We start from the raw sequence: 72,089 nt of genomic DNA, 5'->3' as shown, positions 1-72,089 counted from the left end.
TGATTTTATATCTTAAGACGGAACAAAACCTAGGGTTTATTGATAGACGCATTTATGTGTCTAATTTGTCCTCAATGTTTCGTATTATTAGTACTCGTTTTCTTCCTTATTATGGTGTTTTGTGTGTTTGTAGATATTTTTTTGGAAATAAATATTGTTGGAAAATTCGGCTCGAAAAGTTGCTCGGAGCACCTCCGGAGGACATTTGCTATACGGACCCCCACTTTTTCTATGTGTCACCCACGGCTATGTGTAGCCCATTTGTCCACAGCGCCCATTTTTTATTCGTTGGATAAGGTCTAACCATCTTCTACCTTTCAAAACTGATTTTTGGCGGGAAAATTTTGCAGACACACATGCAGATTTAGATTCGAGATTTGAAGGTGTTTTAGAGAGACTCAATGGCTAAAACTCTTTGAGATGATTCAATAGAGCATAACAAACTTAGTACGGGCAATTTGAGCGACCAAATTTGGCTGGATATTGTTTCTCAACAAAACATGAGAGGCTAGTTTTCTCGGGTTTTCTGGGAAAGTTTGGGCAGAGATTTACTTGGAGGTTTTCATGGGAAAGGCTTTGTTTGGGCCTGTGATGATGAAACAGGGATGGTAAGGTCCTTGGAATTGACTAGATTTGGCCGAATAATCGAATGTAAGAAAACAGGGGAGTCTGTGTGCAGTTGAGATATTCACGGGATAGCATGACTGGCCGTGAGTTTGAGATGAACATTGCTCGAGTTTGGAGGACTTGGGACACTTCCTGGAGTGTGCAAGAATATTTTCTGCATGTTTGGAGTGAGTTATCCACAATCAGGTGCATGGGAAGATAAATCAGGGAAGAAAATATTCCCGAGTTTATGGCTTGACAGAGAGAAGATTTGGCACAGTTATAAGGAGATATTTTGTCGTTGTCGAGTATAAAAAGGTTTCCTGAGACTCAGAGAAAGGGGATGGAGAGTTGGGGGGAAAACAGAGGCTTAGAATCGAGTTGCAGACAATCACCATTGCTGCAACGAAGAAGAAGAGAAAGAACACAAAACAACACATATAGACAGTCGCAGAAACCGTTGCATTTACTTTCAAATTTGATTATTTTTGTAACAATTTCTGTAACATTTAATCCAGTTCGCAACAGTCTGTTAGTGTTTCTTTGTAACAGTGGGTTCTGTAACAATTATAACTGTTACAAACACACTGCTTTATACCTTTTATCCTTGCAAACACCTTTTTGAGTAATGAAAAATTCATTTGAGTGTGTTTTCACCATGTGGAGCTAGAACCCATCACTGGGACGACGGAGGAAGCTGTATTTCATCCTTGGGGTAATTTAATAAATTCCTTATTTACTTTTTGCACAAATTTTAAATGATTTATGATTTCTATTAATCAATTGTTATCTTGTTAGATAGTGTATGCTTAGTCTTAGATGCTTTAGATACACTATGCTTGTAATTTACAATTGATGTTTTACGAAATCTACTTTGGCAAAGAATAGAGTTATTGTTTCTTTTGTTTTGAGCTATAAATGTCTAGGATTAATTTATGAACCCCATGAACATGAAAAGTAATGGAATCCCGAGTCCTGGTCTCTCTTCATCTTGTGACAAAATTTGTATATATATTTTCTTATTTGTAGTATTTTTATTTTATTAAAACTTAAAATAAATCCAACAAAGTCCGAGTGAACGACAACCTTTCTTACCACTATATAAAATTCGATCAATTTTGGCGCCGCCGACACGGACTTGTGTATAGATTTGTTTTTAGGGTTTTTATTTATTTATTATTTTTGTTCTTTTTTATGTGTTTTGGTATTTCTTGTTTGCTTTCAGATTTGGAGCTGAGCTAAAGAAAAAGAGAGAACGCGCTGAAAATAAAAGCGAAGCTAAAGAAGGAAACAAAGAAGGAATCCAAAAGGAGTGAAGAAGAAGATTTTGTATATTATTTTATTTTATTTTTTTAGAAACTGTAATTAAGGTTTTTATTTTTGTAATATTTTATTTTTGGACATTTTTTTTTCTTTTCTTTGGACATTGAACATTGGACTTTATTTTTAAAACCCTAAGGAAGGGTTGGTTTAAATATAAACTGCACAGGGAAGGACGACAGTTACGATACTGTCTCGGCCCCTCGGGTTCGTACACTGACATTGGATTCGGTGGGCCGAGTCAACCTCAACGGTTCATCCCCCATCTGGAACGAGAAGTAAGAATTCTAAACACCCACGAATCCCCTGTCAGCGGGTTTACTGGATGATTTTGTACGCATATATGTTGAGGACCTGAAATCGGATTTAATTTTCTAGTAAAGGGCAAGGCCTGGCCAAATCAAGATAAGGACTCGGATTTCATCACCGTTTCCTTCTTGCCCGCCTTAGGTGCTTAAAATACTGACTAGAACGAGACCGATAGGGTAACGAGCTTAATAGGAAAGTCATTCGAAAAATATTGGTTACTCTTTTAAGCATACTTCGAAGTTCATAATGGTTTCTGTGAGTTGAATGCGTGACTGCGCCGCCTTGTAATTCCGGTGAGGCCTTGGGTATCAAAGCACCACTGAGCTTCCCTCGCCTCAATTCAACTTACTTTAACTCGGATTGATTCTAGAGGGGTTTTCTCAAATTGTAACGAATTTCTTTTCGAAAGAATAGAAGATGGTCTAGAAACAATCTAAGGGCAAAAGGATGGAATCTCTAACAGTTTTACGGCACTTCAGGTTGGTGATGTGGATGATTTATTATAGGAAATGAGTAACGTGAAAAAGTGGGGGTCTAACAACACCATCCAATATTTCACTGAGCAATCTGTATGGACTAACTCCGAAATACTTTGCTAGAGAATCACCTAGACAGTCAGACTCAATCTAGAAAAAAGTATATCAAGGAGTTAATATCTCTCTCTTGTTTTTGATATTACTCAAGCTAATAGAAATCAGCGAGTCCTAATCAAACACAAGGAATACTTTGACGGTACCAAAGACCAATGTCCAAGGATCAATCAATATCAATCAACAACCAAAGGTTGGATTTCCAATTGATGATCACGAACGCACAACTTGTATTATTTCAATTATATAAAATATAATGCGGAAAAGAAATAACACATACACCAGAAATTTTGTTAACGAGGAAACCGCAAATGCAGAAAAACCCCGGGACCTAGTCCAGATTGAATAAACACTGTATTAAGCCGCTACAGACACTAGCCTACTCCAAGCTAACTTCGGACTGGACTATAGTTGAACCCCAATCAGTCCCCCACCGATCCAAGGTACAGTTGTACTCCTACGCCTCTGATCCCAGCAGGATACGACGCACTTGATTCCCTTAGCTGATCTCACCCACAACCAAGAGTTGCTGCAACCTAAAATCACAGACTTGATAATAAACAGATCCGTCTCACAAAGAAAAGTATATCAAAGGATAAATCTGTCTCCCACGGATAAACCCTAGGTTTTGTTCCGTCTTAAGATATAAAATCAAGGTGAATAGAAACCAATTCGTAATCCGGTCTTATATTCCCGAAGAACAACCTAGATTAATCAATCACCTATATACAATCCTTCCTGACTACACGGGCGGTTTGTCGAGGAATCACAAACAGTGAGACGAAGATGTTCGTGACTTCCTTATCTTGCCTATCGGAGAACTCTCACGATCTCAAGCCAATCAATCGATTGTACTCGTACGATAGAATATGCAAGATTAGATAACACAACTACGATAAAAGTAGTATCAGTCTGACTTCACAATCCCAATAAAGTCTTTAAGTCGTTAACCTGGTTTTAGAGAAGAAAACCAAAGGTTAAAGGAGAATCGACTCTAGCGAGCGCACTAGTATCACACAGACGTGTGGGGATTAGTTTTGCTCAAAGCTAGATGTCTCCTTTATATATCCTTCAAATTAGGGTTTTGCCTTAGTTACAAAGAAATCTTTATTCACCGTTAGATGAAAACCTGATTCAGATTCAAGCTAATATTTCTCAACCGTTAGATCGAAAACTTAGCTTGTCACACACACTTGGGTAAACGTTTACTGGGTTTGCGAAAACCATGCCTAAACGTGTACGTGTATGTTGGTTCAACATAGTAACCCAAAAGGTTAACCATATGAGCATTTGATATTAACCTTGACCATATTAACCTTGTTCACCATAACTAGTTCAATTGACTCAAATGAACTAGTTAAAGAGTTGTTCAATTGCTATGAGATCTTATGTAACTACACAAGACACAATTGAAACAAAGATGATTCGATTTGATTGAATCGTCTCATGAACATTATAGCCACGGTTTTCATAAATCATTCCTTAGTAATTTAATGTTTCATGTTCAGAGCACATCTTTAGATCATAACCTCTTAAGTTCACAAACAAGTTCGCGGAATTAAGTTAATTAGTTGAGTTTTCCAAAATCAACAGAATTTCTCGGAAAGAGAACTTCCGCCAGTTCGCGGACTTAGCACACAAACGAGTTTTGGAAAACCAGCAGAAATTCTCGGTCGAGAACTTCCGACAGTTCCCGGACTGAGTCTGCGGACTGGGTTCGCGGACTTGGCAAGCCAATTCCACAATCCTTCCGATTTCTCTTGATCAACAAAGTTCGAAAACTTCGGTTCAAGGAATACATGGTTATGTAATCTAAACTCTCATTTCAATCATTGAGACATTCTCAGAGGATACTATGTAGCCGTTATTCACAGACCGATTCACGTCAGAGCAATTCTCAAAGTGATTGAAACTTTCATGACTTTCGTCACTAGGTGAAGATAAACTTGATCAAAGCGAAACGCTTTACCAACACATGATTTCGAGAAAAATATAAGCAATGAATGCTCAACTCGAAATGTCAAATGTGTATGATCTAGTCTATATAACATACGACTTTTGTCTCATAATAAGTAGAAGATAGAATAGATAGACTTTTGAGTGATAGATAAGTTCAAGTCTCCACATACCTTTTTGTTGATGAAGTTCCACGGTTCCTTGAGTATATCTTCTTCGTTGTATGATGAATCGCCATGAAGTCCTTGAGCTCAACTACACTTTTCTATCCTAGTCCGAGACTTAGCTATGTAGGCTAGAAATCAAGACTCATAGTTTTGATCACTAACATTGTCAAACATGCTTGAGATAGCAACACATGCGAGGTTGACCGAGCTATGCTCTAACAATCTCCCCCTTTGTCAATTTTAGTGACAAAACTATTAATACATATGGAATACAAAAAAGATAAACTTTAGTGGCTCCTATTCCATAGTCTAATCTTCAACGTTCCCTGAAATCTTCGTCCTTCCAAGTAATCCAATGATCCCAAAGGTTGTAAGCTTAGCATCACCGTTGTTGAAGATCCGTAGTTATAACAATGAGAGAAATCGAGATTCTCGATCATCATTATACAGTGTCATAGTATTATTATGTAACATCAAAGTCCAATTGTATCACGACTTTAACAATAATACTACGGTGATATGTATCACTCCCGCTTAGTCAATACTCCATCTCGATCATGGAAACCACTTCCCATTTCACAATGATCCGAAAACCATATGTATTTGTAGTGTGAACTACATTATTTCTCCCCCTTTTTGTCAATAAAATTGGCAAAGGTACAAGAACGGGATCATAACAAAATTTCCACAAGAGACATTTCATAGACTAAAATAAAAATACATACCAACTTAATGTAGATGCAATCATAAAGCCGAAGCTAAATGCATTCATCAAGGAGTTTTAAGATACAAGATAACTGGTGGACCCGGGAAAGCGTATAAAATTGAAGCGAAATGAAAACGGGCCTACAGTAATACCGCAAGTGCACGGTCGTCAGTTGTAGCTCGTGCAAGTACGGGTCGATCCACAGAGACTAGGGGTGTTTGGAGTTTCTAGCTATTTGGGTTCTAAATTGCTATTGGGCTTTAGGTATCAAAGGGTTGTGGTACCAATGGGTTATGAATACCCTTTGGAACTGTTGGGCTTTGAATACCCTTTGAGTAAATTGGGCTTAATGGGTTTGTTGTAATGATGAAGTGCTTTAGGCCTTGGGCTCAGTGTAGTGAACTGAGCTTGGGATTAAACCTGGGCTTTTGGTATGATTTGGGCCTTAGCTGGAGCTAGGATTTTTAGCTATGAACCTGGGCTTTTAGCCTTTGGTTTCAATGAACTGAACTTGGGCTCAGTGTTGAAGTGAGCTTTGGGCTCAGTTGGCTTGTATGAGGATCTGGGCTTGACAGTGACAGGCTTTAGCTTGGAAAGTGAACTGTGAGCTGGGCTTGATAGAGCTATCAGTTTGGTTTTTGAATGAGTCCACAGTGAACTGGACTGGGCTCTTAATGATCAATGCACTTAGGCCACAGTGAGCTTCAATGGACTAATGGGGAGCAAAACAGAGAAACTAGAAGAGCAAAAGATAGCAAAAGAAAGAGAATAAAAGAGAACACAAACAGAGATGAGGAACAGGGAAGAATAGGGAACAATAACTAAAGGATTAACAATGGCAGTGAAACAAACTAACAATGATCATGGGAAAGAAGCAAAAATCAGTGGCAATGAGGCACAAAGGCAGTTAGCCTAAGGCAAGGGAGCAGCAATGAAACAAATGGTAACAGTGGCAGTTAACAGGAAACAAAACCAAATAAACCAAGGCTGTTAGCCAAGGGCAGGGAGGAGAAGAAGTAACAAAACAGTTAAGTTGCAAGTGACTGTGAAAACAAAATGTGGGTTAAACTAAGGCTTTGAATCCACCCTTGTGTCCTAGCCAAACAATGTGATCCTAGGTTGAGTTGAAAATCCTATGCATACATCTAGAATGGGAGGAAAACTAATTTGCTCACTAGTTTGCCCCTAGCATTGACTGTCTTTTGACAGAACAATCAATCACAGGCACTATGAGCATCAATCTCTTCCCATTGCTCAATCAACACACTGCACTAAGGCTCTAACCTAGCATTCCACTATCTAACAGTCCACTAAAGCTTCATCTGAGCCTCAGCAGTGAACTCAGAACATGAGGAAACAGATGGAACAACACATGATTAACAGGAACAACACAACATTTAAACTACTAAACAATGAATGAAAATTGCAAAAGAAGAACCCTAAAAATTAACAGTGAAATCAAATTAAATTAACCCAATTAGGGGGTTTCTCGGCTAACCAAGAACAACCTTTAACATCCTACATCACTTCCCTTTTATAGCTTACAACAAAATACAAAACCCTAATTCGAAACCCTAATTTTTTGGGGAAAATCAAATTCGACATACCCATGTGTAAATTGGCTTCGACCCATGCTTCTTGATGTTCTACTGATCCTCCTCTAGCTCTTGTTGCGCTGTTGGCCTAGCCCTAGACTTCTGTGAACCCTAGCTTCTCTCACTGTCGAGTTTGTAGCATCAGGACTCGATGCTACAGACGAGAAAGGAAGAGACAAGGGTGGTGATTGAATCCTGAGTTTGTCGGGGGAAGGTGGTAGTGGTGGTGTTCGAGGTGGAGATGGAAGAGATGGTGGTGATGGAGATGGCATAGTTACAGAGAATTTGGGAAGAAGAGAGGAAGAACCCGATGGAGAAGAAGGGTCCGTTTGGTTGGGTAATAGGGTTCGGTGACTAGGGTGTGAAGCGGGGATAGCGCGGTTTGATGATCTCGACAAGGAGCGATGGATGGGAAGATGGAAGGTGGATCCAACGGCGATACGGAGGTAAGCGTGGAGCGACCGTCGGATGAAGGGATGTAGCAAAACGGACGACCCAAGATGGAGATGGGCGTTGCGATGTAAAGCGGGGGCTTCGGAGTTTGATGTGCGATGATGGAGCGACCGTAGGATGCTGAAATGCTTCGATCTGACGGCTGAAATCCGAGACGGGCTTGGATAGTGGAAATGTGTTTGAGTAAGGGTTTTGGGCCTTGGGTATGCCAAGCCCATATCTTCTTTAAGGACAATTCTTCTTCTTCAAGCCCACTTCTAGCCTTTTGGTCTTGTGCACAACATTCTTCGCGGCTTCCTTGTGTAATTCCTCCCGGCTTTTCACTACTTTTCTGCTCTTTTCCGCTCTGCTATTCATCCAAACTTTATTTATCACCTAAAAATGCAAAATTAAGTAAGAAAAATATTTATTCTTGAAAACAATGAAAATACAGAATATGGGATAAAATGTAGAATTACTGCACAAAAGATGAGTTAAATGCCAACAAAAAGGGATAATTATATACATTATTTGGCACTCATCAAATACCCCCAAACCTGAATTTTACTTGTCCTCAAGTAAAACAAAACTAAGGAAATCCTACCTATACCACTGTCGCTGGTCTCTCGAATTCATTTAGCGTATGCACTAAGCCTTTTAAACCACTAAGTGTCCCTAGTGGACGAGTTGAAGTCTCGTGAAGGTTTGCTTAGAACGTACCTACAAAGTTCTAGGTCAAAATATAAGCTCAGATTCCATCAAATGTGACATGTGCAAGTCAGTTACGCTCACAGCAAAATGGAGATGTCAATCTAGCTATCGAAGGCACAATCCTAGCACTGATAACAAATAAAGACATGTGATAAGAGTGTAAAGTGTATCTACACATGTGTAAAGAAAGATCGGATGTTATGACTACTAATCACCAAGAGATAGTTTCTCAGGCTAAGAACCAAGGTCGAAATCTAGCTAGCTGTCCGGACTTTACGAGAATTGTGAATGAGTAGGAGGTGTTTCACAATTACTCGCGTTGTACATCAATGGCATACACCCTTCCTTGCTTATTACAATAAAACACAAAAGATGACTCTTATTTACATTGACTACTCTCTTTTATTTTTGGAACAAGAGAGGATGGAATTGAACAATACTTGATTGATTTTTTCATTTTTTTCATTTTTTTTTTTTTTTTAATAATTCTTTTTTTTTTTTTGCACAAGAACTTGAAATTGATTTTTACATATGGTAGCTCTTTTGATACATAACAAAAAGAAACAAAAATTACATGACACTTTGCAAGAGGTAGCCCTTTTTGATGCACCCAGTTAAATTCGATGGTTGTCTTTCTTAATGTAACCTCCACCTTCTATCCCAACCAACCAAAGAACAAGCTAGTCAAGTTTCGTTCAGTATTCTAAAGTGATTGGCAATCGTGACTTCCTATCAAACACCTTGAAGATCGAGGCCATACATGTATTGGTAGATCGTGCGCGTGCAAATTTCTTATCACTATGTGAATTGTGCTAGAATCAGGGTGCCTAAATATCTAGACTAAGACTCCTAATAATTACATATTTGCACAAGAGTCAACATTTCAAGGTAAATGAGCTCCATTTTTTATGTTTTTTTTTTCAATTTTTAATTTTTTATTTTGATTTTTTCATTTTTTTTTTTTTTTTTTCAAAAAGAAGAGTTCTTGTTTTCAATTATGGCATATTATCAAAGTATCTACTTTTCACCCCCAAACCTAAACTAAACATTGTCCTCAATGTTTCAAAATATGAACAAAATTATAATACAACATATGAAGAGGATCATGTTGAGTAGAGAAAAAGGAAAGAGAATACCCGATTTCGGCGAAAGCAATTTAGAACTCCGTTATTCAAGGCAAGAATCCAACATATGTCAGCCGAGATCATATTGGATTAGCAAAATTTATACAAAAGGAACAAAAGGTTTTTAAGAAATTTTATCTACTGGATTATATACAAAAATTCACCATACACTAAAATCTAAAGAGTTGAGGATCAACCCAAAAGACAAAGTGTAGAGGTTTCAACAGCTTCACACAATAATATATAGGCATGCAAGTGAAGCCGTGAAACAAAATGAGCTACCCCCAAACCTGGATTTTACAGAAGATATAATTTTGAAAACAAAATCGCGCAGTTTCGGGGGTTCATCATGCACAAGGTCTAACTCAAAGTGAACTGTGCTAGGGACGGGCAAACATGCTAATTCCAACTGTGGTTCCTCAAATGTATTATACTTAGAAGCAACATAGTCCAAGAGGACTTGGGAAGCACACAGTTCCAAACCTAGATTAGGGACTCTCAGAAAAGTTGTTTTGACAATATGGGTACAAACCAAATCTAGGTTGGGTGGAAGGCCATCAGATTGTGACTTATGTAGGACGATAGGCACATCATTACTAATCACATCAACATATCCTAAGTCTTCTACAAGTGTCATAACATGCTCACAATCATCAAACAAATTGGCAAGATCACAATCAGAGTCATCAACATCATCAACAAATTTATTCTCATGCATCGGCAAATCAGGAGAAATATCACAATGTGACCTAGGTAGAGAATCAGACACGTCAAATATATTTTCATGCATATTAGTGTCTACAGAAGATTCAACTATTCCTATGTCATGCTCATCTTCACAGAATAATTGTACGAATCCCATGTCAATATCAAAATCATATGAATTACAATGAGTATTAGAAAGAACAACATGCATGAAGGTCGAGGGCGAGAAGCCATATGTTTTTGAACCAACAGGTTCCACAATATTTTCATGTTCTTCTAACATATCATCATAATCATCATAATCATCATCATGGTAGCATGCATATTGGTCCTCATTAACAGTGGTGGTGTCATTAGTCGATTCATGTTCCTCTAAATTAGGTTCATATTCAACATTATTTACATGAATGGGACTAGACACTTCATTAGGGACAACATACATTTCCTCATGAATTTCCTCCTTTTGTAGGTGAAGCAAAATCTGATCTATATATGCATGAATTCGTGATGTAGATCTATCATAGTCTTGCTTGCAGAGTCTTAAAGATTCTGTGGTGGAGTCTAAATTCATGGGAGTACCAAATTCTTCATGTTCAAATTGTGGTGAATGGTACATGTGTGCATGGTCATTAGGGTTTACAAAATATTGATCGCAACCTTCAAAGGATTGATTATGGTCCCAATGACTACCATTCTCACAATTTATGGGCATTTCATACCTTGGATTTTCTCTAGATTGCCTAAAATTATGCAAAATATGACAATTCTCAACAGGGTGGTCTAAACTACCACATGCGGGACATGCATAGATTTCAGGTTGCCTAAGAAAATTAGATGTGACAGATTCCTCATGTGATTGCATTTCTAAAGCTGTGATTCGAGCTTCTATTTGATCCATATGTGATGATTGTGTGAGTGAGGCTCTAGCAGAATGTTCATTTTCACGTTGCGATGAATGATGCACGTATGAATAGTCATTAGGGTTCATGTATTGCGGCTCGGGACTTTGAAAATGTCCATAATAATTCCTATGACTATTGACATCATGGTCCGTGGAAGGTTCATAACGTGAAGTTTGTCCATATGCAAGTTCTCTAAGGGATTTGTTGTACTCCCCAACTGTAGAAAAAGATCTATTCATGATGGGGCTCAAAGGCTAAGTAAAGAGTTTACAAAGCTCAAAATTTGGTTTTTTAAAGGGTTTGGATTTTTGGGAAAAATTTGGTTTTGGTGGGAGACATTTTTTTGGTTTTTTAAAATTTGGGAGCAAGTTTGGTTTTAATGGGATAAAGAAGAAAAAATTTGGTTGTTAAAATGGGAGCAAGTAAAATTTGGTTTTTGAATGGGAGAAAAGTAAAAATTTTGGTTTTGTGTTTGCTTTGGCTCAGCTGGTTTGAAAACGTTTGGTGAAACTGAGTCCAAAATCTCGGCCTAGAATTTGGGTACTCGGCCCACTAACGAGTTAACCTAGCGTGATCGGTTACAAGCTCAGCTGGGTTTAAAAACCCAGAATACAAAATACCAGTCCAAATTAAACAAGCTCACAAAAATTAAATACAAGCCCACAAATTAAATAAACAAGCCCACATAAATTAATTACAAACCCAACAGAAAATAAAAAGCCCAAAAATTGGCTTTAATATTACAACCCCACAATTAAAAATTGGAAGCCCACAATTCAGGTTCTCTTAAATGGGTTACCTTTTAAGCACAGCCCAGCTGCTCTGATATTGTTGCAAAAACCCAGTTGGGCTTTGGTTCTTTTCCTTGGTGGCGTCCCAGCAGAGGAAAAACTGGTTCAGAACAGCAGGACCAACAGCAAATGAAGTGAAGCAGATGCAGATGCAAATGCTATGCAGTGAAATACAAAAATAGCTAATAAAACTACAAGAAAAACACAGCACCAATCCCCGGCAGCGGCGCCAAAAACTTGGTGGACCCGGGAAAGCGTATAAAATTGAAGCGAAATGAAAACGGGCCTACAGTAATACCGCAAGTGCACGGTCGTCAGTTGTAGCTCGTGCAAGTACGGGTCGATCCACAGAGACTGGGGGTGTTTGGAGTTTCTAGCTATTTGGGTTCTAAATTGCTATTGGGCTTTAGGTATCAAAGGGTTGTGGTACCAATGGGTTATGAATACCCTTTGGAACTGTTGGGCTTTGAATACCCTTTGAGTAAATTGGGCTTAATGGGTTTGTTGTAATGATGAAGTGCTTTAGGCCTTGGGCTCAGTGTAGTGAACTGAGCTTGGGATTAAACCTGGGCTTTTGGTATGATTTGGGCCTTAGCTGGAGCTAGGCTTTTTAGCTATGAACCTGGGCTTTTAGCCTTTGGTTTCAATGAACTGAACTTGGGCTCAGTGTTGAAGTGAGCTTTGGGCACAGTTGGCTTGTATGAGGATCTGGGCTTGACAGTGACAGGCCTTAGCTTGGAAAGTGAACTGTGAGCTGGGCTTGATAGAGCTATCAGTTTGGTTTTTGAATGAGTCCACAGTGAACTGGACTGGGCTCTTAATGATCAATGCACTTAGGCCACAGTGAGCTTCAATGGACTAATGGGGAGCAAAACAGAGAAACTAGAAGAGCAAAAGATAGCAAAAGAAAGAGAATAAAAGAGAACACAGACAGAGATGAGGAACAGGGAAGAATAGGGAACAATAACTAAAGGATTAACAATGGCAGTGAAACAAACTAACAATGATCATGGGAAAGAAGCAAAAATCAGTGGCAATGAGGCACAAAGGCAGTTAGCCTAAGGCAAGGGAGCAGCAATGAAACAAATGGTAACAGTGGCAGTTAACTGGAAACAAAACCAAATAAACCAAGGCTGTTAGCCAAGGGCAGGGAGGAGAAGAAGTAACAAAACATTTAAGTTGCAAGTGACTGTGAAAACAAAATGTGGGTTAAACTAAGGCTTTGAATCCACCCTTGTGTCCTAGCCAAACAATGTGATCCTAGGTTGAGTTGAAAATCCTATGCATACATCTAGAATGGGAGGAAAACTAATTTTCTCACTAGTTTGCCCCTAGCATTGACTGTCTTTTGACAGAACAATCAATCACAGGCACTATGAGCATCAATCTCTTCCCATTGCTCAATCAACACACTGCACTAAGGCTCTAACCTAGCATTCCACTATCTAACAGTCCACTAAAGCTTCATCTGAGCCTCAGCAGTGAACTCAGAACATGAGGAAACAGATGGAACAACACATGATTAACAGGATCAACACAACATTTAAACTACTAAACAGTGAATGAAAATTGCAAAAGAAGAACCCTAAAAATTAACAGTGAAATCAAATTAAATTAACCCAATTAGGGGGTTTCTCGGCTAACCAAGAACAACCTTTAACATCCTACATCACTTCCCTTTTATAGCTTACAACAAAATACAAAACCCTAATTCGAAACCCTAATTTTTTGGGGAAAATCAAATTCGACATACCCATGTGTAAATTGGCTTCGACCCATGCTTCTTGATGTTCTACTGATCCTCCTCTAGCTCTTGTTGCGCTGTTGGCCTAGCCCTAGACTTCTGTGAACCCTAGATTCTCTCACTGTCGAGTTTGTAGCATCAGGACTCGATGCTACAGACGAGAAAGGAAGAGACAAGGGTGGTGATTGAATCCTGAGTTTGTCAGGGGAAGGTGGTAGTGGTGGTGTTCGAGGTGGAGATGGAAGAGATGGTGGTGATGGAGATGGCAGAGTTGCAGAGAATTTGGGAAGAAGAGAGGAAGAACCCGATGGAGAAGAAGGGTCCGTTTGGTTGGGTAATAGGGTTCGGTGACTAGGGTGTGAAGCGGGGATAGCGCGGTTTGATGATCTCGACAAGGAGCGATGGATGGGAAGATGGTAGGTGGATCCAACGGCGATACGGAGGTAAGCGTGGAGCGACCGTCGGATGAAGGGATGTAGCAAAACGGACGACCCAAGATGGAGATGGGCGTTGCGATGTAAAGCGGGGGCTTCGGAGTTTGATGTGCGATGATGGAGCGACCGTAGGATGCTGAAATGCTTCGATCTGACGGCTGAAATCCGAGACGGGCTTGGATAGTGGAAATGTGTTTGAGTAAGGGTTTTGGGCCTTGGGTATGCCAAGCCCATATCTTCTTTAAGGACAATTCTTCTTCTTCAAGCCCACTTCTAGCCTTTTGGTCTTGTGCACAACATTCTTCGTGGCTTCCTTGTGTAATTCCTCCCGGATTTTCACTACTTTTCTGCTCTTTTCCGCTCTGCTATTCATCCAAACTTTATTTATTACCTAAAAATGCAAAATTAAGTAAGAAAAATATTTATTCTTGAAAACAATGAAAATACAGAATATGGGATAAAATGTAGAATTACTGCACAAAAGATGAGTTAAATGCCAACAAAAAGGGATAATTATATACATTATTTGGCACTCATCAATAACCCCTATAAAATTCCATAGCCGCACACCCCTCAAGATATTACCATTAAGCACAAGTTCAAAAGAACTCTCCCCCATTTGATGTCATTCCCAAAAGAACAACAAGAGCGACCTTAATTTCAAAAGAAAAAAAGGATTTTTTAATTTGGACACCAAAAACCATAGAAATGATTTTCTATATCCAAAACTCAATCAAATTAATCAGAAGTAAACCCATGATTAATTCAATTGGAATATGTAACTAAATCAAACCACAAAAGTGATCGATTTAATTGAAGGTGCTCAACATAAGTAAACTTACAGAGCTACGATTAAGGTAATCATGCGGAGATGACTAACTTAATCGTTCACATACTCAACATAAGGAAAACCTTACGGAATGTACCACTACATTAACCAATAAAACATGATTTTTATAGCCGTTCATATACTCAACACAAGAACTTGTGGAATGTATGAAAACTCAACTAGACTAATTACAAGAGAACTTTCAATTATTCTAATTGGAATACAAACAACCAAACTAATCACAAAAGTAATCAATTTAATTGTCAAAAGGTTTTGCTCGACAAAAGAATACTTTCGGAGCAAATAACTAAATAACCAACCAAGATGATTAATTTAGTTCATAATGCTCGACATATAGTATCTTATGGAACAACCAACAAGCAAATAAGAAAAATCGACTTAGTTGTATCGTACTCAACATAAGGCACACAATGGAGCCTTCACGGTAAAACATAACAACATGGATCAATGAAGATCAATACCGTGGATAACATACAAGGATATATTCTATTTTCCATCATAACGACATAATAGACTTTATCCTAAACAAAAGATTTTATCCTATTTTCCATCAAATACATGACTACATAGGCATAAATTTTGTAATTGTCAAAATTCCATTCGTCATTTCATCAATACGAATACTAATTCATGAACGACTTTACTTTTGACCGCATATGGGACCTTCAAGTTCACGGACGCAAACGGTACATATCCCATAAAAATATTGCAATATCACAAAATCATAAAGATCAATATTGCAATAACATCATCCTCCAAATATTTTTAGAATTTAAAACCAATAAACCTAAAAAATAAACATAAGAAGATGAAAACAAAAATAGCTATGTGTAGTCACAATCATCGCTATTCATAGCACTAGTTATTCTTCTAACTAATCCAAAAAGAAGACATACTAGGCAACAAAATCAAAACAAACTCTTAGGTCAAAATCCAGACACTGAAAGTCAGAAGGACGGTTATGGAGACTCATGAGTCTTTTGATCATCGAGCTTATGAGCGACAACAACCTCATCAACCTTTGTGGAAACATCCTTTTTGAGAGGTTCTTTCACGCGGTTCTTCATGAGTGCAAGGTTACAGTTAACCTTTTTCAACTCAGCTTTTATAGCATCAAGACACTTTATAGTTCCAAGAAGTTGCTGAGAATCAATGATCACCTTAGTTGGAATCTTGTCTCCAATATCTGGGTAAGAAACAGGAGATTGAGGAAAAGATCCATCAACTTTGACAAGAGTTCCCTTCTCTTTATCAAACTCAAAGTATATACCATCATCAATAAAGTCTGCAGGAAAATCCCACGAAGAAGAAGCCATTGACGAGAAACCTAGAGTGGAAGATTTAACTCAATAGGAAAGGTATATAAACAGTTTTGAGGAAAAGGGGTTTAAAGGTAGGTATATGAGACAAAGTCCAAAACCGTACATGTACCCTTACGAGGGCCCAACACAAAACATGTAATTTTTGAAAGGCAAGACAAAAATAACAAAAACTGTTAGAGCCTAGCTCGGACAACCTCGCATGCGTTGCTATATCAAGCATGTTTGTCAATGTTAGTGATCAAAACTATAAAGTCTTGATTTCTAGCCTATTAGCTAAGTCTCGGACTAGGATAGGAAAAGTGTAGTTGAGCTCAAGGACTTCATGGTGATTCAACGACAACGATGAAGATCTACACCAAGGAACCGTGGAACTTCATCAAAAAAAAGGTATGTGAAGACTTGAATTTATCTATCACTCAAAAGTCTATCTATTCTTCTCCTACTTCTTATGAGACAAAAGTCGTATGCTATATAGACTAGATCATATACACTTGATATTTTGAGCTGAGTATTCATTGCTTATCTTTTACTCGAAATCATGTGTTGGTAAAGCGTTTCGTTTTGATCAGGTTTATCTTCACCTAGTGACAAAAGTCATGAAAGTTTCAATCACTTTGGAAATTTCTCTGACGAGAAAGGTCTGTTGTTCTTCACAACTGAATATGGCCCTCTGAGAATGTTTTAATGATTGAAATGAGAGTTTAGATTATATCACCATGTATTCCTTGAACCGAAGTTTTCGAACTTTGTTGATCAAGAGAAATCAGTAGGATTGTGGAATTGGCTTGGCAAGTCCGCGAACCCAGTCCGCAGACTCAGTCCGCGAACTGACGGAAGTTCTCGACCGAGAATTTCTGCTGGGATTTCCAAAACTCGTTTGTGTGCTAAGTCCGCGAACTCAGTCCGCGAACTGGCGGAAGTTCTCGACCCGAGAATTTCTGCTGAGTTTGGAAAACTCAACCGATTAACTTAAGTCCGCGAACTTGTTTGTGAACTTAAGAGGTTATGATCTAAAGGTGTGCTCTGAACATGAAACATTAATTATTAAGGAATTCTTTATGCAAACCGTGGCTATAATGTTCATGAGCCGATTCTAATCGAATCATCTTTGTTTCAATTGTGTCTTGTGTAGTTACATAAGATCTCATAGCAATTGAACAACTCTTAACTAGTTCATTTGAGTCAATTGAACTAGTTACGGTGAAGAAGAACATGATTAATATGAGATGCTCATATGGTTGACCTTTTGGGTGATCATGTTGAACCAACATACGTGTACTCGTTTGGGCATGGTTTTCTCAAACCCAGTAAACGTGTACCCAAGTGTGTATGACAAGCTATGTCTTTCGATCTAACGGTTGAGAGGTATTGGCTTGAATCTAAATCAGGTTAAATTTCATCTAATGGTGGATAGAGTTTGCTTTGTACTTAAGGCAAAACCCTGATTTGAAGGCTATATAAAGGAAACATCTAGCATTGAGCAAATCTAATCCCCACACGTCTGTGTTCTACTAGTGCGCTCGCTAGAGTCGATCTCCATTAACTCTTGAGTTTCTTCCCTAATCTCGAGTTAACGACTTAAAGACTTCATTGGGATTGTGAAGCCAGACCGATACTACTTTTATCGTAGTTGTGTGATCTGATCTTGCATCTTCTATCGTACGAGTACAATCGATTGATTGGATTGAGATCGTGAGAGTCTCCGATAGGCAAGATAAAGAAGTCACAAACATCTTTGTCTCACTGTTTGTGATTCCTCGACAATCCGCTTGTGTAGTCAGGAAGGATTGTAGAGAGGTGATTGATTAATCTAGGCTGTTCTTCGGGAATATTAGTCCGGATTATCAATTGGTTCCTGTTACCTTGATTTTATATCTAAAGACGGAATAAAACCTAGGGTTTGTCTGTGGGAGACAAATTTATCCTTTCGATAGACTTTTTTGTGTGAGACAGATTCGTTTATTATCAAGTCTGTGATTTTGGGTTGCAGCAACTCTTAGTTGTGGGTGAGATCAGCTAAGGGAATCAAGTACGCAGTGTCCTGCTGGGATCAGAAGAGTAGGAGTACAATTGTACCTTGTATCAGTGGGATATTGGTAGGGGTTCAACTATATATCAGTCCGAAGTGAGTTTGCAGTAGGATAGTGTCTGTAGAAGTTTAATACAGTGTGTATTCAATTTGGACTAGGTCCCGAGGTTTTTCTGCATTTGCGGTTTCCTCGTTAACAAAACTTCTGGTGTCTGTGTTATTTCTTTTCCGCATTATATTTTATATAATATAAATAATACAAGTTGTATGTTCGTGATCATCAATTGGAAATCCAACCTTTGGTTGTTGATTGATATTGATTGATCCTTGGACATTGGTCTTTGGTACCGTCCAAGTTAGTCCTTGTATTTGATAAAGACTCGCTATTTATTTTAGCTTGAGTAGAAATCAAATCAAGAGAGAGATATTAACTTCTTGAGATAATTTTATCTAGATTGAGTCTGACTGTGTAGTTGATTCTCTAGCAAAGTATTTCGGAGTTAGTCCATACAGATTGCTAAGCGAAATATTGGGTGGTGTTGTTAGACCCCCACTTTTTCAATTGGTATCAGAGCAGGCAAACACGTTGAAGACCTTATCAGTATGTGTTTGTAGCGATCTGACTCTATGGACAAGGGTACTATCTCTGATAAACGTGTCACCAATAATAAAGATTCTCTTTTATCTAAATCTATTAAAGAGTAGTTCAATATCAAATATAGATAAACCTTGTGGTTCGACGAGACATACATACAATAACATGTGTTTTCATTATTACTCTTCGAAAGAGACATTCCCTTCTAATGAATGGGATACAGGTGAAGAGATTAAATTGATTCTAAATCTTGTTAGAATTCAAGCTGTTAGAATGAATCAGTTAAAACACCATGTCAATGTTCTTCTTGGTATTGTAAGAGATTGCAAAGTCCACGGCAACTCTGAAGATCAGTCTTCATGCTTGACTCTTGAATCCAGCCTCGAAAAGGATGCCCTGGATATTGAACGCCATTTGAATAAACTCTCCATTCAAGGATGTTCAAAGCAATCTAATGTACCAAGAACTTCTGATGCTTTACATTCAGAAGTAAATACATATGTTCCTAATGTTTCCTCCAATCTTGAAATTGGGACATTCTGTAAAAGAGATAACACTTCTGATGATGATATTAAGACTGCTTCCTCCAATCATTCCTATGATCAAAAGGTATATCTTGTTTATGAGACCAAGTGTTATGTTAGACAAAAGAGAAACTCCAGGTTGAATAAAGACTCCTTAGTTCAACTTCAACAAACCCTAGATTTGATTCTCAAAGGTGTGACTGACATCCGTAGGATTGATCCAATTAGTTTTCGTACGTATCCTGTGTATGCTACCAGGAAAGTCAGTACAGTGAGTTCCTCCAATGTTCAAAGGCGGAGTAGACGTCTTAATAATCATCGTCCTAAGGAAGTTCGACGCTTTGTCTCTAAATGCAACATTGTTCCTGTTGAGAAAATCATTCCAGAAGAAAGGAGAATTGATAAGATAAGAAAGGAGATTAAAGAGGTAATTGTAAGGTACAAAGAGCTTGTCAACAGTTTATCTTCTTCCTCATGTCAAGACACTTCTGGTAAGAACTCTAATTATGTTTCTTATTTTGATGACAGTAAATTTTATGATAATTTCTCATGTCAAACAGGATCCCTCTCTAAGACTAAGAGAAAAAACAAACTTAACCAAAGACATAAACCTCGTAATGAGCCCGTGGCTCGTACTTGTGCTAATTAATCACAAGGTTCGAGAGCTTACTCATAAAATCCTGCTGAGTAAGTTGTGTTAATAACAGGTATACTTGTTACTGGCATCTGTTAAGTTAAGTTGTTTTCTTATCGTCCATGGCTAAACTTGTGTTGACAGATCCGCTAAGATCAAGTATTGGTTAAGTCAAAAGAAGATGTTGCATACTGTCTTAAAACTTGTTTTTAGGTCCTGTTTTCAAATTGTTTGAAGGACTTTATTTCTTTGGTTTTCGTTGTACTCGAACGGATTTCGTTCTGACCCGGGTCAACAGTTTATTTGAAACCCTAAATTGTTGTCCCAAGGATAAATACCCAACCTCTTAGGGTTACAAGTCACGTTCGTGTACTTCGGGTAGCTTTGGAGTTTTGAGAATGTCTTCCTCCTCTTCTTGCTATGGCGGTTTTGGAAAAGGATTCCTTGACAAAGGTTTTGAAGTTGATTCCAAGAAGAAGAGAACTCTTGTAGATGAAGATCATCCCAATGCCTCATGCTTCTTTGCATATACTCATGAAGATGCTGAAAAGGATGATATGATCTCTGCTGAAGTTGTTCATGACTTTCTTAAGTACTTTGGGGAAGCAAAACTGCAGCTTGTTGATACTCTTAAAGGTCTTGATAAGGTGAAAACTGAGTTGGAAAAGGTTCTGTCTGACCTTGGTCTCATAAAATCTCAAATCAACGATCTTCGTAAAGAGAATCATCTCTCTGATGATGCAGAGAAGGCTGTCGTTCACAAGCCGGAAGACTCCTTGTCCAGTGAGGATCCTGTGTTGGCCATATCCCTATTCGCGGTCAGGGAAACGACGGAGTCTGATTCTCTCTAGCTTGTCTCTTTAAATGCCTAGTATGTCTTCTTTTTGGATTGTTGGAAGAATAACTAGTTCTTTGAATAGCAATGATTGTGACTACACATAGTTATTTTTGTTTTCATCTTCTTATGTTATTTTCTAGGTTTATTGGTATTAAATTATAAAAATATTTGGAGGATGATTGTTATTGCAGTATTTTAATGGTTTGATATATTGCAATATTTTATGGGATATGTATTGTTTGCGAACTTGAAGGTCCCATATTCGGTCAAAAGTAAAGTCATCCATGAATTGGTATTCGTATTGATGAAAGGACGAATGGACTTTTGACATATACAAAAGTTATGCCTATGCAATCATGTATTTGATGGAAAATAGGATTAAATCTTTTGTGTGACAAGGATAAAGTCTATTATGTTTTTAAGCATATAATGATGCAAAAATAGAATAGATCCTTGAATGTTAACCACGGTATTGATCTTCATTGATCCATCTTGCTATGTTTTACCGTGAAGGCTCCATTGTGTGTCTTATGTTGAGCACCTTACAACTAAGTCGATTAACCTTGGCTTTGTTGGTTGTTCCGTAAGATGCTATATGTTGAGCATTATGAACTAAATTAATCATACTTGGTTATTTAGTTTGTACTCCATAAGTTTCTTCCTTATGTTGAGTACATGTGCGGTTAAGATGGTCATGTTCCATGATAATCTTAGTCGGGGTTCCATAATCTCTTATGTTGATCCCAAAATAATTAAATTGATTACTTCAGTGATTAGTTTGATTGTTTGTTTTTCGATTAGAATAATTATAGGTTCTCTTGTAATTAATCTAGTTGTGTTTTCATATATTCCACAAGATATTGTATTGAGTATATAAACGGCTACACTGTCATGTTCTATTGGTTAATGTAGTCACGTATTGCGTAAGGTTTTCCTTATGTTGAGTACTTGAACGGTTAAGTTAGCGCACCTCCATATGATTAACTTAGTCGTAACCTGTTGCTCCGTGAGTTTACTTATGTTGAGCACTTTCAATTAAATTGATCACTTTTGTGGTTTTGATTTAATTGCGTATTCCAATTAGAATATTCATGGGTTTACTTGTGAGTATTTTGGTTGAGTTTTGGATATAAAAAATCATTCACATGGTTTTTGGTGTCCAAATAAAAATCCTTCTTTTCTTTCGAAATTAAGGTCGCTCTTGTTGTTCCTTTGGGAATGACATCAAATGGGGGAGAGTTCTTTTGAACTTGTGCTTAATGGTAATATCTTGCGGGGAGTGCGGTTGTGGAATTTTATAAGGGGTTATCTTGTATCTTAAAACTACTTGATGAATGCTGTTAGCTTCGGCTATAAGATTGCATCTAAATTAAGATGATATGTTGTCTTTCTTTTGGTCATGAAATGTCTCTTGTGGAAATTTCATTATGAACCCGTTCTTGTACCTTTGCCAATTTTATTGACAAAAAGGGGGAGAAATATTGTAGGTCACACTACAAATACATATGTTTTTCGGATCATTGTGTAAGGGGGAGTGGTTTCCATGATCGAGATGGAGTATTGACTAAGGAGTAGTGATACATATCACCATATTATTATTGTTAAAGTCATGATGCGATTGGACTTTGATGTTCATAATAATACTATGACACTGTATAATAATGATCGAGAATCTCGATTTCTCTCATTGTTATAGCTACGTATCTTCAACAACGGTGATACTAAACTTACAACCTTTGGGATCATTGGAGTACTTGGAAGGACGAAGATTTCAAGGAACGTTGAAGATTGGACTATGGAATAGGAGCCACTAAAGTTTATCTTTTTTGTGTTCCATATGTATTAATAGTTTTGTCACTAAAATTGACAAAGGGGGAGATTGTTAGAGAATAGCTCGGTCAACCTCGCATGCGTTGCTATATCAAGCATGTTTGTCAATGTTAGTGATCAAAACTATAAAGTCTTGATTTCTAGCCTATTAGCTAAGTCTCTGACTAGGATAGGAAAAGTGTAGTTGAGCTCAAGGACTTCATGGTGATTCAACGACAACGACGAATATCTACACCAAGGAACCGTGGAACTTCATCAACAAAAAGGTATGTGAAGACTTGAACTTATCTATCACTCGAAAGCCTATCTATTCTTCTCCTACTTCTTATGAGACAAAAGTCGTATGCTATATAGACCAGATCATATACACTTGATATTTCGAGCTGAGTATTCATTGCTTATCTTTTACTCGAAATCATGTGTTGGTAAAGCGTTTCGCTTTGATCAGGTTTATCTTCACCTAGTGACGAAAGTCATGAAAGTTTCAATCACTTTGGAAATTGCTCTGACGAGAAAGGTTTGTTGTTCTTCACGACTGAATATCGCCTTCTGAGAATGTTTCAATGATTGAGATGAGAGTTTAGATTATATAACCATGTATTCCTTGAACCGAAGTTTTCGAACTTTGTTGATCAAGAGAAACCGGTAGGATTGTGAAATTGGCTTGCCAAGTCCGCGAACACAGTCTGCAGACTCAGTTCGCGAATTGACGGAAGTTCTCGACCGAGAATTTCTGCTGGGATTTCCAAAACTCGTTTGTGTGCTAAGTCCGCGAACTGGCGGAAGTTCTCGACCCGAGAATTTCTGCTGAGTTTGGAAAACTCAACCGATTAACTTAAGTCCGCGAACTTGTTTGTGAACTTAAGAGGTTATGATCTAAAGATGTGCTCTGAACATGAAACATTAATTATTAAGGAATGCTTTATGCAAACCGTGGCTATAATGTTCATGAGCCGATTCTAATCGAATCGAATCATCTTTGTTTCAGTTGTGTCTTGTGTAGTTACATAAGATCTCATAGCAATTGAACAACTCTTAACTAGTTCATTTGAGTCAATTGAACTAGTTATGGTGAAGAAGAACATGATTAATATGAGATGCTCATATGGTTGACCTTTTGGGTTATCATGTTGAACCAACATACGTGTACTCGTTTGGGCATGGTTTTCTCAATCCCAGTAAACATGTACCCAAGTGTGTGTGACAAGCTATGCCTTTCGATCTAACTGTTGAGAGATATTAGCTTGAATCTAAATCAGGTTTTCATCTAACGGTGGCAATCTTGTCTTAAGATTGTTGGAAATCTTGTATATAAACTGCAAAAAAACAAACAGAGAAGAAGAGAAACGCAAACCCAATTAAACGAAATCAAAGTCGAGGCAAGGATTATATCCTCTAGCCTTAAGACAGATTCACCCCGCACTGGTGCTTACGGATTACCGATGTCTGTCTCCCAGGATACAACGACTATCTTCTCGATGTAGTAGCACTCCAATCTTCGAGAAACGACGAACCAAACTTAAAGTGATGAACTCTCTCTTTGACACAAAACTTGATTGATGATTTTAGAAAACAGGAGAATGATAATTAGGTTTCTAATTGATTGTCTTTTCTAAGTGTGTGCAGGGTATTTACAGGGATTACTAGTATCTCTTCAATGAAGAATCATGATGCTTCAAGTACCTCTTCAATGAAGAATCATGATGCTTCTAGGATTTCTTCAAGGGTTGTGTATTTAGAATTCCAAATTGAATTCTCAAAGGGTTGTGTCCCTTCACTATTTAGGTTTCAATTTGTTTCAAAACTGAAACACTTAACCTAACTAACAGGCCAAATTAAGATTAATTAAGCCCACTAATACAACCCAAATCCAATACGTACTAGTTAGATGATTTTTCCATTAATTAAGGAAAATTGGCTTCGATTTTCCAACAATCCCCCACATGAATGAAAATTCACTTACTCAAATGCAGTTGACAATGCAGACAAACAATAAAGAGAGTTCAAACAGAAATAAATTGCATGGGGATAGGTAGCTTTCGCCTTGAACCTTCCTTAGTGAATAGCTACCGGGCTTACTACTGGGTCAGTGTGCCATAGGCTTTGAACTGTCAGTTTTAAGTGTAAACCAAGACAATAAATATCACACAATTTATTTTCTCACCAAGTTGGTTCTCATGGTTGTGTTCATTTCGACACTGAACAATTCCCAGAATTCATGAAGCGATTTTAGATGAACCTAGCCTATCAAAGGTTCTCACGGAAGCGACCACACTTCTCACTTCATATAGGTGATTTCCTATTACGAGTATCCTGCCATACCCTATTTGGAATTTCCAAATCTTAGGAATCATTAAAAGCAATGCTTATCCTTAACTATGCGACAGGCTGCACTGTTTCATCATAGGAATGGGTAGAAACATAACTAGATTTATGTTCCCCGGTGCTTCTTGTGAATCGTTCTTAATTTCTGTTGTCCCATTGAACCTAGATCTTGGGATCTCCAGTCAACTATGTTGGGTTTCCCTTAATACGATTCGTACCTGTAGGCTTTAATCCCATTCCCCTCGATGATGCAATTATAAACTCTCTCTAGAATTTGTATCATTTGTCGACTTGATACAATTCTCAAACACTATTCCTTTTAGATGCGCGCATTTGAGAGCAATTGTGTTATGGTTCTATGTCATCCATGACTTGTCGAGACATACCATAATACCCAAACTATGTGTTACTTACAACATGCTATACTTCGGCCGTAAGTATATATATCCCAAGAAATTCCAAAATAACTTTACTTCTCCGACTTTGCGTCCAAAGTTCCGGAGTCCATTGTTAATCTCGCCATTAACATCAAATAATTTCCATGACACTGCAATTCTTCAAAAACTAACACATAGTTTTATCCTTGATTACGTTGAATCGTAAACCTTTAAGATTCAATATATATACATATCATTTAACATTTCTAAATATGTCACATGGGATAAATATCCTCGATAAATTCCCTCATGTATATATCTTAAAATTTTAACCATAGCTTGTATGTGAGATATATGAATTACTCTGTAAATTCTTTAACTCGCATCGAGCCATCCCCAGTCTAGTACACCCTTCTTTTGTACTAGCTACGTTTTCAGAGTACTGTACACTTTGATGAATTAACAAGTGCGAAGAAATTCATCATTTGTTATTTTCTCCCATACTAAACCAAAAATCTGTCCGTCATAGATGATCAACGTATCATCCATTTGACACCAATTGCACCGTTTCAAAACAGAGTGCATTGAATAGTATAAATGAAGCGTTCTCATCCAAACCAAATAATTGACCAGACCAAAAAGTCTTTATTAATTGATCCCTGGTATGGATTTACTTTCAATTAATCATAGATCAAGTAATTAATTAAACAGTCAATACTAGCCGGTAACTCAAACTCCAACATATTGCAAAACAGTGCACTTCACTGTGTTATTGAAGTAATATTAATGGGTCTCTGTTCGCCATTAACTTTTTGTTGCGCCAAACATTTCCTGGTCAAACTGATTTACATGGATTAGTTCTCATTAGATTGCAAACTGGTCATCCCTTGTACAAGTAGTAACCAATCCATCTTAATGACGGGACGTACTTGCACCTTTGGTTGATTCAGCCAAGCATAACTGACATCATTCAGTATGGCGTACCAAACCTCCTGATTAACCAAGTTTTAATCCATTAAGACTTCAGGAAATGAACTTCAAATCTTTTATCAGCCTAGCATTCTCGAAACACTTGGGCCAAATCCACATAGTCAGGAAACTTAAATCTTGTTCAATTTAAACTGTCACTAAGATTTCTAAGAACCATTTATGGCTATTCCTTAATGGTCATAATACGAATAGATGGTGCCAGCAGAAATTCCATAACTAGCCAACAGTAGGATTACTCTTGAAAATCTACGTTGCACGACTGCACGACAACATTTACTAGAACACCATATTTTTTATGTACCGTCACCTGTACCTACCCAAATTAATGGTACAAGTATCACCCATTCATACTTTCTTTTCTGAATGAAATGTCGTGATTCCAATTCATCCATTCTGACCAGTCATTGGCTGCAACGAGATCATTGATGAACCCATATGACTAGTGCCACGTTAGTACCGATCAAAATATTCAAATTTCATTCCCTACACTTGAAAGATTTTCCTAGTGTCGTCAGGAGATCTCCATTCCCCCACATTTCATGGTTATACTCAATCACGAAATAACTAGAGCAACCAATATGCATTACGGCGATAAGGGGAATACAAAATGGTACCAACTACCAATATTTCACTTAAAACAACTGCGGAGATATTGAAAAGGCGCCTCATCGAATAGTTGCCTTTGGGCAGACACTTTAGTTTGAATTGGGTATATCAACAGGCACATTGCTATGATCAACCATGTTCCAAAGATACAATGCGCACTGAATATGCAAGGATTATAAACAGATATAGGCCTGATTTTCAACCCGATAGACAACTATAGATCCGTTTTTTTCAATTTTACAAATATAAGCCTACGTCCATGACACTCAAATCCAAATCCGTTACTTTTGTCAATTTCTCCATCAACACAGTCAATTTCTCATCAGATGACATGAGTCAATGACACTCAAATTACTGGTTTACCCTCAATACACGTGTAAGCTTTTTGGTGGATTATCTAAATCTAGTGTAAATATCGGAAATAATCAACAGTTTAGATTAAATGAAATGGGAAGTCGCCACGTGTTGCACGGTTGAGTATGGATCTCATCTGTGTCAATCTCACTGAAAGTCAACGGCTTAGATTAGACAAAACTGATGGTGGCACTTGTATTTATTTTGTCCACTCATCTTATAAGAGCAATCTCCATGAGATCCAACGTAATCACCGGCGACACCATCTTGTTTAGATGTATGCTCTGATAGATATGCTCACATTTTCCTCTCTTCTTCGTAAGCACCAGCAACACCATCTTCTTCACATAAACACCGACAACATCATCTTCTTCCGACTCCATCTTCTTCAGATTCAGAGAATGTCTACCACGTCCCTTCAGTTCAGTACCACCCCCACTCATTCCACTACCAGTACAACGACCATCACCACCGTTCCTTCTTCTTCATCCCTGTTACATCTAATGATGATAATACCAAAACTTTTGATCAATTTCGATCAAAATTAACGGGTATCTGGAGAAATTAGTGATTATTACTGAATTAGGTATGAATCATTCTTCTATTTCCTACTTAAGCTTCATTTTTTTCTTGAATTTTAGCTAAATCGAAAACTTAGGGTTTCATAAGTTTGGGGATTTTATTGGGTGTTTTAGAAATTGTGTTGAAATATAACAATTGATACTCTGATATGAATTGGGTTTTCTTCCGTTTCGAGTTTTGTCGGTGTTACCATTGTTTTAAGCAGCAAATTTGGTTGGACTCAGATGGGTTTATGATGGAGGAAGACTTTAATAGGTTTTGTTGGCCGGAAATTCAATTGGAGTGGTTGTGGTTGTTGTTGAGTTTGTTGTAACAGATGGTTGAGGAATTTGTTGTGGTTTAAACAGATAAAGATGAAACTGGTGGTGGTGGTGTTGAATTAATGTGTATGAATTGACTTACAAGGAAATAAAAAATCTGTTCTTTCCAAGAAATGAGAAAACAGATGGTGAATGATGTTGATATGTTGGTACAAAAGAAGAGTTAAAGTCTGTGGTTATTGTGTCTTGGAGATTTGAGTTGAAGAGGAATTTGTAATGGATGATCTTGAAGCTGTAGAAGAATTTATGGATACTGTGGTTTGGTTAAGAATTCAGGGGTGCAATTGGTGATGGTATTCGATGGAAGTCTAGAGAAGAAGTAGCACAAATGGCTCAAAAATGGTGGTTGTTTGAGAATGTCGTGTAGAGGATCTAATTGAAGTAATCTGGGTGTTCAGATTTTTTGGGATCTAATGATACATGATGTGTAAAAGATTAAGTGTATGCAAGCTTTTTCTTTTTTGTGATATCGGTCGCTCTATGTTCTGATGCAAATTTCATTCAGTAATGTTGGTTGTATGAACGTTCAATATGATGCATCTCTGTTTTTTTTAAAGCATAGATGCATCTTTTGATGATGTTGCAGTTTAATGAAGAACATTTCTGCATTTTGCTGGTGCTGAGTGTGGGATTATTTTTTCAGTGGCAGTATTTGGTTTACTTTCATGGATATTGTTGCTAGTTAGTTCAGTTGGAGCTGATAGTGATGGATTGTGCTATACTTCACCTGCTACTTGTGTTGAGTACTGCAGGTTTATGTGTGAGTGCAAGTGCGCATTGGTGATTGTTTGCAACAATTATGATGGCCTGGAGTTAAGTTACAACACATTTGTTGGTGATTCTACTAATTGTTTTTGTGTTAAAGTGTTGGTACAGTGGAGTGCAGATAGTGATAGTGACATGAGGTACAACAAATAGTGACAAGAAGAAATGGTGGTTGCTTAATAGGTTTTGCTGGTGATGCTGCAAAGCAGAGTTGAGATAGGTAATAGCTGAGAAAGAAATGGGTAATTGCTGGTGAAGTTCTTATAGTGTTGCAGGATTGAATGACATGATTGCAGGTAATGGATTGCTATTTGTACGGAGCAGTTGTTTATGGGTGGTGATGTGTATTTGGTCGTCATGGGTTGCGAGAGAATTTTGAAGCCAATTCGTGAGTGGCAAGCGTAAAACAAATGGTGAATTTGATGACACGTGGCAAAAAATGATGACGTGGACAATGTATATGTGTGTACCAGTCAGATGCGAGTTATTGGTAGAATCGGTGATTTAAACGACAACCAGGCGAGTTTAAGGATTCAAAGGGCTTAAAAGTATTTTTACTGTACACTAACGGCGCCAAAAAGGTGGATAACCACCGTTAGCCGTTTTTTTCAATAAAACTCTCAAAACCGGTCTAAATTTATAATTTTCAAAAAAACGGGCCTATAGTTGTAGCCTTGAAAAAAAATAGGCCTATATCTGTTTTAAACCGGATATGCAAACATAAATACGTCCAAGCAAAGCATTATAGTCACAAAACCACCAGGATTTCTTATTATCTAATCTCCAAGGGCCATCCATATCACATTCATGTCAACCTAGCCACAAAGGCACGAACAGACACGAATTTAGGAACCCGTTCAGTGCGTTCACATGGCAGTTATCGTGATCAGCCATGAGAAGATACCACTTAAACGGAATACCCAAATGGTGTCTGGAAATTCAATCTTTAAACAGACCCGTGAGACTCAAACTGGAATAGGAGGCCACCAAACGACTAAGATAGTCTAAATAAGAAACGACTAAGATAGCCAATTCAACGATTAACCGTTAATCATTAATGAACCAAGAGTTGTTCATGACTTATTGCTTGTTCATGACTCCATGATGCATAGATAGGTGTGGAATAAATTAATACCGGCAGAACCACACACTTTCCCCTTACCTTTCATGTCACTCTCAAATGTCATGAAACAATAAATTTGGGAAAATGTTCAAAACTTCAAAACTTTAGAATATCAAAGTTCTCCGAATCGTGAGAGGTTCATACATGAATGACTCATTTTCTACCATGAAGAGTATTTTCATTTTCATCGTCCACACTTGCCGTCATATTAGTACAACACTTACAATCCATATCGTTAACTGCATTAAATTTATAGTTCTGTTAGCAACCAGTAACCAAAGCAAGAAACCAAGAAGACATGGATTCTGTTAATAAACGATGTACACAAAAAAGAAACAAGGGAGATCGGAAGTCTTGTTGACAAAGGAGGAATAAACAAAGCCGCTTTGCATATCGTCTTCCAAGTATATTGCAGGTTACTATGAGAAAGGCGATAAAATGTAGTGTAGTCTTCCGCCTCACTATATAACTCATGTACTAAAGACGAATACTAAAACCTTCGAATTTCGTAATATAATATGATTAGTTTGGAAAGCCACTAACAATCAGATTTTATCAAACCACTACACAATCAAATCCTTTGGACTTTTATTCAGATCATATAGCGCCGGTTTTAAGCCTTTTAAATGATCTGCTCCTGTACACCACAAAACAATTTAAGATTCCGCCAACCTGTACTCACAGACTAATATTATTACTATACGGTCAAAGATACACAAGATTAAAAGAAAAGAAAAATGTCTTAAGATTGTTGGCAATCTTGTATATAAAATGTAATAAAACAAACGGAGAAAAAGAGAAAGGCAAATCCAATTAAACGAAATTAAAGTCAGAGGCAAGGATTATATCCTTTAGCCTTAAGACAGATTCACCCCGCACTGGTGCTTACGGATTACCGATGTCTGTCTCCCAAAATACAAGGACTATCTTCTCGATGTAGTAGCACTCCAAACTTCGAGAAACGACCAACCAAGCTTAAAGTGATGAACTCTCTTGACACAAAACTTGATTGATGATTTTAAACTTAAAATGATGAGCTCTCTCCTGACACAAAACTTGATTGATGATTTTAGAAAACAGGAGAATGATAATTAGGTTTCTAATTGATTGTCTTTTCTAAGTGTGTGCATGGTATTTATAGGGATTACTAGTACCTCTTCAATGAAGAATCATGATGCTTCAAGTACCTCTTCAATGAAGAATCATGATGCTTCTAGGATTTCTTCAAGGGTTGTGTCTTTAGAATTCCAATTTGAATTCTCAAAGGGTTGTGTCCCTTCACGTATTTAGGTTTCTATTTGTTTCAAACCTGAAACACTTAACCTAACTAACAGGCCAAATTAAGATTAATTAAGCCCACTAATACAACCCAAATCCAATTCGTACTAGTTAGATGATTTTTCCATTAATTAAGGAAAATTGGATTCGATTTTCCAACAAATCCTCTTTCTCACTACTTAAAGCCTCAAACGTTTTGCATTCCTTTATCATTTCATTGTCTTCGGTTAACACAAAATCACCACTGTGTTTACGTATGTCTTGCCCTATATTTTTAGAATTACTCATCGTAATAGTTTTGATGGATTCAAATGAATTGTGGATTACAAGAGATTTAAGATGTAGTTATTGTGATTGAAACTGTAAGTTCTCTTTTTTGTTTTAGTGGCCTAGCTATGGTTTTTCAACTGCATCTAGGTAATGGTCTTCCACTTTGTTTTCACGAATCTAACCTAGGTTTTGTAGGGTTTTCTGGAGAGACGAATAAAGTGCATGATATACCCCCCCCCCCCCCCCCCCTAAATCACGATTCCAAATTAATCTTCACTACCTTTTCAGCTTCTCTGCTGTAGCTATTGTACCGGTAGAGACCTTCTCTAATGGTTCCCTGAATGTTAAGTAACTGCGGTCTTCTCTAATTGGCAAATGGATTGATGCTCATTAAAATATATCCTATATATGTTTATTGACCAGGGCAGAAACATCATACGTGGTTATATGTTTCTGTAGATTGTTTGACCTTCTACTTAATATGTCTGCCAACCCATCGAATTTTGAGGATTGTATGGCCTGTGAAAAAAAAAATTCCATTGAGTTTCTTGGCTAGTGGATCACCTGTATTGAAATTTGAAAGTGGTGGTTTTTGTTTTCAAATTAAGCATTTAGTATTTGTAATTTGGCATACTCGTTGAATTTTAATAACTGGAGTCAGACAAAACATCAACATAATACTATTAACTTGTTTTAGGCTTCATCTTACAGGGAGGATGGATTCATGGCCGCTCTTATCTAGAAACTATTTTACATGGCTTGTATCAATTTTTCAAATGACAGTGAGTTTGAAATTAATATTGTAAAGGGACATTCTTCTTATAAAATTCTACATTGAGTCATGGGTATCACCACTTTTTGTTTATCTTATCTTTGTTGTTTCACTCGATCAAGATAAATTTACCGTAACTTTTTACATTTGTTGTTTTGGGATCCTGACTCCACCACTGTTTCCCTGCACTTCTTTGGCCCTTACAAGTTGCCTCCTTCGCACCATGCTCACACCCTTGGTCATACCACCCGCGTTTTCGCATCCACATGGAAATTTCCTCATTTTCCAAATTCTTTGATTGAACTTTCTTTTTAAAAACTCAAAACTCCAAGAATCTTAAAAGAAGCATTAATATTGGTAAGTGTCCATGATTGTTGGAACAAGCAGGTACAATTTTTACCAACATCATCTCCAAAATCCCAACACACAAATAGCCCCACGCTTTATTAGATATCTCTCATTCTGTCAGTCTCATTGAGAATGAGATGGGAGCTGAAATTGTAGCAAGCCGATATGATACGCCAGCCGGAAGAATTTGGATATAGAAAATAAGGTATTAGGCCAAGCCGCCAAGTAAACGCACTTCCCGCCGCTGATGAATCTCCATGGCATCTAGCTAACAGTTTGATTTTCAGGTTCTAACGACTAGATAGCACCTAAACATTTCAGGTATCTCATTACCACCTAAAGTTCAAGAATCGAAACTGAAACCAGAAAAGACACAAAAGTATTACAGAACTGAGAGTGCAATACACATCACTAATGATATCAACCAATTATAAGGTAGCTACTGATATTCATTTCAGTTTAAAATTGTTAAAAAGAAGAGGGACACCCGATAGAAACCTGCGTCTAATAGGCAACTGCATATAACAATACGAAACTGCAGGTCTTCTTCCTGCGACTTAAGTTGTTTGCAAAATCCCCATTTGGAAGGCAGTTTCAATTCCCCATCTCCCTATGCAACTTCAGAGCAAGCAAGACTGACTTCCCAGTTTTACAATGCCCACATATAACTATAAGTGTCCCCCAAGACACAACATCGAGTTGAATTCCATTTCCCAGTTAAATTCTTGCACTGCTGCACATAGAGCCCCTTGGTTAGTGTTATTGAAAGTTATGGTCTCACAAGTCAGGATCACAGCCCTGCTAATGTCTGAAATATTGCTGCAGAGGTTTGAAAAATTGCTCAGGTTTCCACATTAAATAGTAAACATGCCCATCATTTGTAGACGTTGCCGCTTGAGTTTCTGCAATTCAAAGGATCCCTGATAATGTTAGACTTGTTTTGTCAAAGAGAAAAGACAAATCAGACGGCAACTATTCTAAACTAATCAGTACATCAAAACACAAATAAACAAGCAGAGCATCACCCGTCTTTACAGTAAACAAAGTCTGAATAGCAAAACAAGGATGCTAAAAAAAGAAAAGAAATTAAGAGACATTGTTTCTTAATCTTAAGGTATAGAGAGGACAATCTGGATCACAATCTCATAATCTAAATAACTTAAAAACCTTTTTGGATTACGTATATCAGACAACCAAAAGGAGATGAACAAATTGCAATCTATCAAATGTGACCAGAATATAGTTTTTATCACTATTCTCAATGTTATGTCATGTTCAATTACACGTGCAAATTCTTAAATAACATCCAATTACAACTATAGATCTAGTCTGTATACACATTACAATTACACTCATCTACAAACCTCAAACAACAAGCAATGTGCCATTTACAAACACATTACAATTACAATCAAGAAACTAATTAAATTAGGGAAAAAAAAACAGTAAAGAAAATAGGAGAATAACTTACTTTAACCATTTTCAAGAGTACCCTATAAACAACTCCAAATGAATCAAAACCCAAAATCAAAAATCAACAGATTATCTGTGTTGTACTTCAGAGTTCGTTTCTTTTGTGAATTAGATCAGGGTTCTACCCAGGAAAACACTCCAGAGAGGGTGTCTTTACAAAACCAAATACCCTGCGCACATAAAAAGAAAAGGAAAAACATTTATGAGCCTAAAATCAAACATTAGATGAGTAATGAAAACTAAAAATCCATTTGTAGAGTTTACCAGAATGAACAGAAGCAAACTCTTCAGTTGTAAACTATACAGAAAGGCTTTAAACTTGAGTTTTGAGAGGAAAAATGATTGTGCGGGTGAATCATCAAGAACAACAGAAATGGTTTCAGCTTCTTCTTCAGGCAGTTCCAGTGGAATAATCAGAGTAGAAGTAATAATAGTGTTCAGATCTGTAAGAGATGACAATACTGTTGAAGAAACTACCGTCAAATCAGGAAAGAATTTTGACAGAAATTTCTAGATCTAGCCGGGGAAATAATGAACAAACAAAGCTTTACTTTGTAGACGCCTAGACGGCCGCTGAAGATGATTTTTAAGGATACCTCGTGTGTGTATATAAGAGATGGCTAAAATGATAATCCAACGGTTGGGAGATAGGAATTACATATCGATTAGGGTATCGTGTTGTAGTAGCCTGTTTGGATATACTTGAGAAGCAAAAGTAGGAAGCAAAATTGTTTCACAAACGCGTTTGGATACCAGAAGTAGAAGTCCGAAGGAAAAGTTAGAAGCAAAAATTTTATGAATTTTTGCTTCTAGAAATCATTTTGAAATTATGTAACCAAACTCACTTCTGATTTTTTTTTGCTTCCAAAAATCAAAAAACAACTTTTGATGTGTGTTTCCAAACAAACTAGTGGGCGATTCCGTTCTGAATTTTAAATGAAAAAGATTTTAACATTCAGGTGGATGGGCAAACTGAGTTTGCGACTATGGGAAAAGGCCGTCAGCGATTGCACATGTATCGTGTGATATGGACTGGGACCCGCGGTTCAACCACCACCTCCCAGCGACACAACTTTTGATGGTGAAAGATGTAGAGTCGAGAGCCAAACGTATGTCGCCAACGACTAAATGCCCAACGAATCTGTTTCGAATGGCTATAATTGCAAATCCCACAAATTCACCTCATTTTCAACAACTCATCTCACTCTCTATTTTCTACCGAAATTCTTCATACAAACCAAATTTAGTCTTCTTCTAGTTTACTAAATGGTTAGGATTCTTAAAGGGAGTGTAAAGAATTTAAAAATAAATCAAAAGGGTGAAAAATTACCTCTAGCTCCTAAAGCACAAAATTATCTTTACTCCATATGAGCTCCATGAAACTTCAAATCAAACTCTTTAAACAACATGAATGAAATAAAGAGAACTCAAACCTTTTGATTCGTACACACTTCAATTCCAATACGAAATTAAACTCAAAAACATCATTAGAACCGCAAGATACTTCAACACCTTGGTGATAACTGCCTTGAAATAAGAATTGAAACCAACAACTTTTCAACCTTCTGCTGAATCCAATTAGTGGAACGACTTTAAGTTTTATTCCTAACTAGACCTTGGTGTAGCAGACTAGATCACACTCATATTCTCTCGGTATCAAGGAACAACAATAACAATCTTGATCAAGAAATTAGATCTGAAAAGAACCTAATTATGATGAAAAACTTCTATTAAAGATGAAATTGCAAGATGTGGAGGTAAGAAATCTGGATATGAGATTTAATTCTTTGTGAAGATGCATTAAATGCAAATTCGTGATGAATAACAACAAATATTTGATGAATAACAACAACATGAGAAGTTGAATTAAAGAAAATTAAGGTTTAATCAGCGGAAGAGGATCGATACCCCTGAGAATTTCAATTCTCAGGACTGATACCATGATGACATTCAAAGAATGAATGTCTGCATTTCTACTGAGACGATTTGATAATCAATTGATTATAAAAGGAAAGATAGTATTAAAGTTTGCGGGCATCCAACTCAAAACCAATTGGCAATGAGTGGAGAGGCCCTAATAGATTATAAACTGCAGGATATTAAATAACCCAACCAGGTGGGATTAATAATCTCAACACGCCCCCTCATGTATAGCCTCGGCGGGTCTTACAAACACGTGGACAATTAAATCGGGTGACGCGGAATAATGGTGCGGTCAACTGACTCGACACAAATAACCTTGCTCTGATACCATATTAAAGTCTGCGGGGATCCAACTCAAAACCAATTGGCAATGAGTGGAGAGGAGCTAATAGATTATAAACTGCAGGATCTTAAATAACCCAACCATGTGGGACTAATAATCTCAACAGATAGATTACAATTTTGAGACTGTGAGCTTATATAGCTCATCAGTTCTGTTGTAAACCAAACAATGAAAACCTCCTCTCTCTACGTGTTGCTTTCACGTGTACAATTCTCTCATGTTAACTACAGTCTCACACTCTCTTAACACCATTAACAATTCTAGCAATCATGTATATGTTATTAACAAGAAGAAGATGGAGGATGTCGTCAAATTGCGGTTAAGTGGTTAGGTAGTGGTGAAAGTTGTGACAAAAAATATATCAATGACAAGACGAAGAAGTTGAAAAATGTATGCAACCCAATCCTAACTAGGCAGGGTGGTTCCAGTGCTAAAACCAAAATCTGAGGAAGTTGACTAAAGTTAGATTTGTTTACTGCTTTTCTTGTGAGTCCTTCCTTGAAATCTTGAAGTCATTAGTCATTTAAATGTTGGAAAAAACAATTAAAATTCAATAAATCAAACAACTAATTAATATAAGAGGCATTTATCTGATTTTTGTGTCGTCTCCTGCAATTGTTGATGTAATGAACATCCCTGTTAAACAACATAGACAGAAGAAGAAACTTGTAATGGTAGATTGAGGCGCATGTTCAACATACTGTCCTTAAGACAAGAATGCCCGGCTACACTATGAAAAGATGATGCTATAGCCCTACGGGTACATCTGCCTCCAAGATACAACAATCTTAACAAGTTTGAATAGCAAATTCAAACTTGTCCTTTTAGAACTTGGCAGCGGAAAACTCATGGAATTGTTAGCACTTAAACCCTAGTATCACTCATAGAAAAACAAAGAAGAAAAAGTTCTCAAAACGCACGGATACAAGAGGGGTTTTTCTGCATACAAAACCCTAACACAAATCCAAAATATATAAGGTAAATTTATCCCGTAAAAATCTAAGTGATAAATTTGGAACGTATTTTAATTATTTTGAAAAACTGTTTTATACTAAATTTTAATTCACATAAAACCGGTGGTTTTTCCAACATTAAATGGTTATGGTTTAAGGTTATAGTAGTTGTTAATTTTCTATTTTTTAGCCTCCGGGTATTTCAATTTGCTCTGCAACTCCTGTCACTATGTTACTCAAGTGTCATGGATATGGTCAAGAATTTGGTTTCATACTTTTAGGTTTGCTAGTTGTATAAATTTGACTATGGATTTTGCCATCCCCACAGAATAAATGAGAGAAAAAACATTTTCCTCAGAATTTGTTGTCCTAATAAATCTTAATTTTGTACCTAATGATGTAACGATTGTTGTTATCTGGTAAGATTTTATAGGTAACTTAATAAACTTTTATCAAGTGTCTTTCTCGCGCCCTTACCCTTTACAATTATCAAGTGTTATCAAATCAAAAGTAACAAACATGGGGCATGTTGAGGTCAGTAATTCTTAATGTATCGAGCCACTCACATGGGCAATCCATTGTGTGACATCCAGGGAGGGTCGACACCTCCATGGAACTGTTAGGAGAAGAATGCGATTACTTAAAATTTCCTATGGATAATCATCCATCCCTTCGACCGGAATTATTTGATAGATTAGGGTTTTGTAAAATTATTAAAGAATTTAAATTATCTCCATATGGATCATCAATTTTCCAAATTCTTTGTTTAGTATACTAGTTTTCACATCCGAATTTTTGGTTACTTTTTCATAATCCGAAAACACAAAGGAAAAATATGAAAAGTTTTTATGACACTTTTGCTAAAAGAAAGAAAAAAAAAACCTACGTTATCAACTAAATCTAGCGGAATGAGCTTTTTTTGTTTTTGTGTTTTGGTATGATAAGACTCAAGTCTCTAGACATTAATTAAGGCCTTTTCGACGGGAAAAGAAAGTGGAAATGATAAGTTTAGTTTTAGCGAAAACTACTACCACATCCATCTTTTAGATTTTAATTATTTTGAAACCCACACCCGTAAAACTTCAGGCGCGCACCCATTCTCGGTGATAGGATTATGCACATGCCCATAATTTTGAGAAGTTGTATTTTCGTTTTTCTTCTTTCCAAAAAAACCTAAGGAGAAAAATGATTATTATTACTAAAAAAATCTAAAATCACCCGATTCATCTCAGATCTTATCTCCTATGTTCTTCTCTTGACCTCGACAGCTTCATCACCATCTTAATCTTCGATTTCCAGTAAATCGACGAAGAAGAGTCGGTAAAAATCTTTATCAAAGTTTTAGAATGATTGTGGTATGAATTGAAGTTGCATATGAATATTCAGGATGGGGTCGATAGGTTGTTTTAGAAGAACAAGTAAGGGTTTGAGAGGAATTGAAGATGAGACAGTAAGGAAGAATGGGTTCTCAATTTCACATGAAAGGCGATAAATCAAGACAAGTTGATGAATTCAGGGGTTCAGAAACTGCAGATTAGGGTTTGAGTGATTTAAATCAACACATAGAGAAGATGAATGTCTGTTGCTGAATCGATATGGGGAAGATAGTGTTGTTGTTGAGGTATGTCAGAAGAAGGGACCGAATTGATGAGTTAAGGCTTGGGGAAATGATGATTGTATGAAAGAAGGTAATAGATGGAAGTTGTGGATTGTATAACTGAAGTGATGAAGCTGCTTTGGTTGTGCTGGTGTTCACAGAGAAGAACAGAAGATGATGATGTGAGCAGTAGAAAAAATTCAATCCAGTTTAGACCAAAAATGCCCGAGCTTTACTAAGCTTATGCTCCGATCACATGTTTCTGGGTGTTTTTGGCTGGTAATTCCAATTAGTTATCTATCACGAACATTTAATATTCACACTTTTAGAGATGTTTATGTTAATATCACCAATTTGGGTTTTCTAACAGGGACTTCCTTCAAAATTTTGTTTATCGAGTCTACTAAAAAATGATACACCATTTAGCTTGGAGGATGAGGATGGGAAAGAATACACTGCAAACTACCTTTCTCGGAAGTGGGGGCTTTGTAACTACTAGGGCTGTTCATGGTCGGTTTTGGTTCGGTTTCTAGCCAAACCAAAACCGAAACCAATACTATTGGTTTCTTAAAATATGAACCAAACCAATCCATTAACCATTGGTTCGGTTTCTTAATGGTTCTAGCCGGTTTCGGTTTATTCCAGCGGATATCGGTTAACCGGGTGCTATGTCAGTTTCAGGAAACTGACAGTTCAAATCCAAGAAAAAAAAAACATAGTTCAAACCTACCTACAGGCTACAGACATTCACATTCCAATATTCCATACACAATCCAAATTCATAACATTCTTAAACACAATTCAAAAGATAAAGATTAGTAGATTACATCTTCTTTCAGTTTCACCAAAACTCATATAAAAAAAATAAACTAAGCAAGTGTCACCTAACTAGTAACTACCTAAACATCCACAGTCTCCATAACATCTAAACAACGTCGACACTTTCCAGCTATGCATCCACAAAATCAACTGATAGCTTCAGACTTTCCAGGGTTGCTGACTGCATGTATATGAAAATGGCAAGCAACTGGTAGTTAGAATCTAATTCATGTATATTTCCACTAATCATGATGGCAAGTAATACATGAAAATGCTAACAGTGAAAAGACGTGACATGTAAACACACCATCAGGAGGACAATGTATCAACTAAATTAAACCTTCTGGGATTATATTTGATTTTGGTTTCGAACTTCGGAATCTATCTTTCTTTGCTAACTGAACATGATTAATCCAACTATCAGGAGGACAATCTATCCTTTTGATTTCCTGAAACTAGATGGCTAACACGTACATTAAGCATCTTAAAGTAAATTTTGGTTAATCAGGATCTGTACTTTGTCGTGCTTGTGTTTTAACATTCACTTTTGGTCCTGGCATCTTAAAGTAATGTTGATGCGAAACGGCACAACAACAGATAAATTAAACCTGATTGGCCGGATTTGAAAAGGTAGCCACTAATATAATAACTGAACCAGTCATTCTAAACATGCTTCCAAAAATATTTACCAACTTAAACTAATCCAATTGGTGAGATGAATTACCTTGGTACTCCTTAGTCCTCAACATCATCATCTGTTATGTTTACGAACATGGATTTAGAGAGAGAGTCCAAAAATTCTGCAATGAACAAATGCACGATCAGTAGTATACAGTGAGTGTCCAAAAATTCTACAAATAAATTAACAAATGAAATAATACCTGAACTAACTTCCTCTTCTGGTCCCAAGGAAGAAATATCAAGATCAATCGGCGTATTCAACCAATTTTGAGCACAAATCAATGCCTCAACTGTTGTGGGAAGTAAAGAACTTCGATATGGATCGAGAATACGCCTCCCAGTGCTAAAGGCAGATTCGGATGCCACTGAAGAGATGGGTATAGCCAATATATCTCTTGCGATTAGTGCCAAAGTAGGATACCTAGTCGAGTTCGTCTTCCACCAACCTAAGATATCAAAAGAAACTTTCTCTTTCCGCGGTTCTCGTTTCTCTCTCAAATAAGTCTCCAGCTCATTTTTTCCTTCATCATCAAAACTTTCCTCTTCTTATCTTGCTCTCTCTGCCATAAGGGCGGCTGCAGCACAATCTCCTTCATCATCTGGTTCAGCGCCAACAGTATTACCACCAATACCATCTGTTACAACTATTGAGTTTCCAGCACTCATTTGGACATCCCAGTATTCTTCAAAAAGTGCCTTAAAGTCCCTCATTACAAGATCCATTAGTTCTGTTCTCAAATAACCACCACCAATTCCTAACTGGCCAAGAAGAAACTTCAATCCTGATTCTTTATCTTGTGGATTCAATAATACAACAATAAACATAAGATTGTTCATCTTTTCATAACGTCCCCAATACTCGTTATATTTACTTTGCATTTTAAGACCCATGCTAGAAAGAAATGTATCTTTGTGATTTGCCCATGTGTTTAAAGTTCGATGAATAACACTCACATGAAACAAGAATTCGTGTGCAGTAACATGAGTAGAAGCGGAGAACTTGACAGTAAAATCAAAAAATACCTTCAAAAACTTCGCGAAGGCTCTAGCATACGACCAATCTGATGGGTATGGCGCGTGCAAAGGAGGTGCTGATGGGGCCTTATCAGAACTTGTTCTCTTGCGTTTATTTCCTCTCTTTGCAGTAGCAATAACTTCTTCATCAGAACTTAAGTCTGCATCTTGGTTTTCATCCACATCCCAGTCAGGTTGGTTATCAACGGTGGAAGTACTAGAAGTAGAAGAAACTAAAGGAATTTGACTTTCAACAAAACAGAACTTCTTCTTGAATGCCTTGTCCTCATACTCTAACCTCTCAAAAGCTGGCTGATACTTCTCAGCTGAGTCTAACATAATAAATGTCGAATTCCAACGGGTGTCTACATCTAGGACCAAACCCTTCTTGCATTCAATCTTCTCGTAAGTGACACAGTCCATAAATTTTTTCAATCTTGCAGGAGAACTCATACAATACTTCACTACTGCCCTTATTCTCTTAATTGAGATGTCATACTCCTTCATTCCATGCTTTACAACAAGGGCAAGGACGTGAGCAGCGCATCTCACTTGTAAGAAACCCTTCACTAAATCTGAATTCTTTCTGAGCACTTGGTTTTGCAGATATGTTATAGCTACATCATTGGCAAAAACGTTATCTAAAGTTATAGTAAACACATTTTGGATCTCCCAATATAACAAGCATGTTCCTATCATCCTACCAATAGTCTCACCGCTATGACCTACAATTTGGATGAAACTAATGATCTTCTTGTGCAACTTCCAGTTAGCATCTATCCAATGTGCTGTAATAACCATATATCCCAACTTCTGAAGTGAGCTCCATGTGTCAGTGGTGAGGAAAACTCTGACTTTATTAAACTTGAAATAGTTCTTCAATCTCACTTTCTCGTACTCAAACAGTTCCATAACATCTCTCCGTACAGTGATACGAGATGGTATCTTGAATCTACTCTCAAGTACCATGCAAAATTCTCGGAAACCTTCCCCCTCAACTATTCTAAAAGGTTGCTCATCCACTATGATGAATATAATCAATGCTTTTCTACACGAATCCTGACAAAAAGTTACAGCAACTAACCTTTCATCTTCTCCCATCCTAGCAGGTTCAAAAGAAAGAGTCGACTGACCAGAATCCTTAGGAATAAGATTCAGACACTTTCTTAAATGGTTATTCAAGTTGCCGGTCCCATGTGTAGAAGAGTCAGCTTTCATTCTCTGTTTACATTTCTTGCAAGTTACCATTATCGAAGGAGGAGGGTCCATATCAACGTGATCCCATACCCATGAAGTTTTCTTCCGCTTCTTAGAAGCTGGTGCAGTGACAGTGATGGTACCAGCATCGGAAACATTGGCAGCTGGTGCAGATGGAGCTTCACCAGTAGTTGGTACTTTTCCAACTGAACTAACTTCTGTAGAGGCGTTAGAAGATCTTGGAGGAGGATGTAGTGGTGGCAACAATGCATTTGAGTTAACGGAAGCCTGAATATAAACAAGGCAGAAATTCAAATCAGATAACATGTAAAAAAAGCATATCAAAGTGCATTCAAATACTACTTATTAAAAAGATAAGTAAAGTGAATATAGATGATACACTTTATATGCACAAAGAAGTATTCTGTAATTAAGGAGTAGATAAATTCACTGGATGTCCTCTCAGCTAGAGCTAATCCCATGAGACCCACTGTCTACACGTAGATATCCAAAGGTTGGAGTTTTATTGGAACATATCTGTCATTGTTTGACACTCACAACTATGAACAAGCCTATGTAAATCAGGTCATAATACTTAATAGATCAATATATTTAACTAAATATTGTGAATATCAGTTCATGCTAAATCAACATCATCATTATCAAGTGTTATAATATTGAAGTGGGGTGCGCAAAAAAGAGCTGGATTTTAGTAAAAAATTGGTAAAAGAACGAATTGACACACTGGTACCAATCACTTGAACGAATTAGTAAAAGAAGACTACAAATTTTAGAATCCTATTTTTATAATTCTTGAGAAAAAATATCTTACTGGTGTTGATCCTGATTCCTCCATAGTTGAATCAAAGAAATCAACTTAATCCTGCAAAAAAACAAAACAAGCAAAATCAAATCATTTTAGTAAACCCTAGATTAAATATAAATCATGTAAATCAAATAACCCAAGTTACATAAATATGATACCTCTTAAAAGAAATTAGATGTTCACTTGTTTATTTCGTCTGAAGAATGAAGATGATACCTTCTACTAGTAAACCCTAGCTAACACTGACAGGTTACAAACTCATATGAACAGATTTCGCCTGAAAAGAAGGAGGAGGAGAAGAAGAAGAATGAGGGGATGATTAGATTCTACTAGAGTTTAGAGATCACGATTCACAATTCATGATTTGATTTTTGATTTTCGCCTGAAAAGAAGGAGGAGGAGAAGAAGAAGAATGAGGCGAAGAGATGTGAAGTGAAAATTAGGTCGACGAAATCAATGTATACTTGGGTTATAACTTAAGAAATATGAAGGGTGTGGATTGAATCTATCTGATATTAATCAACGGTCTATATTTATCGGTTTTCCAATGGTTTTTGGTTCGGTTTTCAGGTCAAACCAAAACCAAACCAGTAATGTCGGTTTTTCAACTTTTTTTACCAAACCAATCCAAATCTTAATGGTCTGGTTCGGTTTCTTGCTTATTGGTCTGGTTCGGTCGGTTTCCAACGGTTAACCGACTCCATGTTCAGCCCTAACCATATCAAAGGAAGAAAGAGTGGGGGAAGCTAGCTCCGACATGGGACAGACCCTACATTATACACGATATTGCGGGAAAGGGTTCATACTACTTAAGAAATATCAAAGGGGAAGTATTGCAACACCCTTGGAATGCAATGTACCTAAAGAGGTATTACCCGTAAGAGAATGGTTATCACTCAGGAGAAGAAGAGAAGGGGCAATATCCCACCATGTTCTATCTCTGATCAAAGGTATTACAAACCAAAATAACCAATGAAAGAAACTTTTTGCTAAGAAAGAGTGCATGTTGATTAAATACAAAATGGGTTAGAAAAGACACCCTCCGTCAGAATTGACGATGAGGCAAGGCACGGCATAACTGTGCATATGTCAATCTCGGATCCTAAGGGAAAATGAATCCCACTAAAAGGAAAATAATAAGCAATATATTCCACAAAGAGAGATACCTTGTTGAAGTAAAGTAGCAATCGCGCTGAACGCCTAGGGTTACAGGAAAATTATTACCCACGTAGGAGCCCTCGCCACCACGGTACCTTGTGGCCAAAGGATACTTGGGTAGGATGATGAATGTTCTACCAAAGGTTAAAAACACCTTAGCACCTTGTGATGACTCGAATGTGCAAATAATTAGACATAATACGTCTATATAAAGTTTTTCCCCTTCTTTCGCCATCTTCACATGGGCTTGTCGGAACACCTGTCTCTTTTCTTGCTCCCCAATATAGTTAATTCGCGATCTATCTTTTCAACCAAGTTACCGTACTTCGCCCTTTTGGTTTCTTCGTTGGCATATTGTTGGGTACTCTAGCTTGGTCTTTCGTAACTTATGTTCCTCGTGTAAGTCTCCTTGCTTCTGTATGATACTTCGCGGGATTGGTCGGTGACGAGGTAATTCTGACATTCGAATTGACAATTCCCTGACTGAGATCTTTAAGTGAGATTTCCTAGTCATGCTTCTTCCTTCTGTGTTCGACACGGGGCGAGTCTATTTCGTGTACCCACATTTTGCCTTTTCTTATTCCATTCAAGCCATACGAGAATGGAATAAGAACCTCTTTGGATTCCCTAACCGCCACGTTCTCCACTTTCCAGCTTCCATGTGTCCACGTTCTCTGAGTAACCTTATGTTACCGGTTAGCATACCTCGAATGTGTCGTCAACCCACTAAGCCGGTCATTTTTTCTGTGCTATTTATATCCAACTTGATTTAGGTATGGGGTTTCTTTTCCTCTTCCCTTATTCTGCGTTCATCTGGTTTTTGCGCTTTCTCCTTCTTCTGCCATTGTTGTTATCTTTCTCAATCTTTTACTCTTTTTTCGTTATCATGGCACCCAAGAAGATTTCCACGACTATCTCACTCAAATCTCTTGAAGAATTCCAAGCATATTTTCAAAATATGGGTTTAACCCTAACTCCCGCCGTTGATTCTTCTGTGAGTCCGCCTATTTCTGCTTCTCAGGACATAGAACTGAACTACAGGTGGATTCAGTCGGATATTTGGACGTCCGACAAAGTAGCTGATCCTCCTGTTCATCCCAAGGTTGAACGTCTGAAGAAATCCACAGAGGATCCCTCTGCTGGCGAAAAGAATAAGCAAACGGCTCCATCTGTGTTGTGTAACCCTCTCTATGATCCGGACATGAAGTTTCTCCAAGAGATTTACGACAAAACTCGGGAAGACCCATCCATGAGGTCTCGTTCCTTAGAATCTCTGGTGACTTTTAGTTCTGATGACTTCCTTTCTCAAGATCCATCCGTACTACTTAACGCCTCCATGAACTTGTCTCTAAAACAACACTCAGCTTTGATGAACCAGGTGAGCCGTTTATACTTTTGTTGTTATGCCTTCATCCTGTCCGAGATTTATTTATTGAATTATGATTCTTCAATTCGCAGGAGGTCTACCGTCACATGGCCAGCCTCGTGGAAATTAGACTTGTTCGCGAGAAAGCAAAGAAGGAAGAGGTTCAAATCAAAGTTTTGACAAAGGAGCTTCAAGAGGAAAAAGAGCATTCCAGTAAGCAAAGTCATAAGATAGAGAAGATTTTAAGTAAATTCCCTCCCCTCGCAGAATCGTTTTTTTGCCTTTGCTTTTACTTCTGTTATTTTCTTATTTTGTATTTCGTCAAGCTCGCTGTATGCAACGCCAAATGGATTCCTTCGAAGCATCTGCCTCGCTAGAAGATATTCGTGCTGAGAATCTGAACCACGTGACCCAAAATGACTGCTATGTGTCCGAGAATCTGATTAAATGAAAAGGTCGAGACTCTTTTTCACAAGTGGACCGCCTGTCTATTAATTGTTCTCGTAACGAGGAATTAAATTATCATCTTCACGACGAGAATGAGCGTCTTAGGTATGATCTTCAACGGGTCAGCAACTCCCTCACTACTTCGAGGTACCTTCATTCCTCGTCACTAGCTAACTATAAGATACTGGAAGAATATAACGAGAGCGTGATCAAGAGTAAAGCTAAAGTCGTGGTTGATCTTCGCAAATCTCGTAACAAGGTAGCTAGTTTAAACGAAGAGATAGACTGTTTAAAGAAGAAAGTGGAACTTCTTCAAGCTCAGTTAGATAACTCATCTCGTCCGAGGTCTATCAAATCTTCTTCTCAAACCAAGTCCACAGGTTCTCGCAAGAACAAGGGTACTCTTGTTGATAGACACATTTTTGTGTCTAATTTGTCTCGATTATATAATTGATAGTGCTCATTTTTGTACTTATTACGGTTTTTTATGTGTGTGTAGGTATTTTTGGCCAATAAACATTTTTGGAAAAATCGGCTCGAAAAGTTGTGCGGGGCACCCGGAGGACATTTTCTATTAGGACTCTCACCATGGATAAGGGGCAACCTAATTACTAAGGAGCATACCTGCAGGGCATCTACTATTCGCACCCCCACTCTGGATAGGGGGAGACCACTTTCTTCTCAAAATTCAAAAGAAAAAATTGGCGGGAAAAAAACCAGTTGCATACCAGAGTTAGGGTTGGATTTCTAGGCTATTTTAGGGAGATTCAATCGCGGGAATTTGTTGGGATGGACGTGATTTAGCATAACAGGCTTGGTATGAGCGCTGGAATGGATTGAATTGGGCTAGAACTCGATTGGAGCATTCGCAGAGGAGTTTGTAACACTACAGAGGCGAATTGATCAAGTTGCAGGAAACCCGTATTTCTTCTGCTGCTGCTGAAGAACATCCGTTGCAAATAAGAACAACGTCTCAAATTTGTAACTCTGCTACAATAACTTCTTTGTCACAGTCAGTCATTCGTTTTGCGACTCCAATACACCGTTGCAAACATTCAGAGTTATAGTTTTTCATCTTTTAATCAACTTTTGAACCATAAACAAATATTTTTAGCAAGTGATTAATATGAGGAGCTAAACCCCATTGCTGAGGCGACGGAGCCATTTTTCCAATTATTATGTGGTAAATTCTATTTAATTTAATTTTCGTAATTTTTTTATGATTATTTGCACTGAAATGAAATCAAGTATATGATTCTGATTAAGTGGTTGTGTTCTCAATTGATGGGTCATGCTTAGGTTAAATCTTTTGATGGTCCATGCTTTCGATTTACAACAATTGTTTTGAGAATCTACTTGTCTAGGCGAAAATATTAGAATCACTTTAAACGTAAAGAGTTGCATAAATATTGACTAGATTAAATCACATAAAAATTGGAGATTGGTGGAATCCAAAGTCTTAGTGCTTTTTATAAACTTGAATACAATTTATTTTTAAGTTTTCTATTTTAATTTGAGTCTAAAATCGAGTCTACATAATCCGAGTTGAACGAACTTTACTACCACTTAAAAACTACACCAATTTTTGGCGCCGCCGACGTGGATTTGTGTTAGGTTTTAGATTTATTTTATTTAATTTAGAATTTTTATTCTCTTTTACGCCTTTGGTATTTTTCGATTGTTTTCAGATTGGAGCGAAGCTACAAGGAAAGAAAGAAGTACTATAAAAGGAAAGCATCGCCAAAGAAGGAAAGAAAACAGGAATCCGAAAGGAGTGAAGAAGAAGATTTTGTATATAGTTATTTTGGTTTATTTTTAGAAACTGTAAATAGGGTTTTATTTTTTGTAATTTTTCTTTTTATTTTTGGGCACTTTTTGGACTTTATTTTTGGACTGGGACATTATTATTTTTAAACCCTACGGAAGGGTTGGTTTAAATAAAACTGTGTGCAGAGAAGGACGGTGATTACGATATCGCCTCGGCCCCTCGGGTTCGTACATGACATAGGAGTCGTGTCCCGAGTCGACTTCAGCGGTTCTTCGCCTGTATGGTACGGGAGGTAAGTTTTTCGAAACACCCGCGAATCCCCTGTCAGCGGGTTTACTGTATTCCTTCGTTTGCATATATGCTGAGGACTTGAAAACGGCTGCTTTAATTTCCTAGTAAAGGGAAAGGACTGGCCATACAAGATAAGGGTTCGGATTTCATCACCGTTCTCTTCTTTCCCGCCTTAGGAAAACGAAACCAAACGCGAACCTAAGCGTAAAATTTTGACTAGAACGAGACCGATAGGGTAACGAGCTTAATAGGAAAGTCGTTCGAAAAATATTGGTTACTCTTTTGAGCATACTTCGAAGTTCATGATGGTTTCTGTGAGTTGAATGCGCGACTGCGCCGCCTTTAACCGGTGAGGCCTTGGGTATCAAAGCTCCACTGAGCTTCCCTCGCCTCGATTCAACTTACTTTGACTCGGATTGATTCCAGAGGGGTTTGCTCAGATTGTAACGAGTTCCTTTTCGAAAGAATAGAAGCTGGTCTAGAAACAATCTAAGTGGAACCATCATGCTTTTTGTTTGCTGGAAAATTAGGTTTGATTTGGTTGAGTCAGCCTTGTTTTGTGATTGCATAGAATCCCAAATATCCCGATAGTGCCAGCAATGGCAACTTTGAAAGATTTGTTGAACCCAACTAGGACTACTCGTCCTTCTTGTATCAGGTTAGCCGAAACTAAAGAAAATTATGAACTTAGGCCTGGGACCTTACAGATGCTTCCAATCTTTTTAGGGAAAGAAAATGAAAACCCATACTTTCATGTTAGGGATTTTGAGGAAATTTGTAGTACCCTAAAGATTAGAGACCTTGATGATGATGCTTTGAAACTTAGGTTATTTACTTTTTCCCTGAAAGATAAAACCAAATCGTGGCTATATAGTTTGGCTTCCGGTTCAATAGAAACATATGAACAACTTACATCTGCCTTTTTGAACAAGTTTTTCCCTAGGCACAAAACATCGTCTATTAGGACGCAAATCTGCACATTTTCTCAACAGGAGGGAGAATCGTTATATAGGTATTTGGAAAGGTTCAATGACTTATTAGTCCAATGTCCTCATCATGGTTTAGAAAATGTTAGGCTAGTTCAAATCCTTTATGAGGGTTTAGATTATTCGACAACAACCATGGTTGAGTCTCTACGCACTGGTGGTTTTGAAAACCAAACTGTTGATGCGGCGATGGAATTTTTGAATGAAATCGCCGAAAAGACACAGCAATGGGAATATTGTAGGGAACCCAAGAGAACAATTCTTCTAGGTAGAGGAAACGTTAATAGAGTAGAAGGAGGCTATGAATCAGATGCCAAAATTGCTGCTATAGAAAAAAGGTTAGAAGCTTTAGAATTGGGTCACACTAGTGGTATAGTAGAGACTTTTTGGGAATGCCAGAATAATAAAGAGCAAGCCAATGCTCTCTATAATAACACTAGGTTTGATAACCGTCAGAAGTTTGACCCATATTCAGAAACCTATAATCCTGGTTGGAGAAACCATCCGAACCTTTCATGGTCTAAGGACTGGTGTGCCAATGGAAAACACACAGAAACTTGCAAGTATACAAGGCCAAGTTTATAGAATAGAAGGAAAGCAGGGGAAAGTCCACAGGGAGTGGGAGCACTATAAGAGAAACCTAAGCTAACAATGGAGACAGTGAGCAAGACAAAGTAATATGGCATACAAAGTGGCAGAAGTAAAGAACCAAAGCAGCAAGGTAAAGCAAAGCAGCAAAGAAAACAGCTAAGAACCAAGGCTTGGAATCCAAGGGCAGAGGGAGATTTTGTGCACTGTTTTCAGTGCACAGAGACTACAAATTGCAAGACAATAGGCGAGCAACACAGCTAAGAAATATAAACTGAATTTGAAGCAAAGCAAGACTGAAAATGTAAGTGACTGAGAAGGATATTGTGGCTAAGCCAAGGCTTAGATTCCACCTTGTGTCCTAATCAAATAACATATTCCTAGGTTGAGTTGAGTCATATGCATACAATAGAAAGGAAAGAAAATCAGCTTGCTAAAAGAAATACCCCTAGTATTGACTGTCTTTTGACAGCACAATCAATCACAGGCAATCAGAGCACTGCTTTCTTCCCAATGCTCAAGTAAAACAGGGCATATGGCATCCTATCCTAGCAATTTACCATTTGACAATGCACCAAGGCTTCATCAAAGCCTCAGCTTGTTGCTAATTAGCTCATACTACACATGATAATAACAATAACATTCATAATATATGATAAATTAAACACAATAATCAACATTCAAAATAAATCAAAACATGCACAACTTTCACTGTTAACTGCATAAGATGAACTGAAATTTGGAATTGCATGAATTTTGTTTCAATTTTCGACTGGCTAGTCCAGAGATCATCCCCCCCAAATTCACAACCCTTAACACCTATTTATACAAATAAACAAAATCCCCAAAAATCAGGACCACATTAGTCCAATTAGGGTTTACCAAATATCCAAAATTGACTCACCTAACAGCTCTGATTTTACTCAATTATCTTCACCCACTCTGCTATTTCTAGTTACAATCAACAATTCCCAAAAATCTTCAATTTGTAAAATTAGGGTTTTCTGTTGTGAAATAGAAATCAAAATCGACTCACCTAATCTCTGATAACTTCTCCAAAGTGTCGACCCATACTTCAATTTCCTCTCATGCGTCTACCCATGCTCTAATTACAACTCTATTTCAACCTATTCTACCAATTTCACATCTAGGGTTCATGAGATTGGTGAGGCGTGAAATTGGTGGAATAGAAGTCTATAGAGTTGGTGAAAGTGGTAGTGATGATGGGTTTTAGGGTTGGTAGGAGCCATGATGGCTTTGGTGGTGGATGAGGTGGTGGCAGACGGAGCAGGTGGTGGTGATGGCGCTGGACATCGAGTTGCAGAAGAGAAGAAGGGGGAAGAAGAAAGAGAAGGTCGATGGGATTAGGGGTGTGTTTTTCTGAAGGGTATAGGGTTAGGTTGTTTGAGTGTGAGGCGGGCTCATCAGATTTCGATGTTAGGCGAGTGATAGGCGTTGGATCGATACATCTGAAATGCATCCAACGATAAGATGGAACATAGCCTTCAGCGACTGTCGGATGAAGAGATACAACGAAACTAACGGCGTGAGATGGAGTTAGGTGCTGTAGTGTTGGTCAGGAATTTCAGACTTTGATGCACGAAGAGGAGGCGACCGTTGGATGATGATATGGATCCAATCTGACGGCTAAGAATGGAGGCGAGTATGGATATAGAAAATGGGTTTGGGTAAGGGTTTGGGCCTTGGGTATGCCAGACCCATATCTTCTTTAAGAACAATTCTTCCTTCTTGAGCCCATTCCTAGCTTTTTGGTCTTGTGCACTACATTCTACGCGGCTTCCTTGTGTAATTCCTCCCGGCTTTTCACCGCTTTTCTGCTCTTTTCCGCTCCGCTATTCATCCAGACTTTATTTATTACCTAAAAATGCAAAATTAAGTAAGAAAAATATTTATTCTTGAAAACAATGAAAATACAGAATATGGGATAAAATGTAGAATTAATGCACAAAAGATGAGTTAAATGCCAACAAAAAGGGATAAATATATACAATATTCGGCACTCATCAAATACCCCCAAACCTGAATTTTACTTGTCCTCAAGTAAAACAAAACTAAGGAAATCCTACCTATACCACTGTCGCTGGTCTCTCGAATGCATTTAGCGTATGCACTAAGCCTTTTAAACCACTAAGTGTCCCTAGTGGACGAGTTGAAGTCTCGTGAAGGTTTGCTTAGAACGTACCTACAAAGTTCTAGGTCAAAATATAAGCTCAGATTCCATCAAATGTGACATGTGCAAAACAGTTTAAGCTCACAGCAAAATGGAGATGTCAATCTAGCTATCAAAGGCACAATCCTAGCACTGATAACAAAAAAAAGACATGTGATAAGAGTGTAAAGTGTATCTACACATGTGTAAAGAAATATCTGAAGTTATGACTACTAATCACCAAGAGATAGTTTCTCAGGCTAAGAACCAAGGTCGAAATCTAGCTAGATGTCCGGACTTTACGAGAATTGTGAATGAGTTGGAGGTATTTCACAATTACTCGCGTTGTACATCAATGGCATACACCCTCCTTGCTTATTACAATGAAACAACAAAATGACTATTTACATGACTCTTATTTACATTGACTATTCTCTTTTTATTTTTGGAACAAGAGATGATGGAATTGATAAATACTTGATTTTTTGTATTTTTCTGATATTTTTTTTTTTTTCTGAATATACATCGTTTTTTTTTTTTTTTTTTTTTTTTTTTACAAAAAAGGAAACACTTTTGATACATATACAAAAGAAAACAAAAATTACATGACACTTTGCAAGAGGTAGCCCTTTTTGATGCACCCAGTTAAATTCGATGGTTGTCTTTCTTAATGTAACCTCCACCTTCTATCCCGACCAACCAAAGAACAAGCTAGTCAAGTTTCGTTCAGTATTCTAAAGTGATTGGCAATCGTAACTTCCTATCAAACACCTTGAAGATCGAGGCCATACATGTATTGGTAGATCGTGCGCGTGCAAATTTCTTATCACTATGTGAATTGTGCTAGAATCAGGGTGCCTAAATATCTAGACTAAGACTCCTAATAAAAATACATATTTGCACAAGAGTCAACATTTCAAGGTAAATGAGCTCCATTTTTATGATTTTTTTAATTTTTTAATTTTTTATTTTGATTTTTCAATTTTTTTGGAATTTTTCAATTTTTTCAAAAGAAGAAGGAGTTCGATTTCAATTATAGCATATTATCGTGGTATCTACTCTATACCCCCAAACCTAAACTAAACATTGTCCTCAATGTTTTAAAATATGGAAAGAATTATAAAACAATATATGAAGAGGAACATGCTGAGTAGAGTAAAAGGAGAGAGAATACCCGATTGTACAGCGAAAGCTCGATTAAAACTCCGTTATTCAAGGCAAAAATCCATCATATTAGGAGTCACAATGGATGAGCACAAAATATACACAAAAGGAAATTTAACTAACACATTATCTACAAGAAAATTTGGTTTTTAATGGGATTGGACTTTTTGGAAAAAATTTGGTTTTGTTGGGAAACATTTGGTTTTGATGGGAAAACGAAAAATTTTGGTTTTTAGGGAAAGATTTGGAAAACTTTTTGGTTATTTAGGGAAAGAGTGGACCAGTTTAGTCCACATAGACTGGGTCCTCCAGGTTGGTTGTTTCAATGTCGGGTGGGAATGGCTCAAGAAATGGCTTTAATCTCTGCCCGTTGACTTTGAAAACGTTCTTGTTGGAAACATCCTCCAGCTCTACAGCTCCATGAGGAAAAACTGTGCGTACTAGGTACGGACCCTTCCATCTGGAACGCAGTTTTCCTGGAAAAAGATGTAATCGGGAGTCATACAGCAAGACTTTCTGACCAGGAGTGAAGGATTTGCGTAGAATACGCTTGTCATGAAACATCTTCATCTTCTGCTTATATAACTTGGCACAGCGGCTTCCTTGTGTAATTCCTCCCGGCTTTTCACCGCTTTTCTGCTCTTTTCCGCTCCGCTATTCATCCAGACTTTATTTATTACCTAAAAATGCAAAATTAAGTAAGAAAAATATTTATTCTTGAAAACAATGAAAATACAGAATATGGGATAAAATGTAGAATTAATGCACAAAAGATGAGTTAAATGCCAACAAAAAGGGATAAATATATACAATATTCGGCACTCATCAAGGACCAAGGTCAGTTTAGTAATTCTAATGTTCCCCCAGGTTTTGGCTATACTAAGAATACTTCAGGATCAACTCAGTTTCAGAATCAGTCTGATAAGAAAGTCTTAAGTCTAGAGGAAACTCTCACCTCGTTTATTCAAAATACTGAAAATATGTGTCAATTGCTTTCACAAAGCATATAAGCTAGTAATAGGATAGGACAAGAACATAATCAGGCCATATCTGAATTGAAAGACCAGGTTAGTCTGATCAATGAGTCTCTAAGAGAAAAAGGTAAGTTCCATAGTCAACCGATACCCAACCCTAGAGGAGTTACCGAAGTAGGTGCAAAACCATTTAATCAAGTGAATTCTGTCACAACCCTTAGGAGTGGTAAAACAGTAAACAATAAGGTAGCCACGCCTAATAGTGGACATACTGTAGATCCACCTTCTAGTTCCCAAGATGAGCCCCAGAAGGAGCCACTAACTGAAGAAACCGATAAAATTTCTAGTGATGCCAATGTGGTTCCCGACAGGTCTCATTTTGTACCCAAAGCCCCATATCCACAGTTGTTAGCTCCAACAAAGAGAGAGTCGACTTTCAACGAAATACTAGAGATATTTAAGCAGGTAAACATTAACATCCCTTTATTAGAAGCAATTAGGCAAATGCCTGCTTATGCCAAGTTTCTTAAGGACCTTTGTACACGAAATCTTAATGTCCATAAGAAAGCCTTTTTAGCTGGTCAGGTAAGTTCAATCCTTCTGAACCAAATAACCCCTAAGTATAAAGACCCTGGATGCCCCACCATATCTTGTGTGATCGGTAATTATTCAGTAGATAAGGCATTGCTTGACTTAGGATCTAGTGTGAACTTAATCCCTTATCATGTATACAACCAGCTAGGTCTTGGTAAGTTGAAACCGACTAAAATGACATTGCAATTAGATGATAGGTATGTCAAAATACCTCGTGGTGTCATAGAGGATGTTCTGATTGAGGTTGATAAATTTATTTATCCAGTGGATTTCGTTGTTCTAGATACTCAGCATGTTCAGGATCCTAGTACTCAAATACCGGTGATTTTAGGTCGCCCATTTTTAGCCACAGCTAACGCTGTCATCAACTGTAGTACCGGACTTATGAACATATCCTTTGGTAATATGACCACTGAACTAAATGTCTTTAATGTAATAGACAACCTTCCGATGATTTAGAAGAAGTGAATATGATTAGCACTTTAGTTCAGGATCTAACTCAGGATAATTGGGACGACACTTTATTTGGTGATTCCTTAGATGAAATTGATGAGGAAATTCTCTTAAGTCAGTTAGGTGACCGAACTTTTGAACTCGAAGAAGCTCTTTAGTACTTTAAAGACTCTACGGACCCTGAAATTCAAGCCATAGTGCTAGGCCTTACGGAAACTAGTGTTGACCCTAAGTTTGGGGGTAATGAACTAGAAGAAGCTCTTGAGTATTTTAAAGACTCTGAGGATGCAGAAATTCAAGCAATAGTTAGAGGTTTGTCCGAGAATACTGACTACCCTAAGTTTGGGGGTCGTAATGGTCAATTATCTCCATTAGAAGTCCTTAACTTGGGATTCGAGCCTAGTGTACCTGAGGTATTACTTGAGTCATTTCCGACTCCGCAACCGAATCCTCCTGATATTGTCCAGGAGGAAATTCTAAAGACTTGTTGTTCGAATGAGTCAATTTTTCAAGACACTCATATGAAGCCCAAATGGGCACAACAGAAAAACCCAGTTGTCTTGCAGGAAACCTTGGATGAGGATGTGCTATGTCTGTTCATTTTTCTGATTTGGTGCAGTTGTCTGATAATTGTGGCAATTTTATTTGCTTTTGTTGACCCACAGTTGTTTCGACTATTGATATATGATTTGAAAGGTAATTAGCCATTTTGTGGTATTTGACGTCTGGCTGAAGACTTTAAATTTAGCACTTTTTGGGAGGTAACCCAATCTCATGCAACATGGTAATATCTTTCCTTATATCTTTTGATTCAAATGGTAACAATTTCTCCTTGTTCATGCTTTTAATTTTATCTTTAGAACATTGAGGACAATGTTAGATTTAAGTTTGGGGGTATGGAAGAAACGTTTTAGTTGCAGTATGAATAAATAAACTCCAGAACCTAGAAATTTATGCCTATTGAGGATTGCACTAACTAATCTAAGTGGATGGAGGCATTTTGATCGTAGGAGTTGAGGAACCAATATGATAAGATGGAAACATTTAGAAGAGTCTATTCATAAAAGCACAGAGCTCAGGTGTTAGAAATAACATGATAGTTTCACCATATCTCGTTGAGTCCTTTTCACTTCTATTTTTATTTTATTTTGTTTTTAAACCATGTTTCTCTAAGTGATAGGTGGAGCCCACGATTCAAGTTGTTACCAATGCTAGGGTGAATTAGAGTGATTGAGTTACAAAGAAAAAAAAGAAAAAAAAAAGAAAAGAAAAGACCAGACCAATTAGACCAAAAAAAAAAGATTAAAAAAAAAGAGAAAAAAAGAAAGTGAATAAAGTCGACCACTGGTACCCTTGTATATGCCAGTTGTGTTGAGCTAGAATTAGGATTATCGATCACTGATTCCCTTGTATATGCTAGTTGTGTTGATATTAGTCAGACTAGTATCTCAATCCATTGGGATAGGTTCATTTTGGTAGAGTCCTTCAGACAGATATGGGAAACGCCGGTCACTTAGTAAACATCAAAACCATCTATGTTTTTCTCTATATCCATCTTCTTGATTTATCCATGTGATTAGTTTTGACTTCGGATATTGATGTCCATAGTGCGACTATCTGAGTAGAGCTCTGCCACTTTATATGAATTTTAGTATGCTTGAGTACAAACTCGTGTACAACAATTGGAATTTCGCATCAGGGTATTTCTTCCTGTAGTCAATAAGTATGCCAACCAAAGAGATTCTTTAGTGCTTTCCAAGGTTCTGCGTAGATAGCTAGGGTCTGGAGTATAAAGGTTTTGTGGGTATACCTATGCTGAGCCCTCCCGAGACTATAACTCGGCCACTGATGAGTGCCAAATATTGTATATATTTTATCCCTTTTTGTTGGCAATTTAACTCATCTTTTATGCATTAATTCTACATTTTATCCCATATTCTGTATTTTCATTGTTTTCAAGAATAAATATTTTTCTTACTTAATTTTGCATTTTTTAGGTAGTAAATAAAGATTGGATGAGTTGCGGAGCAAAAAGAGCAGAAAAGTGGTGAAAAGCCGGGAGAAATTACGCAAGGAAGCCGCAAAGAATGGAGCGCACGTCCAAAAAGCTGGAAATGGGCTCAAGAAGAAGAAAGTTGTTCTTAAAGAAGAAGTGGGCTCAAGGTTTTCTAAGCCCAAACTCATTTCCCAAACCCATATTCTATACCCAAAAGCCTAAAACCCAAATCCATACCCGCTTGCGTCTTCAGCCGTCAGATCAGTTCTCAGAAGCATCCGACGGTCGCTCCCTTGCTGTGCATCGAAGTTTGATATCCCCGCCCTACACTACAGTACCTAACTCCATCAAGTACCGTTCGTTTTGTTGTATTCCCTTATCCTACGGTCGCTCCTATATGCTCCTATCTCACCGTTAGATCCACTTACCATCTTCGCATCCAGCGGCTTACCTTCGCTGGACATCGAACCTTGATATCTCGCCTCACACCCTAGCGACCGAGCACCTACACCCCAAACAAACGCACCCTTCCCCTTTCTCCATCGAACCCATCTCCTCCATCACCCCCCTCTGCAGAGACACCATGTCCTGCCACCACCAGAACACCACCTCTGCCACTGCCGCTTCATCACCAAACACCACCAAACCACTCTACCTTTTCCATAAAATCAATACCCATCATCACCCCCTCTTTCTAGCCCCCTATTTGATTGATTTTTCTTCTCACCTTTCTCTGAAACCCTAGAAAAAAAATCAATCGATTAGGCGAGTCTAGAGTAGCAATTGGCGCGTGGGAATGGAGCAGGAGAGTCAGAGGAAGAATGGGTCGACGCATGGGGGAGAAATTGTGCCATAAAATTAGGTAATTTGAAAAACCTAATTTCACTGATTTTGGGGGAAAATTGGGGAAAACCCTAAATGGGTAATGGGGTATAAATTGATGTTATGTGAAGTGTGTAGGGGACACTGTATATCTCTCTGGACTAGCCAGTAGAGAATTTGCGACAAATTTTTATGAACTTCAAATTTCAGTGCTTATCAGTTGACAGTTGAAAATTACATATGTTCTTGGTTATCTGATATGTTGCTAATTGTGTTTGAATTATTACATGTGATGAATGTGAATGTTTTAGACATGGTTAGCATGAGCTAATCAGCATCAGGCCAAGGCTCAGTGAAGCCTTGTGCACTGTCATGTGACTAGAAGCTAGGATGGTTCTCCTGTTGCTGTGTTTTGATTGAGCAAATGGGAGATACCAATGCTCATAGAGCCTGTGATTGGCTGTACTGTCAAAAGACAGCCAATGCTAGGGGTAGACTAGTGAGCAATTTGGTGTTCTTCCATTTCTAGATGTATGCTTAGGAACAAACATAACCTAGAAACATGTCATTTGATTAGGACACAAGGTGGATCATAAGCCTTGGCTTACCCACCAATTCCCTCTCAGAAACTTGCATTTTCAGTCCTGTGTGTTTGCAACTCAGTTAATTTTTCTTGCCTTTTATTTTCTTGCACTTTGTAGCTTGTGTGCACTGAAGTCAGTGCACAATCCTGCCCTTGCCCTTGGCTTCCAAGCCTTGGTTCTTTGCTGATTTACCTTGTCTGTTATCTTTCCCTGCTGTGGTTCTTAACTGTTTCTTTATTGCTTTACCTTGCATCTTTGGTTCATGCCATTTACCTTGTTTTGCTCACTGCCTTAGTGCATTGTCACCATTGTTAGCCTAGGAAAACTTCTTATATGCTCCTCTCCCTGTGGACAAACCCCTACTCATCATTTTATTACAAATCTTGGCCTTGTATACTTGCAAGTTTTTTGTGTGCATCTTAATCACCACAACAAGTTTTTGGCGCCGCTGCCGGGGAGCTGGCTGCCATCTTTTTGAAGTTTTCAAAGTGCTGCTGGTGTGCAAGTGTGCATTTCTGCTGCTTGTTTTCTGCTGTTGGTGTGCAAGTGTGCAAGTGTTGGTTTCTGCTGCTGTTGGTGTGCACTACCTTGCACTGCTGCAAGTGCAAGTGTTGCTGAAGCTGCTGTTGCTGCTGCTGCTGTGAAGCTGCAGATTCTGCTGGTGCTGCTGCTGCTGCTGCTGCTGCTGGTGTGGAGCTGCTGCTGCCAAGCCAACTGGGCTGCCAACTGAAGCTGTCAACTGGGCTTGCATATTTCTCTTCTGCTGGGCTTGCAACTTCTGCACTTGGGCTTCGCTGCTTCAGCTGGGCTCCGTTGCTGCTGCTGCTGCTGGGCTCTGCTCCACCTGTTGCTGCTGGGCTTGGACGTGAGCTGCTTAGGACGATCCTAAAGCCCAACTGGGCTGTGCAACTAAAAGGGGACTAAAAGCCTATTTTTGGGCTTCCCTCAAAAAAACAAGTAAGCCTAACCCATGAGTTAACCCACTTGGGCCTCATTTAAATTCGAATTTGGGCTTGTAATAATTAATTTAATTATTTATTTGGGATTGTAATAATTTTTATTTTCTTTTTCTTTTTTTTATATTTGGGACTGTAATTAATTTTTTTTGTTTTCTTTTATTTTTCTTTTATTTTTCTTTTATGGGTTTGTTTTAATTATTATTATTGTTTTTATTTTGTTTTATGAGTTGTGATAATTTATGCTAGGTTTAGTTCAAAATTTTTTTTTCCAAAGCCCAATTTTTTTATTTTAAAAAAAACCAAAAACAAAACCCCTTCTTTAAACCAAAACCCATTCAAAACCAAATCTTCATAACCCTTGTGGGCCAAATTGTTTCCGATTGCTCTGTCTGACCAACATGTTAGTTAAGGTACCTACTAGGACATGATTGTGACCTACAGAGACCAGACAAACAGACTTGTTAGAATTAACCCAGACGAACCTATCGAAATTCTAAGTTCTGAGGGAGACAGTCCAGATCAACCAGAAACAATGGGAGAACCGTACCCTCAAGGATTATATGTACCCAACTAGAGCCAGTCAACCTTCTTGTATTTGCTACCCGAGGCTAATGGCCATTATGAGCTGAAATCTAGCACAATACAGATGCTTCCTATTTTTAGAGGTGTTGAGAATGAAAACCCGTACCACCACGTGAGAGAATTCGAGGAAATTTGTGGAACTCTGCGTTTCACTCAAATGACCGACGAAACCCTGAAGTTAAGGCTTTTTCCTTTCTCCCTGAAAGATAAGGCAAAGGCCTGGCTCTATGCTTTACAGCCTCAATCCATCATGACATGGGATGACCTCATAAAGGAGTTTTTCAAAAAGTTTTTCCCGAACCACAAGACTGCGACAATTCGTCAAAGTCTGAATAGCTTTGTGCAATTAGAAGGTGAGACCTTAGCTAGATACCTGGAGAGATTCAATGAATTATTGCTCCAATGTCCCCATCATGGTTTTGAAAAATGGAGACTTGTGCAAATTTTGTATGAAGGTCTAGATGTGTCCACCCGAACAACGGTTGAGTCGATGTGTAATGGTCTATTCGTAGATAAAACTGCTGACGCGTCTTGGGACTTCTTATTGAAGTAGCTGAAAAGACGCAACAGTGGGAATCCATCCGTGAAACCAGAAAGACTACATCCGAAGCAAAGGCTTTTAGGATTGAAGCGGATTTTGAGGGTAGAGCAAACATGGCATCAATAGTTAGGAGATTAGAAGAGTTAGAACTACATAAAAATTCAAAACCTTCCACCACTACTCTCCGAGAACATGTCGCTTCATCTGTTTGTGCTGCTTGTAACGACCCCAACCATCAATTCCAAAATTGTCCAGATTTGCTTGCAGTCCAGGAGTCTAGGCTTGAACAGGCACATGCCATGTTTCAAACCAGAGCATAACCCTTATTCACAGACCTACAATCCAGGATGGAGAAACCACCCTAACTTTTCATGGTCAAAAGGACCCACTCAAGGAGGACCATCTCAACCCAATCAGAGCTATCAAAACAATCAGGGATATCAGAACAATCAAGGTTATCACACCCGAGAAACCCTCAACAACAATCAAACTCTCAACAACAATCATATCCTCAACAAATACAGACAAGAGATTATCCACCCTAGAGGAAATGTTCCAGAGTTTGATGCAAAGTCAGAAAAATCTAGATCAAAAGATGGATCAAATGTGGAGAGAAAAGGGTAAACTTCCGAGCCAACCCCAACAAAATCCAAAGAGGATATTTCAAACAGGCACAACATCCTGCACTGAAACCTCACCTGATCAAATCCATGCCATTACCACCCTCCGAAGTGGTAAAGTCATCGAGAACAACGTGGGCGAACCTAATGAGTCTGATACAAATTCCACGTGTCTCCACAACCCCAGAAAACCAAAGAATCTGAGCAAGTTGGAAAATCTGACAATTCTACTGCTGTGAATGTCCCTTTGCCAACTCATCTTCCTGTTGCTCCATTTCCTCAAGATTGCTATCAACAGAAAAGTACCCATTACAATGAGATGTTAGATCTGTTCAAGAGAGTCAACATCAACATTCCTTTTCTTGAAGCAATCAAGCAAATCCCTGCTATGCCAAATTCCTCAAAGACTTGTGTACTCAAAAGCGCAAGCTCAATGTGCAAAAACGTGCTTTCTTAGCTGAGCAGGTGAGTTCCATCATTCTGAACAAAACTCCACCCAAGTTTAGGGATCCAGGATGTCCAACAATTTCTTGCACTATAGGAGAACACACGGTCAATAAAGCGTTATTAGACCTAGGTGCAAGTGTTAACCTACTGCCATATTCTGTTTATGAGCAGTTAGGTCTTGGGGAGTTGAAACCAACATCTATCACTCTACAACTGGCAGACCGATCTGTCAAGATTCCTCGTGGAGTGGTCGAAGATGTTTTGATCAAGGTTGACAAATTCTATTTTCCCGTAGACTTCATTGTCTTAGACACTCAACCTGTACAAAACCCAGACTGTCACATTCCTGTCATCTTAGGACGTCCTTTCTTGGCTACGTCCAACGCGATCATCAACTGTCGGAATGGAGTGTTAAAACTGTCTTTTGGTAACATGACGGTAGAATTGAATGTGTTCGATATTAGTCAACAACCTGTGAATCTTGATGATGATGATGTGCATGAAGTTAATATGATTGAAGGATTAATGCAAGATTCGTTGACTAACATTCTATCCGTCGACCCCTTTCAAGCATGTATGGAGAACTTTAACCCTGATTCCTATGATGATGCATACTGTAGTGACGTCCTATCTCTGCTCGAATCTGTACCTCAAATGGATCACTGAAAGGAAATATGAAGTGGAACCACCCCTACTCTCTGATTCCAAGCTTATTCCATCCATTGTTGAGCCACCCAAGCTTGAATTGAAAACATTGCCTAGTACGTTGAAGTACGCATTCCTAGGTTCTTCTGATACTTTACCTGTCATTATTTCATCATGTTTAGACACGGAACAGGAAAGTAAGCTTTTAGAAGTACTTAAGGAACACAAAGAGGCCTTAGGATGGACCATCTCAGATCTCAAAGGAATTAGTCCCACCATTTGCATGCACCACATTAACCTTGAAGAGAATGCCAAACCATCGAGGGAAATGCAAAGGAGACTTAATCCTAACATGAGAGATGTAGTCAAAGGAGAGATCCTGAAACTACTTGATGCGGGTATCATATACCCAATTCCCGATAGCAAATGGGTTAGTCCCATTCAAGTTGTGCCTAAGAAGTCAGGCATTACTGTGTTCAGAACGACAAGAATGAATTAGTCCCTACTCGTACAACCACAGGATGGCGAGTATGCATCGACTACAGGAAGTTGAACACAGTAACAAGGAAGGATCACTTCCCGCTCCCTTTCATTGACCAAATGCTAGAACGTGTGTCTGGACACAGTCACTACTGTTTTCTAGATGGCTTTTCCGGTTATAACCAAATTCACATTGCTCCGGAAGATCAGGAAAAAACTACATTCACGTGTCCATTTGGGACGTTTGCTTATAGACGTATGCCCTTCGGGTTGTGTAATGCACCTGCTACTTTTCAGCGTTGCATGATGAGCATTTTTTCTGACATGATAGATAGTTTTCTCGAGATCTTTATGGATGATTTCTCTGTTTTTGGTTCCTCGTTTGACGAATGTTTGAAGCATCTTGCCCTCGTGATATCCAGATGTAAAGAAAAGAACCTTGTTCTAAATTGGGAAAAATGCCATTTTATGGTGAATTCAGGAATAGTTCTAGGACACATCATCTCAGAAAAAGGAATTGAAGTGGATAAAGCTAAAGTTGACCTCATTCAACATCTACCACAACCTTGCTCTGTGAAGGAGATCAGATCATTTCTAGGTCATGCTGGTTTTTACCGGCGATTCATCAAAGATTTCAGCAAAATCTCCAGACCTCTGTGCAGTCTTCTCTCCAAAGATGTTGCCTTCAATTTCGATGCTGCTTGTGTGAAGGCATGGGAGGAATTAAAAACCCTTCTCACCACCGCTCCTATAGTCCGACCACCCGATTGGAAGCTTCCGTTCGAACTTATGTGTGATGCCTCTGATTATGCTGTTGGTGCTGTTTTAGGACAGCGAGTTGATAGACTACCATATGTGATATACTATGCTAGCAAAACCCTTAATGATGCCCAACTCAATTATTCAACTACCGAGAAGGAATTGCTTGCCGTCGTTTTCGCATTAGACAAGTTTAGATCTTATCTGATAGGGTCTAAGATCATCATATACACAGACCATGCGGCTTTGAAGTATCTTCTTTCCAAGAAGGATGCTAAAGCTCGCCTTATTCGATGGATACTCTTATTACAGGAATTCGATCTCGAAATCCGTGATAAGAAAGGTTGTGAGAATGTGGTTGCTGATCATTTGTCTAGATTAACTTTAGAGTCTATTGATGAATCTGAGCTGATTAGAGAATCATTCCCAGATGAACAGCTGATGTCTATCTCAGACCTTCCTTGGTTTGCTGATATTGTTAACTACCTCGCTACAGGTAGGATGCCCTCACGTTGGTCGAGACAAGACCGCTCTAAATTCCTGGCTGAAGTCAAACATTTCCTTTGGGATGACCCATATTTGTTTAAGTACTGTCCAGACCAAATCATTAGGAGATGTGTCCCCAACACTGAACAGAAAGATGTGATATCTTTCTGTCATGACCAAGCATGTGGAGGCCATTTCAGTGCCAAGAAAACCGCTGCAAAGATCTTGCAGTGTGGATTCTATTGGCCATCATTGTTCAAGGATTGCCATGATTATTGTGTTGCTTGTGAACGCTGTCAAAAGCTAGGAAGCATTTCGAGGAGAAACATGATGCCATTGAACCCCATTTTGATTGTGGAGATTTTTGATGTTTGGGGGATAGACTTCATGGGTCCATTTCCCATGTCTGACAGCAAGTTGTACATCCTAGTCGCAGTTGATTACGTTTCTAAGTGGGTAGAAGCCATAGCAACCAGAACAAATGACCACAAGGTGGTACTTTCATTTCTAAAGGAGAACATATTTCACGTTTTGGTACCCCTAGAGCTATCATCAGTGACGGCGGTTCACATTTTCGTAACAAGTACTTTGAGTCTTTAGTACGCAAGTATGGCATAACTCACAAGGTTGCTACTCCGTACCACCCTCAGACTAGTGGACAAGTGGAAGTGTCTAATAGGGAAATTAAGCACATTCTGGAGAAGACGGTCAACCCGTCCAGGAAAGATTGGTCATTGAGATTGAATGATGCTTTGTGGGCCTATAGAACAGCTTATAAGACACCAATTGGCATGTCCCCCTATCGTCTAGTGTATGGAAAGCCGTGCCATCTACCTGTGGAATTAGAACATCGTGCCTACTGGGCAATCAAAGAGCTGAACTTTTCTCTGGACGAAGCTGGAATTCAAAGGAAACTTCAACTCAACGAGTTGGAAGAATTGAGAAATGAGGCTTATGACAGTGCCAAGCTGTACAAGCAAAGATGAAGATTTCATGACAAGCGTATTCTACGCAAATCCTTCACTCCTGGTCAGAAAGTCTTGCTGTATGACTCCCGATTACATCTTTTTCCAGGAAAACTGCGTTCCAGATGGAAGGGTCCGTACCTAGTACGCACAGTTTTTCCTCATGGAGCTGTAGAGCTGGAGGATGTCTCCAACAAGAACGTTTTCAAAGTCAACGGGCAGAGATTAAAGCCATTCCTTGAGCCATTTCCACCCGACATTGAAACAACCAACCTGGAGGACCCAGTCTATGTGGACTAAACTGGTCCACTCTTTCCCTAAATAACCAAAAAGTTTTCCAAATTTCCCTAAAAACCAAAATTTTCGTTTTCCCATCAAAACCAAATGTTCCCAACAAAACCAAATTTTTTCCAAAAAGTCCAATCCCATTAAAAACCAAATTTTCTTGTAGATAATGTGTTAGTTAAATTTCCTTTGTGTATATTTTGTGCTCATCCATTGTGACTCCTAATATGATGGATTTTTGCCTTGAATAACGGAGTTTTAATCGAGCTCACCGTACAATCGGGTATTCTCTCTCCTTTTACTCTACTCAGCATGTTCCTCTTCATATATTGTTTTAATTCTTTCCATATTTTGAAACATTGAGGACAATGTTTAGTTTAGGTTTGGGGGTATAGAGTAGATACCATGATAATTTGCCATAATTGAAAACGAACTCCTTCTTTTTGAAAAAATTGAAAAATTCCAAAAAAATTAAAAATCAAAATTCAAAAAAAATTAAAAAATGAAAAATCAAAAAATGGAGCTCATTTACCTTGAAATGTTGACTCTTGTGCAAATATGTTTTTATTAGGAGTCTTAGTCTAGATATTTAGGCACCCTGATTCTAGCACAATTCACATAGTGATAAGAAATTTGCACGCGCACGATCTACCAATACATGTATGGCCTCGATCTTCAAGGTGTTTGATAGGAAGTTACGATTGCCAATCACTTTAGAATACTGAACGAAACTTGACTAGCTTGTTCTTTGGTTGGTTGGGATAGAAGGTGGAGGTTACATTAAGAAAGACAACCATCGAATTTAACTGGGTGCATCAAAAAGGGCTACCTCTTGCAAAGTGTCATGTAATCTTTTGTTTCCTTTTGTTATGTATCAAAAGTGTTTTTTTAAAAAAAAAAAAAAAAAAAAAAAAAAAAAAAAACGATGTATATTCAAAAAAAAAAAAAAAAAAAAAAAAAAAAAATATCAGAAAAATACAAAAAAATCAAGTTTATCAATTCCATCTCTCTTGTTCCAAAAATAAAAGAGATAGTCAATGTAAATAAGAGTCATGTAAAGAGTTTTGTTGTTTCATTGTAATAAGCAAGGAGGGTGTATGCCATTGATGTACAACGCGAGTAATTGTGAAATACCTCCAACTCATTCACAATTCTCGTAAAGTCCGGACAGCTAGCTAGATTTCGACCTCAGTTCTTAGCCTGAGAAACTATCTCTTGGTGATTAGTAGTCATGACTTCAGATCTTTCTTTACACATGTGTAGATACACTTTACACTCTTATCACATGTCTTTTTGTTATCAGTGCTAGGATTGTGCCTTCGATAGCTAGATTGACATCTCCATTTTGCTGTGAGCTTAAACTGTTTTGCACATGTCACATTTGATGGAATCTGAGCTTATATTTTGACCTAGAACTTTGTAGGTACGTTCTAAGCAAACCTTCACGAGACTTCAACTCGTCCACTAGGGACACTTAGTGGTTTAAAAGGCTTAGTGCATACGCTAAATGCATTCGAGAGACCAGCGACAGTGGTATAGTTAGGATTTCCTTAGCTTTGTTTTACTTGAGGACAAGTAAAATTCAGGTTTGGGGGTATTTGATGAGTGCCAAATATTGTATATATTTTATCCCTTTTTGTTGGCAATTTAACTCATCTTTTATGCATTAATTCTACATTTTATCCCATATTCTGTATTTTCATTGTTTTCAAGAATAAATATTTTTCTTACTTAATTTTGCATTTTTTAGGTAGTAAATAAAGATTGGATGAGTTGCGGAGCAAAAAGAGCAGAAAAGTGGTGAAAAGCCGGGAGAAATTACGCAAGGAAGCCGCAAAGAATGGAGCGCACGTCCAAAAAGCTGGAAATGGGCTCAAGAAGAAGAAAGTTGTTCTTAAAGAAGAAGTGGGCTCAAGGTTTTCCAAGCCCAAACTCATTTCCCAAACCCATATTCTATACCCAAAAGCCTAAAACCCAAATCCATACCCGCTTGCGTCTTCAGCCGTCAGATCAGTTCTCAGAAGCATCCGACGGTCGCTCCCTTGCTGTGCATCGAAGTTTGATATCCCCGCCCTACACTACAGTACCTAACTCCATCAAGTACCGTTCGTTTTGTTGTATTCCCTTATCCTACGGTCGCTCCTATATGCTCTTATCTCACCGTTAGATCCACTTACCATCTTCGCATCCAGCGGCTTACCTTCGCTGGACATCGAACCTTGATATCTCGCCTCACACCCTAGCGACCGAGCACCTACACCCCAAACAAACGCACCCTTCCCCTTTCTCCATCGAACCCATCTCCTCCATCACCCCCCTCTGCAGAGACACCATGTCCTACCACCACCAGAACACCACCTCTGCCACTGCCGCTTCATCACCAAACACCACCAAACCACTCTACCTTTTCCATAAAATCAATACCCATCATCACCCCCTCTTTCTAGCCCCCTATTTGATTGATTTTTCTTCTCACCTTTCTCTGAAACCCTAGAAAAAAAATCAATCGATTAGGCGAGTCTAGAGTAGCAATTGGCGCGTGGGAATGGAGCAGGAGAGTCAGAGGAAGAATGGGTCGACGCATGGGGGAGAAATTGTGCCATAAAATTAGGTAATTTGAAAAACCTAATTTCACTGATTTTGGGGGAAAATTGGGGAAACCCCTAAATGGGTAATGGGGTATAAATTGATGTTATGTGAAGTGTGTAGGGGACACTGTATATCTCTCTGGACTAGCCAGTAGAGAATTTGCTACAAATTTTTATGAACTTCAAATTTCAGTGCTTATCAGTTGACAGTTGAAAATTACATATGTTCTTGGTTATCTGATATGTTGCTAATTGTGTTTGAATTATTACATGTGATGAATGTGAATGTTTTAGACATGGTTAGCATGAGCTAATCAGCATCAGGCCAAGGCTCAGTGAAGCCTTGTGCACTGTCATGTGACTAGAAGCTAGGATGGTTCTCCTGTTGCTGTGTTTTGATTGAGCAAATGGGAGATACCAATGCTCATAGAGCCTGTGATTGGCTGTACTGTCAAAAGACAGCCAATGCTAGGGGTAGACTAGTGAGCAATTTGGTGTTCTTCCATTTCTAGATGTATGCTTAGGAACAAACATAACCTAGAAACATGTCATTTGATTAGGACACAAGGTGGATCATAAGCCTTGGCTTACCCACCAATTCCCTCTCAGAAACTTGCATTTTCAGTCCTGTGTGTTTGCAACTCAGTTAATTTTTCTTGCCTTTTATTTTCTTGCACTTTGTAGCTTGTGTGCACTGAAGTCAGTGCACAATCCTGCCCTTGCCCTTGGCTTCCAAGCCTTGGTTCTTTGCTGATTTACCTTGTCTGTTATCTTTCCCTGCTGTGGTTCTTAACTGTTTCTTTATTGCTTTACCTTGCATCTTTGGTTCATTCCATTTACCTTGTTTTGCTCACTGCCTTAGTGCATTGTCACCATTGTTAGCCTAGGAAAACTTCTTATATGCTCCTCTCCCTGTGGACAAACCCCTACTCATCATTTTATTACAAATCTTGGCCTTGTATACTTGCAAGTGTTTTGTGTGCATCTTAATCACCACAATAGCCACTAGGGCCACCTAGGGGTTTAAAGGCTTATTGCATACGCTAAATGCAATCGACGATGCCTGCGTCAGTGAGTTAGGATTTTATCTTTGCTCGAGGACTAGCAAATAATAAGTTTGGGGGTATTTGATAGACACATTTTTGTGTCTAATTTGTCTCGATTCTATAATTGATGGTGCTCATTTTTGTACTTATTACGGTGTTTTATGTGTGTGTAGGTATTTTTGGCTAATAAACATTTTTGGAAAAATCGACTCGAAAAGTTGTGCGGGGCACCCGGAGGAAATTTGCTATTCGGACTCTCACCATGGATAAGGGGAAACCTAATTACTAAGGGGCATACCTGCAGGGAATCTACTATTCGCACCCCCACTCTGGATAGGGGGAGACCACTTTATTCTCAAAATTCAAAAGAAAAAATTGGTGGGAAAAAAACCAGTTTGCATACCAGAGTTAGGGTTGGATTTCTAGGCTATTTTAGGGAGATTCAATCGCGGGAATTTGTTGGGATGGACGTGATTTAGCATAACAGGCTTGGTATGAGCGCTGGAATGGATTGAATTGGGCTAGAACTTGATTGGAGCAGTCGCATAGGAGTTTGTAACACTACAGAGGCGAATTGATCAAGTTGCAGGAAACCCGTATTTCTGCTGCTGCTGCTGAAGAACATCCGTTGCAAATAAGAACAACATCTCAAATTTGTAACTCTGCTACAATAACTTCTTTGTCACAGTCATTCATTCGTTTTGTGACTCCAATACACCGTTGCAAACATTCAGAGTTATAGTTTTTCATCTTTTAATCAACTTTTGAACCATAAACAAATATTTTTAGCAAGTGATTAATATGAGAAGCTAAACCCCATTGCTGAGGCGATGGAGGAAGCCATTTTTCCAATTATTATGTGGTAAATTCTATTTAATTTAATTTTCGTAATTCTTTTATGATTATTTGCACTGAACTGAAATCAAATATATGATTCTGATTAAGTGGTTGTGTTCTCAATTGATGGGTCATGCTTAGGTTAAATCTTTTGATGGTCCATGCTTTCGATTTACAACTATTGTTTTGAGAATCTACTTGTCTAGGAGAAAATATTAGAATTACTTTAAACGTAAAGAGTTGCACAAAAATTGACTAGATTAAATCACATAAAAATTAGAGACTGGTGGAATCCAAAGTCTCAGTGCTTTTTATAAACTTGAATACAATTTCTTTTTAAGTTTTCTATTTTAATTTGAGTCTAAAATCGAGTCTACATAATCCGAGTTGAACGAAATTTACTACCACTTAAATACTACATCACTTGTCATTCAATCTGACAAAGATACTTCAAAGTCGGGTCACGGTACAGGTTGGGACAATGCCTACCACGAGTTATATGTTCAACTTCACGAGTCGGATCTAACTATCTCCAGGTTGGACCACTTGCATACCAACGTCCAAGAAACCTTGAACACCACTATCTTGCAAATGGAAGGTAGCTTTAGGTGCAGTGTGGAATACTATTAATTATGTCATATTTCTAATTTTTGATGTAGTTTTGTTTGGATTTGCAGAATCTGAAGATCGTCACAAGATCCAAGTCCTTCGCCTTTCCCGTGAAAGGGATGAATTCCGGACAGAGGTTTCTCGTCTGAAGAATGAGGTCAATGATTTGAATGCTGATATGGATGAGATGATCGTAACTTCTGCGAAGGTAGCCAAGTTAGATCGCAAGAACACCCAGGACTATCTGGTTTCTCTTTTTGGTAATTTCTACGACGAACATGACCTTCCTCGTCCTGTCTTTCCTCTAGAGGTGTTCTCCGACGATGAGCAACCAAAGGACGATATAATCATCTCTGGCGAAGAAGAGAGGCTCAGCGAAGATGACGAGGAACAGAAGATCGACGATGCGAAGATCGAGAAGGAAAAATCCAAGGGTGCCTCTTCTAGTACTGGTGTTGGTCCTGGTGAAGCGGGTGATGCTTTCTCTGGTGACATCCCTTTTCAGCAACAATCTTAGTTGAGATATTTTGTAAAAGGGTCATATGTTTTGAGCCTAATTAGGGTCTGGGTCATAGAAGTTACAATTGATGCATTAGGGTCGTCGACTAACCGAAGACCGTTAAAAAAATGTTATTTGACTTTTTTTACTTTTCCAAATACCTTGACTGTTAGTTGACCGCGTTGACCGGTTTAACATCATCATAACATATACGTCCTTTTCCATATTTTTCCCTTCTGGTTATGTTTCATTTATCTTTGTTCGAGCCTCTATCGGATCTCCATTAATATTCTTGTTCTTCTTCAAATAAACCTCCCCTTCTCTATTTCTTATAAGGGGATCAAGTAAATCTAAAATGGGTTAATTGTTATGTTCTCATGGGTGCTAATATTGGAGTTGAAGATGGTGTATTGATAGTTTAATCGTCACTCAATTGCTTGCTACGGAGAAAGTCAGTGAAGCAACAATCGGATACAGAGAATACAAAGAGGTTAAAGTTAATTCTTAGTTTATTTCTCAATTATTAATAAACCAAATTTCATGGAAATTGTACGGTTAACTCCATATAAATAACAGGATCAAACAGAATGTATCAAACAAAAGAAATTTTGAATGCGTACTAACCTGTCAATACATATGCAGCAATGCCCTTGTCATGACGATATTCTTCTATAAATACAATATCGTATCCGCAATGCCAATTCTGTGACCAATTTGGTATTTGGATCAA

The 72,089-nt window shown here is 38.1% G+C and overlaps 2 long non-coding RNA genes across 3 annotated transcripts; both read right to left on the bottom strand.

The window, feature by feature from the left end:
* Positions 1 to 32,478: 32,478 nt before the first annotated feature.
* LOC113317028 lies at positions 32,479 to 34,870 on the bottom strand. 2 transcript variants are annotated; one of them, XR_003343185.1, is made up of 4 exons: positions 34,562 to 34,870; positions 34,296 to 34,467; positions 33,323 to 33,726; positions 32,479 to 33,180 (listed from the first exon to the last, which is right to left on the bottom strand). It is a non-coding gene; the product is annotated as an uncharacterized LOC113317028 (long non-coding RNA). The 2 variants fall into 2 exon arrangements; XR_003343184.1 differs by lacking the exon at positions 32,479 to 33,180 and having other exon boundaries at positions 33,182 to 33,726.
* Positions 34,871 to 40,053: 5,183 nt separating this feature from the next.
* On the bottom strand, positions 40,054 to 40,850 carry LOC113317034. The gene is made up of 3 exons (XR_003343196.1): positions 40,814 to 40,850; positions 40,657 to 40,732; positions 40,054 to 40,113 (listed from the first exon to the last, which is right to left on the bottom strand). It is a non-coding gene; the product is annotated as an uncharacterized LOC113317034 (long non-coding RNA).
* Positions 40,851 to 72,089: the final 31,239 nt, after the last annotated feature.

Source organism: Papaver somniferum, chromosome 10 (assembly GCF_003573695.1).
Source record: "Papaver somniferum cultivar HN1 chromosome 10, ASM357369v1, whole genome shotgun sequence".
In the NCBI taxonomy this organism is placed as follows: domain Eukaryota; kingdom Viridiplantae; phylum Streptophyta; class Magnoliopsida; order Ranunculales; family Papaveraceae; genus Papaver; species Papaver somniferum.
This window is presented reverse-complemented; position numbering and strand designations above follow the sequence as displayed.